This window comes from Sphaeramia orbicularis, chromosome 9 (genome assembly GCF_902148855.1).
Source record: "Sphaeramia orbicularis chromosome 9, fSphaOr1.1, whole genome shotgun sequence".
Taxonomy (NCBI): Eukaryota; Metazoa; Chordata; class Actinopteri; order Kurtiformes; family Apogonidae; genus Sphaeramia; species Sphaeramia orbicularis.
Genome location: NC_043965.1, coordinates 37639775 through 37711863, shown reverse-complemented (window position 1 = coordinate 37711863; position 72089 = coordinate 37639775). Strand labels below are relative to the sequence as shown.

General features: G+C 40.2%; 1 pseudogene; it reads right to left on the bottom strand.

Moving 5' to 3' along the window:
• Positions 1 to 12272: 12272 nt before the first annotated feature.
• Positions 12273 to 70451, bottom strand: LOC115426443 (methylcytosine dioxygenase TET3-like; annotated as a pseudogene).
• Between the last annotated feature and the right edge of the window lie 1638 nt (positions 70452 to 72089).

Below are 72089 nucleotides of genomic sequence, written 5' to 3'. Positions count from 1 at the left end.
ACCAGCCGTTTCTCCTGACACCATATACAGACCCCCCGGAAGCACAGCAAACCTACAATCACGCCCATGCCAGGACTAGGACCAGGATCCAAATGACCTTTGACCTCCTGAAGGCAGGCTTTCACTGTCTTCACCACTTAAGGGTCATCCCTTTGAGGTCATGTGACATCACTGTGGCCTGTGCTGTCCTCCACAGTGTGGCTGAGGAAGCAGTGGGACCCCCCCCCCCCAGAGTGCATCAGACATGGACTGGGACAATCCTGCCATCTTCCCTGATGACCACACTGGTCAGCTGGTCAGGGACCATATGTGTTCAATATTTTATGCATGTTACGTGATTTAGCTTTCAGTTAAATATGTTTTCTGCAGTGGCAGAGGACTTTGTGTTTTTTTTATTCCATTTAAATTGATTTGGGCCTCTCTATGATGTAGTATAAAGTGTTTATAATTTCAGAGGAAGTCATGGTGTTCAAAAAACCTCTGTTAGAACAAATATGAAGTCACTTTGTCTGTGTGTTGTTGGTGTAAATGTTAGGAACAAGTTAAATCCCTGCGTTAAAAGACTGTACAATGTTATTAATGTTTAAAAGTATGTTTAAAAGAAATGTCATGAAAATATATATGAAGAATGTAAATTTTTCCGAAACTCAACTGTTGAATAGCTTAGTTTTTTGTGTTGCTATTGTTACTAAGCTAAGGCATTGGATCTATTTTATTTTTCATTCTGTTTGGTGATATAAATAGCGAGGTTCGACAGAATAAGCTTGGGCTTCAACCTATTCCTTTACAGACTCTTTAATTTTTCAATATTGTATCTTGCACAAATTTATAATATTTGAAATGTCTGAATAAATACAGTTCAACTGTAATGAACTGATGTAATGATTGCACAATCATCTAAAATCATATATTGTCTGAAATTATTGAAATTATTGATCACAAATTTTCAGTACTGACGGTGGGTCTAGTTAATGGGATTCCATTGTGTAGTGGGCACTGGAATAACTGTTAGTTTCCATTTACAAAAGATGCAAATTTAAACAAGTCAGACCCTTTGCTGCTAAGATGTTTTTACACTCTATGATTTTCTCTCACATTGAATACTGTATAACTTCCTGGTCACTTGCTGCTGGTACAACACTCAAACCCATAGTATGATTTTTTTAAAAAGCCATAACAAAATTTTGATTTAAAAAACATTTAATTTCCCACCCACTGCATTGTTTTAGATTAATATAAATATTCAATTTTAATAATTTTGTGAATTTTAAAAATGGTGCCTGATATTTTAAAGTCTTGCATGGACTTGCCCCTCCTCCCTGGACAGATTTTATCAAATCCGCTGTCAGTGGGAGGGGCCACCAGGGCCACAGCTGCAGGAGACTGTGAGGGGCCACGCAGGTGCACTACTGTTGGAACAAACTACACTTTCAGTCACTGGAACTGAATATTGGAACAGTTTACCACCTCAATATAAGAGACTCACAATCATAGGCCTCCTTCAGATCATAACTAAAGGTGGGGTATGAGATCTTAGAAAAAACGGTTTCGAGCAACATTCAAGCTACATTTTGAAATTCTCAATTCAAAAGTCCAAACCCCTTTCTCCAGACATCCCCTGAAGCCACGCCTCCAGAGTACTGGCACGCACAATGCTTGTTCCCAAGGGTTCCTGAGCGCTGCACTCCAGCAGCCCATGCATACCTCATCCAGTCTCCTCCAACACCCCCACTCTTACAGAACAGCCCCAGTTCATACTATCTGACTAACGTTACATTTATGTTAGTGACAAAACAGTTTGCCTGTGAACTTTCCATCCTAATATAACTATATAGCCAAGCTATGGCTCTGGCTTCGTTTCCTGTACAAGTGCTCCAAACCTCTGAGAACGCACGATTCATGCACGAAGAGGGGTACGCACAGAGGGGGTAGGGACAAATGACAGTTGAGTTTGATAGACGTATCACTGTTTAATCATTTCGATTGGGTGCTCAGAAGGATTGGATGGTGTTTTTTCAGTCCCTGTCCGTTCCAAGGTGACTACATTTTTTTTAATTTTGTGTTAGAACATTTGATTAATAGTTGTAATCGGAGTGTGAAGGAGATTTTAATTAATATTGTAAAAAATGCTCCAGCTAAACATCTCACACCCAACCTTTAAATATTGGATGAAGGAAAACCAAGCCTGTGACCATCAGTAGATCATCCTCACTGTGTTGTTTTGTGTGTTTTTATGATGTTTTGCCTTTTGTCAGTTGTCTTTCTTGTCACCTGCCTAGGGACTACAGATGGAAATTAGCACTGCTGCTACAATCTGGCATATTTACAGCTGCAGTTGTTGTAGATGTTCATTAATATGCACTGTCCCTAATTAATAAAATAAAATAAAATAAAATAAAATAAAATAAATTGTTGTGGCTGCTGACTGAGATGAGGGATGAGATTTAATAAATCCTGGAATTTAGCCTGGTCTGGAACAGGCTAGCTCCACAGAATAAATCACCATGGTAACTTATGTCATAACATATCCTGCTTTCCCCTATCCTGCTTTTGTGCAACCGGATCATGGATAAATTGATCCAGGATAACAACATGTCCCAGCTTAATCCCTTATCCTAGTTTTGTGCAACAGGCCTCAGGTATTGGACAGAAAGTCAGACTGAGGATAATCCCATTAACTGACTTTAAACTGAATAAGACTAAATCTGGCACATAAAATCAAAGTGCTCCCCATCTTCATTACATCTGGTCACCAGTCCTTTGTTAAATGTTTCTGTTGTTGCTCCAGTGGTGGAGATTTTATCAGTAACAGTCTTAATCTTAGAAAGAAAAAAAAAAAAAAACCCTTGGAAATCAATTCCCTTGGAGACAAGTGTACTACACATCTGAGCCTTCAGTGGTATTCTGCACGACTTAATCCACCTTTTTATATGAGTGCCATACCATACTATACAAAAAGCCCCACTATAACAGGCCATTGCATCACAGATAGGTATCCCATAATGCCATTGCTGCAGCAAGAAACCAATCGATTCAACTCGGCAGATCTGCTTTTACTACAGCCACAGCTGCACCACATACACCACCTCCAACAGAATCATCAATATTTACTGAATAAAATTACAAAAGCATAAAAATGTTTATAAAATATTAACTATAAAAACAAAAATAATAATTAATTGGTCATAGTATAGAATGGTATAAAAAATTGTCATAGCACAGTATTGTTAGTATTGTTATTTTTAAAGATAACTAAATTTAGTTTTACTAAATTTAGTGAATAGTGTCTAAAAACTGCCTAAAGTATAGTATGATATAAAAAAATCGGACATAGTACAGTTTGATATAAAAAAAAAAAAATCGTAGAGTGATATAGTGTGATAAAAAAAAAGGTCATAGGATAGTATGATATGAAAAATAGTAATAGTATTGTATGATATAAAACCAGCCATTGCATAGTATGGTATGAAAATTGGTCATACTATATTAGAATATAAAAATAGTTGTAGTATAGTATGATGTAAAAAATAGTCATAGATATCATTTATATGTATGACATAAAACTGGCTATAGTATGTACTACATTAAAGAAATATTATATTATAATATAAAAATTGGACATTGTATAGTATGATATAAAAATTGGTCATAGTGTAGTATGATATAAGAATATAGTATGATATAAAAATAGCAGTAGAGTATATAACAACTGGTCAACGTATAGTATGATATAAACATAATGTGCTGTGCACTTTTAATACTCCTTAACTAAATATAGTGTATGATTGTGTTGAAAGTTACTGCCCTATAATTTAGATTAGATTGTCTTTGTGTGAAAAATTAATACATATATATTTATATTTGAAAGTGCTCAGATATTATGACTGCACAAAACCATTTGACCTGGAAAAAGTAGGTCAAGGTCACATATTTTCTCTAGGCTTCTGCTCCATGCCACGATTGCAGCCCGGTATAAATTTGGTGCAGATATCTCCAGGCATTCTTCAGAGAATGTGATATGTCGTTGAATGGACGGACAGACGGACGGATGGAGAGACCAACACCGATAAAACGATTACAATACTTCTTTGGCCAGATCTTGACCAAGGGGTAAACACTGGTCACAGTTACAATATATAAAATCATATATAGAATCATATATAAGAACATGTATAGTATCATATATAGAATCATTTATAAAAACACATATAGTATCATATATAGAATCATCTATGAAAACATGTATAATATCATATATAGTATCATATATAGAAACATGTATAGTGTCATATATAGAATCATTTATAGAAACATGTATAGTATTATATATAGAATCATTTATAGAAACATACATGCATAGTATCATATATAGAATCATTTATAAAAACATGTGTAATATCATATATCATATATCTATCATATGTAGAATCATTTATAGAAACATGTATAGTATCATATATAGTATCATATAGAATCATATATAGAACATGCATAGTATCATATATAGAATCATTTATAGAAACATGTATCGTATCATATATAGTATCATTTATAGAAACGTATAGTATCATATATAGAATCATATATAGAACATGTATAGCAAGATTGATAGTATCATATATAGAATCATATGTAAAACATGTATAATATCATAGATAGAAACATGTATAGTATCATATATAGAATCATTTATAGAAACATGTATAGTATCATATATAGAATCATTTATAGAAACATACATGCATAGTATCATATATAGAATCATTTATAGAAACATGTATAGTATCATATATAGTATCATATGTAGAATCATTTATAGAAACATGTATAGTATCATTTATCGTATCATATGGTGAATCAAATATAGTATCATATATAGTATCATATAGAATCATATATAGAAACATGTATAGTATCATATATAGTATCATTTATAGAAACGTGTAGTATCATATATAGAATCATATATAGAAACGTGTATAGTATCATATATAGAATCATGTATAGAAACATATATAGTATCATATATAGAATCATTTATAGAAACATGTATAGTATCATATATAGTATCATTTATAGAAACGTGTAGTATCATATATAGAATCATATATAGTATCATATATAGAATCATATATAGAAATGTGTATAGTATCATATATAGAATCATGTATAGAAACATGTATAGTATCATATATTGAAACATGTATAGTATCATATATAGAATCATATATAGTTTCATATATAGAATCATATATAGAATCACCTGAGGTTGTCTATAAGACCATAGAGATGGTGACTGACTTCAGTAAGAGCAGGTCTTCACAGCCACTGTGCAGAATGTGGAGGAGGTGGAGGCTGTGGAGGAGGTGGAGGATTACAAATACCTGGGTGTAGTGATCGCCGAGTACGCACAGACTGTTTTCTGAGGAATGTGACATATGTTAACACCTGCTCCAGTCTGCAGTGGTCTGTTCTTTGCTGCTGTGTGCTGGGACACCAGTCTAAACCAGTTACACTGACAGACTGGACAGAGTTATGGCCAAAGCTGGATCTGTCATCTGTCTGAGGCTGGACCATGTGAGGACTGTGGTGGAGAGGAGGACACTGAAGAACCTGATCATCATCATCATCATTCATCACAGCTTCTCCAGCACACACTGCACCACACATACAGGAGCTGGTTCTGCCTCAGACCATGCACTGGACAATAACTCAGCCCACTCGGAATGTTTCCACTGTGGTCAAACACTAAAGGTCACTATGCACTGAAATGTCAGGTTGTACCTTCATCATACTGAACGTTACAGTTTACTTGCACCTTACAAATCATTTCGAAACTGAAGTTTAAACATCGAGTTTGTTTGATTTTTTTTTTTTTTTTTTTTAACCTGGTCTGTTTTTATAATTGTAATTCATTAGGTACTGTAAACTGTGACTGGTCTTTTGTTATATTTTCAACTCTTGTTAAAAGTGCACAGAATTATACAGGCTACAAACCTGCAGCAATCAAGAGGAGGAGGAGGAGGAAGAGGAGGATATAAATGCTACTCTGGTTGAAAATGATGATATTAATGTTGATGAATAGAAACAGTTTGGACAAATATGTTAATCGAGGTAGTTATTATTTTTTGTTATGTGAGACATTTCCTGTTCAAATAAAGTGACATTATTTGATGTTTCACTCAACAGTTAGTTTCACTGAAGGCTCATTTCTGTGAACAAACTACCGCTTGTAATATAGTTATCATTTTCAAATGTCATATTGACAAATAAAATTGTTAAGCCTTCCTTCAAACATTCTTGCACCTCAACTTCCACTGAACTGTAGCCTATAGAGGGTATGCATGTACGTCACTTCCCCCCCAGGCCACGCCCCTCTAAGTCAGACTGAGTGTCAAAAACCAACCTGCTCAACATGACGGAGTATAGCAGTAAACACAGTGAGACCGGGAAAATGTGAAATATGAAATTAAATTAAGGACAATTGGACTCGACGTGGATCTGTACGAGCTACCAAGAACAAGTGGTCCACGAACATTGACATGTGGCTCAAAATCGCGTATCCTGATGTCCAGGGTGGAGGGGATCATCACTAGTTTTACCTGAAACTAATATAAATGGTTTCATCGTTACTGACAACCAGGAGCTAAAACTAGGGCCCAGAACCAGCTGATCCAAAGTGCATTTACAGTAGACCGTGGACTGACCCCAGTGAATATATGCATCATGATGCATGATGATGCTGAGGAGATTTATGTCTAGTTTATATCAAGTACTTTATACAACACAGATACTACTGCTGTGGACCAGCAGGGTACGACTTTATTCTTGTAATATTATGGCTTTATTGTCAGAATATGATGACTTTAATCTCATAAATGAATGATATTTTTGTTAAATTATGAGTTTTTGGGGGTTTTTTTATAACTACAACTTTATTCTTATAACATTGTGATTCTTTTTGTATTAGACTTTATCATAAAATTACAGGTTTTATATCAATATTTTATGACTTTATTCTTGTAGTGACAAACATTTTTTATTTTCTTATATGGCCCTAATACGCCGTCATAGCTTTATTCTCCAGTTTCCCCGTATTTTGAAAACTAGGTCAGCTTCAGTTTAAGTTAGTTTACAAATCATGTAGGAGCACAAGGTTCAGAATCACAAAATGAAGACAAAAACCATGAAAGATCTGATCATGAAACCAAGAGCTTTACTAAGAAGTAACGTTAGCCAAAACTGTACGTAATTTAAGGTCTGATTTTACCCAAAAATACAGCATAAATTAATGTTACCTGACATGAAACAGGATCCACAAATCTAGGTTTGGTTTCCTGGATTTGTGGATCCATCTACTTCTCTTTTCTTTGTCTTTCAGTGTCTGTAAACAATAGCTCCGACTGCTTTTCAAACCTGTTCATACAATTAATCGCACAAACAGCTCTTCGTCCCATTTTTATTGATTAATGTTCTTAAGTTTTAAACAGTATTGAAGCCAACGCTGTCACTCATCTCCCTCTTTCTGCCACTCAGTGGGCGGGACCGCGGTGACGTCCGCTAGCGGTGACGTCATGTGCACCGTGGTGTAGCTACGTGATAGGCAGGTATACGCCGTATACCTTCTACAAAAGGTCCCACATTTTCTGTATAACCGCTGAAAATGTGCAAACATACGTATCGGCATGGTTTAGTGAAATAACTTCCACTTTACCGTTCATAAATTCCACTTCTCTGTGTTACAAAGCGGACCCTTTTGGATCATATGGGGCTTCCGTCAGGAGTGACGTTCCCTGACATTTACTACTAAGGAAACAGTCAAACTGTACGGCGGGAACGACTGGTCTAACACTGGACAGTGAAGGATAGTGTTGAAAAAATGAAAGAAAACCAAAGCCAAATGACACTGTGTCAGTAAGTCCACCATTACTACTTTGGGGGACAGTCCAGCTGTGCTGTGGCTAATGCTAATGCTAGTATTACAGTCAGAGAGCCTGCAGAGGCCACAGCAGCTGTACCTGAGGAAACAGAAGGACAGTCTGATGACCACACCGTCCTACTGGTAACTGTTACTCATGTATGTTCTTATATAAAAGAGTAACCGCTATTGTAACAGCAAGTGATTGGCACATTGAATTCTAACCGAAAACTAGCTAACTGGTGGTTTGGTTGAAAATTAATGAGGTGCGGGCTGCTTGCTCTCTCTCTCTCTCTCTCTCTCTCTCTCTCCTCCTCATCTCTCTCTCCTCCTCCTCTATCTCTCTCTCTCTCTCTCTCTGTGTGTGTGTGTGCGTGTGTGTGTGTGTGTGTGTGTGGTAGATGAGAACTGGACCTGTCCATCCTTGTGGAGTGAGAGTCAGGTAAGGGAATTCAAGGCAAGTCAGGTAAATAGTAGACAACATATAAAGCTGGTAGAAACCATGTAAATGTACAAAGTTAATGCTATATTCAAACGTTAATATAGTTAATTCATAAAATTGTTAATAAAAATGAAATTAATTCATTGGACTAGATCCAGCGGGGCCACAGGGACACTTTTCCTGTTCAATAGTCTGTGTTTAAACTATATAACTGATCTCCATGTTTAATACATGTATGAATAGGTCTGAGTACATACTTTCACATGGCATGTTGCAATTTACAGAAAGAAAATTGTGGGTAAAAATACTTAAAATTACTGATTGTGACACAGGGACTCAAAATTAATGTTTTTTTTTTTCACCTTTCACAAACACATGCAGAAAACATGCTGGTCTCATAAGAAATGGATCGTAAATGAATCAAAGGGTTTTAGCTATGATGTTGAAGTACAATTGTAATCAATATTGGATAAAAATATTGCAATGATAAGTTTTTATGAACGCTAGTATGTTGTGACACAGGGACAGCAATTTGTACCTTTGTTCAGTAGTCAGAGTAAAAGACTTTGCTTTAACTAAAGCACTACAAATATGCTAATAAACTTTTATTTACATACATATTCCAACTGTAGTGATATATACAGATAATAGAACAACATATTTGACTAATAATTGGATTGGACTGAACCTTTCTATATTATTGTACTGTTGACTTGTTAGTTCCTTCAGATTCACAGACTTAAAATATCACTGACACAAGCAAGAACAAATATTATTAAAGGTAATAGTGCATTTACATATTTTAATCCTTTTTAGGTTAATTTTATATTGATTATATCTTTCTTTTTTTCTACAAGTGATACTGAAATTTTGTAAACAGTTCAATAAAATAGAGTTCTTAAGTTAAAATGACCCTATTTGAGAAATGATAGGTGAAACTTCAATTTATGACACTGATGTTCACTTGCACTTGATCTGGTCCCATTAGCATCTTAACGGTCCATTAATTAAGACACAATGTACACCATTAAATGACTGATATGTTAGATAATAACATAATAACATAATTCGAGCCCTTGAAAGAGTGGAATTTTTGCCTCCTTTTTATTTTTCATGCATTTTCTTAGCCATGGCTGAAGATTGTAAACAGTTCACTAATAGGTTTTGACCCTGTTCAGCAGGTCTGAATGCTAACATAGATACAAAAAGACAACTTGTGTTATACTTAATGTTAATTACTGATGTTTTTGTTTACCTCCAGGTTTTTGTTTACCTCCAGGTTATATTATTTAATCATTCGCTCTTCTTGATTTGAAACGTCTATGTCTTGTCTTGTCATGGGCTGTTGAACAGTTAATTAATCTCCAGCTACTAATGACAGTTACACATCTTGTCTTGCTTACAATACATTTACATTTTGATAACACATAATCAGTCTTTCATGATCTCACTTATGAGTGGATGTATACTTTATGCATTAATGAGCGTGGTGGTTCTTGTTTGGGGCCGTTTTGGAGCAGCTGCTGCTCTGGGAGGGGTGCTGTGGTACAGATGTTGCTCCAGGACGGGGGTGTATGAGGCTGGGAGGGGAAAAATCAGAGTATACCCACTAGAATAAACTAGACTACACCACTGCATGTGCATATCCTCTATAGCTGAACCAAGTATGCAGCAAAGACATGGAGGCCTCTACGCAGGCAATGCAGATTCAACCACTTAACCTAGATATTTTCTGAAAGCCCATATTCTCTAGATGTGATATAACATGAGTTGGGACTTGATCCACCTGCCCTCAATCTTTTACCTGTACATAGCCCTACATTATATCGATGAAAAAGTGTACAGCTGATACATTTTGGCCTGTATTATTAATGGAAATCTAAATCACCCACCTATGAAAACTGTATATTTTCTAAAAGCCTAGGTTATGTAGATGTGATATAACATGGATTAAGACATGTTCCACCTTCCTACATACTCTCAGGCACCAATATATGTACATAAGTGCATACTGGTTGATCTACTGGGTGTGAGTATAAAGGCCAGAAAAAGTACACTTAAGCTACCACTTAGAATGAATGAATGAATGAATGAGTGAAATCTTTATTTCAAACATGTAGACAGTGAAAAAAAAAAACAAAACCAAAAATCAACCAGCAAAATATAGGTACTGGTACATAAAAGACTGATAAGCAAACAAACCACAAAAAATAAATAAATAAATTAATTAATTAATTAATTAAATAAATAAATAATAATAATAATAATAATAATAATAATAATAATAATAACATAAATAAAACAAATGAAATGGAATTATACATGCTCGAAAAGGAGAAAATGAAAATGTTATCATAGCAAAACATGTCCCTCAGCCATGGAGTATTACAAAAATCATGGATCATGGAAAGCGTGGATCCCTACAGGTCAACGCACTACTGTAAAATAATAGTGTAATCTAAAGTCTGGCCTTTGTATAGTATGATTAAAAAATTGGTTAAATCATATTATGTTATAAGAATTGATCATAGTCAAAAACATTACAAGTAATTACTAAAAACACATTAGAAACATGAAAAACCTGCCAAAGCAGGCAGTTTGAGAAACACATGCAGAGAGAATTACATTTTCTACAGTAAAAATATTAACGACGATTTAAAATGACAGACTCATAACCTACACATTGAGCTCATTTTATTGATTCTAATGTAGAAACTTGAGCTGTCCAGCACTACCCAAACCATCCATCATTCATCGACTCGCTTTACCCTGCGATTGCGCTCTTAAAAGCTATCTTGCATTTATCATTCTGCAAAATAGGTTTTTCATCGACCTTGAAATAAATGCACTGTGTCCAGTTCTGCTCAGGGCCACTAAAGCGCTCATGGGTTTGTAGCGAGGACGCACTCATTCTGCACTCCTTCTACGTCTATCGAACCGTGTACTCTAATATCCATGTGATTGGACCACCTAGAGGTTACAAATCAGTACAGAAAGGGATAATATTTTACCACCTTATGTTGGAACGTCCACTGAGCATCAGAAAACAAACACACACAGCAAACGCATATCACTTCAATGTTTTTATTTATCGCGCAACATAAAACAATATTGTGGGCTTTTTACCACATACACTATGTATTCACATAATACACCATACAGCTACAAAGAGAGAGAGACTGAACAAAAACACTTTTTTTTTTTTACATACTGCATCCTTGACATAAAAATAAAGAACCAAGAACAATCCTAGAACTCAAAAAGAAATGTAGCTGCCAGTTGTGTAGGTTCATTTTCATTTGTTTGTATGGGCCAGGGTCCAAGCCTTTATTCCAAGTCTGGAGCGTGATTGTTAAAATAGGTGTTGGGTAGACTTCTAAAAGTGGGCCATACACTGTGAGATGCAAATAATTCGCTGTGTTTGTGTGTGTGAGAGAGAAAAGGCAAAATATACAAGGTGTGAAGAGAAAAAAGGGGAAGTGCATAACTAGGTAGAGGAAGAGGGAGGCAGTACACAATTGCTAGTCTTGTGTTGTTGGAGTATCTTATCATTCAGTTAACATAAACATGTATAACATACTGAAAGGATCATTTATTTCAATAGCCGTTGGTACTTGCACCGTACCGAACATGAAACCCAGATAACAGTCTTCCCATATGCGTCTGTCTCATCCTAGTTTAAATGAGTTCAAGTACAATGTGGAATGAATCTAAATAGAGAATGTATTCAACTGTTTTGAGTACCCCCCTGCCCTCAAAAGAGATGGAAATTTGTAGCGTCGTAACAAAAAGACTTTTCACAAAGTCAGCACCAAGGCAGCTTCCTATCCGTTGAAACTGCTTTAATCAAAAGTATAATTCTCTTGACATTCTCAGAGCTCAGAAAAATATTTGTGGTATCTTTAATTCCTATTTTTTTTTTTGTTTGTTTTTTTGTCTTTTTTGTCCTTTTTTTTTTTGTTTTACACAGTGAATTTAAAGTGTAGCATCATAGCACCAGCCGACCGACCGACCGACCTCCCCATCTCGGTACGTGCTTGGGAGGTGGCGCCTCTCGTGAGAACCGTCCACCGAATATGTGAAAATTGGAAATTTACAAAGTTTCATAAGATATCATGTACATTGTATCTTCAGCACCCATTCTTATTAAGTGTGTGTTGTGTATGTGTGTAATGTGGGCCATGCATTTATGGTTCAAAAGTAAAAAGAGGTTCAAGACGGCCCTGTTATAGCGAACTGCACCGGTTCCATCAGACCCTCTGGTGGTTGTAATGTGTAAAATAAAGAATGAGGATTGCAAACTAAATACCTGGTGTAATCCAGGAGCGCCAGAACTTTTCTGCCAAGTGCATACTTACTATGAGAACTAGAGTATAATTATAGGTACATTTAAACAAGCAGGGAGACAGTCTCTTACCTGATAGTCTACCACATTGCTGCGCTATCCCTCGCTAAACATCACCTGCTGATTCACTTCCGACTGCTTCTGCATCTACCAGCATGTATCTAAACACCCCACCCCTTCATGTTCAATGCAAATCATCTGTTTTATCTCAACGGGGGAAAGTTTTTAGATTTATAAATCACCACAAATCACAATTTTGGTGTCTTGAATTAAAAATATCTAGTGTAATCTGAGACGGGATACTAAAATCTGCTGTGATGTGAAGCAAATTCGTTGTGAAATTCATAGATTTGGTCGCATAAATGCAGCGCGGGAGGGGGATTCTCCAGTTACGACCGTCACAAGTGAGCGTGGTTTTAATCTTACAAGGACGGGCTTGGTCGGTTCGTGTTGAGACAGCGACGGGTTTCTGTCAGTTACATGCTGACAGGGGGTACAGTACTTACGAAAGCAAAAACAGCAGTGTTACTAAGCACACATTTACACACAACACACTGGTACCAAGTGTTGTTTACTATTGTTAAGGGCTGCCAGAGACTTCAAAATACCCCCTAGTCATTCATGGTTTAGTTACTATCCTCACCAGTTAAATAATCTTACCTAAATATTTTAATATTTACATTTTTTTATCTCTCTCTTGAGAAAATTAAAAAACAAAAAAAAAGAACAAAACAAAAATTAAGCTTCAAGTTGTGAAATATCGGCTCTTTCTTTTTGTCATTAAAATCAAGATTAAAAGTGCTTTTATAAATCTTTTCTTCTCTATGTACAATTTGTATTAGCTGTATAAAAAAAGATGAAAAAAAAAACATCAAGACAATCATCATCATCACCATGTAGTAATAAATAAGGGTTTAAAAAACAAAACAAAAAAAAAACAGGTTAAAATGAGTGTGGAGATTTAGAGGACACAAAGGGACAAATGTATGATTCTCTGCCCTCAGTAGCAAGTTGTGATTGTGACCAGTGTCTCTACAGCGTGAGGTAGAGAGCTGGAGACCCAGGGTCTTTCACAGATGACCAGGGCCTTGACCCAAACAACCACTAAGCAGCCAGGAGTCGGCCCTTAAAGCCCCATTCCATTAGTCCCTCATTTTCACTTTCAGCGCAAGCAAAACCATCAGACCAAGCAATCATATGGTTGATGGTGAAAATGAAAACAAGTGATTCATGGGACTCTGTTCAGATTCTCAAATAGTCTCTCTCTTTGGCTCTTGACTTTCATACTCGCACACATCATGCACACATGCGTGCACACAAACACACAAAGTGAGAGATTTATCGATTCACTGTGTTGGCTTTTAGGTGCCAGCTCCTAGAAGCTACAGTAATTTTATTCTCCCTCAATCTCCAAAGTCTGTTCACTATGACAAACACTGCTGGCAGGTCACCAACAATGCATTGAATTACTGTGCTTTCTCTGCCCTGTACAGTGTACTTTGTTTGAGACAAAAACCATGCCAGAATAACTGCAAAAAAACACCTCAAAGGGAACCAGACAGAGCTGCAACCAGAGGGCGGCCGCTGTGATTGGCTGGCTCTGTGGTGACAAGGTGCCTGTAGAAGGACGCGCCTCACTCTGCTCTGAGATGACAGCACCATGCAGAGGAAGTGGGCCCTTCACAGTAAAATCAAGTGTAGTAGGAGAGCACCAGAGTGTGTGTCGGAGCACCAAAAGCACTGCTGTCCCAACACTGTTTCCTCTGTTCTCACCCAGCTCGGGCTTTCTCATACTTCACACACAGCGGGACAGATCGCCTTTACCTTGATCTGCTTTTTCAACTCATTCAGCCAGAATCAGGGTAAGAGATCCCCCTCTGCTGGATGTGAATGGTTAAAGCAGTGAGGCAAGGCTCTACAGTCATCTGAATGGATTACAAGTGCTTGTAGGTTTGTTAATACACGCCACTTTGAAATGGCAGTCACTGCTGCCCTCTAGAGTTTACATTGGGAAGTGCTCACCCCTACTCAAGCATTATAGGAAGATAGAGTGTTCACCTGTTCCATCTCTGTGTGGTAAAAGCACATCTGGGTCAAACAGCATTTCCAAATAATATTTATCATTAGTGCGGAATATCCAATTTGTCAGTTGGATATAACAATATCGGTACGATAATTTATAATACTTTACTTTGCATGACAAATTCCTAGGTGTAATAAATCCAATCTTTATAGTACTCTGTATGAAAAATATTTACTTGCAAATACTGCTTGAGCCAGATTTGTGTTAGAGCACCGAAGTACAGCATCAAGTGCCATGAAGAGTAAGCGGAATGAAAATTTTATCAGAGCTGAAAGTTGAGCACCAGTCGAAAGCTGGAGGGGTGTAGAAAAGGAGGAGAAGCGCACCATCTAATGGCAAGAAAAGTGGTGACTTTTACTTGCAATTTTACAGTTTAACTGCCAGTTGCAATTATTTCAACCTGGCCATTATCTAGTTATTTTTGTTATTAAAAATGAAAATAGCAAACGTTTTCAATTGCCATGAAATAAGCTAAAATCACTCTGGCCACTGTATAACTTTTAAGCAATGACAACTGGTGCATTTTGACAAAACATTGTCATTTAAAATCCAGGTTAGTGATAACTGAAACAAAATTTTGTAGGCCTAAAGTGTCTTTTTCACATCAAAGATAAATATCTGGATATTGTTATATGTTATAATTTAGGAAAAATATCCAAACAGCAGACAAGACTGTGATTTCTAATGACACTGTCTTGCCTGGTAGATGAACGCTCCTCCTCTAAGTACAGCTGGAAAACTGACAAAAAAGAAAGGAAAAAAAAATCTAACATAAAGAGCGTACACATTTTCCAAACATGGAAAAAGCAATTGTCTGAGTTTGATTGATCAGACTGATTGATTAAAAAAATATATAACTCAAAACAATCACATCATTAATAATAACATTAATGAAAACAGCAATAATAAAAAAACAAACAAGTCTTCATTATAATAATACCTGTAATAACAACATTGACAGTAACAATAGCAATCATAATAATATTGATAATAATAGCAATAATTAGAATCATTAAAATTCTATAAACAAGAAAAGCAATGGAGTTCCTCTCCAGGGAAAAGAGAGGAAGAGCACCACAGGCAGTGTGTCTGAAGCCCAAACCACTGCCTGACATGAGGTAAAAACAATAAAAATGTCCCCTCCTCCAAGTGGACTGTGAAGGGGTCAGGATGGAGAGATGCCAGACTGCGGGACGGCTGAGAAACATTCATCCTGCTCATCGCTCTCTCCCTCCACTGCACCACTCTGTAGCGCTCAGTCTGTTCATGTCTCTTTGACCTCAGACAAAGTGGCTGTAGGGCCCGGTGAGGTGGGTGAAGGCATAGGGAGACACATTGACAACAGAGGTGGTGTGGAATGTGGGGGCTAACCGTGTCACTGGCCCCTCTTTCTTGTCTTTAGATTGTCCCGGCCCTGGACTGGCCCCTGCTACCGTAGCCCCCCACTTGCGTTTCTTCCCGAGGGCCTTGATGTCCTCCTGGGAGAGTCCGAGGAGAGCCGCTTCCTGCTGCCTCTGAAGCGCTCGCTCTGCCAGTAGCTTCATTTTAGCCTCCCACCAGAGCAGGCCATGCATGGGCTGGTTCAGGTTCTTGTGCTGGTAGAAGACCAAGGAGATGCGTGTGGGGTGGGAGCGATCCGCCTTTTTGAGTGGAGTGGTGGGGCGGTAGTTCCCGACGGTAACATTCAATTATGATGAGAGCCTGAGCTGGTGCGACGGCTACTCCACCGATGTGGGATCCAAGAAGTTGTGCTCGTCTGTCAGACCACACCTCATCCTCGTCCTCCTCGCGCTCCCTTGGCGCTCTCAGCATCACTTTCAGCTTGGCTCGGGTCCCCAGCAGGCCTTACCCGACTGCTGTGAGGGCATCAGGGGAAAAGGCGACCCTCAGGGGCCGGGGACGGGGTGGGGGGTTCTGCCACGCAACTGAACCTCCACAAGACTTCCAGGCCTTTTCTGGAGCCCAGTGGTGTGGAGCAGCGACTCTCCCCGTGTCTCGGGCACCACATCTGTCGGGGTAGGCTCCAGTAGGGTTGCTGGTGCTTCAGAGCAGGCTGTATGAGGCCGGCCCCATGGCCCAAGCCATTTGGCTGCGGGCTGGGAGCGGGTCTAGCCCAGTGCCTGGGGGGACCTGGGCTTGGAGCGCCTGGCTGTAACGTGACAGAGCCTGAGTGAGGAGGATCCAGGCTGTGGTGTACCTGGGTGAGGGGTGCTTGGCCGAGGGGTGGAAGGCCGTGGCGTGGGCGACTTGGGGGATGTTAACCCGGGTGCACTGTGCCAAGGTGAGGTGAGGGAGGGAGATGGAGAGTGAGGGACCTGGATGATGGTGATGGGGCAGGGAGAGGCCATATTGGTGGGTTTTGCCCACGGGGTAGGAAGTCCACTGCTGGGGGGTAAGGAGAAGGCTGGCCGCGCTGCTGAGGATGCTTGGGTGAAACTGCTTCTTATCTTGGATTAATGATGAGGCCTCAGGACTCGGTTTAGGGTTTAGGTGGCCATCCCAGTTTGTGGGAACAATACTTCCGTTTAAGTTTGTGCCCCGGCCAAGCAGCAGGCTGTGGGGTGCTGCGGGGTGTGATGGCACCTGCCTGACTGAGTACAGCACCTTCATACACTGGCACATCCATGGGCTCCTGTTTGATGACTGGAGTGCCTCTGGTTGGAGGACTCGGAGAGACAGAGGAGGGGCGGGACTGGTAGTCCGTAGGCTGGGGGTAAGCGCTGTGGTTTTGTAGGTGGTTTGTTTCAGGGTGGCTGGGGGTAGGAGACTGAGCCAGTCTGGCCCTGAAGATTCTGAATATCAGCTTCTGGTCCATCTGGACAACCTTACTGCCTGCTTTGGGTAAAGCGCCATTTCGACCCGCGTGAGTCCTCAGCTTAGGGCGGAAAAGTGCATTGGTGGATAGTTTGTAGTATCCAAGAGTGCATTTCAGGCAGAATTGGGGTGATAACCATTACGGGGTCTGGTGCAGAGGGCTTGCCAGTTGGGGGAAGGCCTCCCCTTGCATAGTAGGCAGAGTGTGGATAGAATGTTGTTGAACGGGTCTGGCTGTCTGCACAGGATATCCATCTATTGATCCATTAAAGGGGCTCCCTCTTGATGTTGGGCTTCACTCTTGCTTTATAATTGCTGAATAATGGAAACAATAAAAAAAGTTAATAAGAAACTCTGCTGGTCAGAATTTAAAAGCATTATTAATATTTGTATTATATAGTATATATAGTAATTCTCCCATGTATCTTTTCTTTTTTATGCTCATTGAACACAAACCACTTTAAGGCCTTGTCAGTACATACACATCCAGTTTTCTTCCACTCCTCTTCATGAAATAGTTTCAAAATATCTTTCCACATGAAATGGGTTTAATCACAAAACTGAATTGCTGTTAATAACATAACAAACAATGTCAACAAACAGTGAGGTGTGAAGTTATTTCTTAAAACCGTCACTGAAATGACACTGAATTATACTAAATAGGAAAAAAAAAACTCAGGAAAATGTGGCCTTGAGTCTGGCCAATGGGTGACATCTTATTGAAAATTTGACTTGCAGTGCAATAACCAACAGCAGACTACACTTGTCCACAGAGTTTCCGTTTGCAAAAAGGATTTACCTAAGACAGTTATCTTCACCATACTCCAGGTGATTGGAGATAAAAGCACATAGACTGATGTATGAACCAAACTCAATTTTCCCCTGATTACAATAACACATACAAACCAAGGACCTAATTTTCACAGTGAAGGGAAAATCTTCCAAAACAGTTCAGTAAACCTCTAATTGGGTCGAGTTCCGGTTCATGTTTGTCCAGTCATCATCCATACACAGAAAATACAAACAATGAGGCTGATTTTAAGTCAACCGTCTAGGATTATGTTGAGACTGAATAGGCTCAGGCAGAAGCTAAATATTTAAATACGCCTTATCTACATTCAAATCAAAATCAGTTTTAGGCCACCAATCAAAGCATCAATCACCAATGTTTTGAAAACCATTAATGAATCGCACATCTTTACGTTTATATTTATGTCATTCCATAATTTAACCCCAGTACCAGAAACACATGTTCTTTTTATACATTTAACGGCTTTTAGTACAGTAACATACAAACACCTCCAAAGCACACCTTTCTTTCCTGTATCAAAAATAACTTTGAACAGAGTCTGGGAGGGACTTTTGTTTGGCTCTGACAATTATTTGCATAGTTTTGTAATAAAACAAGTCATTGAATTTCGTAACACAGGAACTGAGAAACAGTGGAGTTGTGTGTGCATAACGATCAGCTTTATGGCGATCGGTATGGTTTGTTTCTGCAGTACAACTATTGGATGAGTTATGTTTTGAAGGTGGATCCGCATAGCTCCACACAGACAGTTATGGTTGAATAATTGAACAAGACATGGTACACACGCCTTTATAATGCAAAACTCCTGTAGTTTTATAAAGGATTCCTATTGATTTAGAAGTTTACCTCTGATGGTAACCAATCCGTTGTCTCCATGTTAGCTTATGGTCAATCACGACCACCAAGGAGTTTTGTCATAATACTCTTTCAAGCTCATGATTACAGATTTTTTGGTTAACATCATCAGGTGATTTCTTGATGACTTTAAAAAATCAAAATTTGCTTTTCTTGACATTCAGAGATAATTTATTGATATCAAACCAAACATTTGAGTGTTTCCTACTCCCTTTCAACTCTGTTCAAAAGTTCATCTAATACTGTATTTACCTGAGCAATTAAATTTGTCAACTGCTTTTGTAAAAGCACTAAATGCATGAAAAGGGCTACGTACAAGAAAACATCTATACAACTTGCTGACTCACCTTTATTGCCTTGGGGTTGAGGGGAACTGCTGATGCAGACCTCTGCCTTGACACTGTCTTATCTGGCGTCTCCCCTGTTGCTGCAGCAGTTTACTTTTCTTCTTCTCGGACGCAGCTTCTTGCCTCCAGGCGGCGCTGCTGTCGGCAAGACTTGGCAGGTTCAGGCAATTTTCGCACTTCACGGCGGGAAAGCCTGGAGCACCTGGATGGCTTCCTGTCTTCATCTTGAGACGCTGAGCCTCCTCGTTGCCAAACTCATCAGGTCAGGGAGATCTTGTAAAGCGGCAAGACATGGAGCTGTTCATCCTCGGGATCTCCCCCACCGTACGGTTGTCCTCCTTAGTTAAAGTACACACCTAGCACAGAGAGAAAAGACAGAGGAAATGTTAGCTGTGAAACTTTTTTTAGCATTATTATTGTTATTATTATCGTTATTTTTAGGGGTGTAATGGAACAGAAAAATTTTGATTCAGTATGTGTTTGGTACAGGGGTCTTCGGTTCAATACATTTTAATACGTTTTCAGTACAGTGAAGGAGTCAAGGGGGTTATAGCAGGGGTGCGCTCTGTAACTACCTGTGGGACACAGGATATTTCTACAAAATATTGTTCAGTCATTTATGCATTAACAGGCACCCCACATGTTATGTATTTTTGTATTTATGAATCTTCAATGTTCATTTAAGGCAAACTCTGTAATTTACTGAGTGTTTTTGAACATCTCACAGTATTCCCTGAGGTGCTGTGAACATGACCTCACAGTAACACTTCAGCAGAGGCACAGGGAAGGAGAAGAGGAGCAGGTTCACTTCTTTTTGCCAACTTCAGTTAAAAAATAAAACCCTTTTTGCTATAAAGAAACCCATGGGCTCTTTTGTGCCACAAAGCTGCAACATACCAAAAACCAAAAGTGAAACTCAACATGCTTCAAACATCTGACCCGGCTTCTATGCCTCTGTTACACCCTGTGTTGTCATGTTTTGGGTTATTTTTTGCAGCGGCGCTGAGGAATTCGCCACTACTAAATGTATATAGAGGAAACCCTGCACATGGGTTTCTGCTTGTGTCCACCCTGCTTCCAGAGTGTTTGCATTCTTTACATAGGCTACATGTATTCCTTCGTACACCTCCATATTGTATGAAAAGGCCCCGAAACGGTTCGGTACAAAGAAGTGCACCATTACACCCCTAATTCTTATTATATGTTATATGCTTTCAAACTGGACAATGTAATATGTATGGTAGACAGATTTACATTTTGCGTACAACCATTTATTGCTGTTTAAAAGAAAATGACTCATCATAACACCACTATCACTGGTAAGTGATAGTGAACACTAGTAAATAAGTAACATGAAAGATCAATATATGCTTACTTTGCCTTAAAAGTATGTCATGACACAAATGTGAAGTCATGGTGAGTGATCGTCTTACCACTGTGCAACCATTGTAGAGGTTGTGCTGGTCCTTATGAGCGTGAGCGCAGAAGTCCATACAAGCAGTGACTCCAGAGAATGGCCGACCTTCCTTCAATCCCAACCTGCAGTCTGGGGCTTTTGACTCCGTCTGGCACTGAGGTAAAAGACAGAGGACACTTTAATACATCTGCAGATACAAATGATATTTGACCTCAACTGTCTATTTTCTCCTGCAGATGAACCCGTCCCTTAATGTGTTTCTTTTCATGTTTCTTTAACGTATCACTGTGTGACAGTCAAGACTGTGCTCTCACATAAACTATTGTTTGAGGAAGACAATTAACAACAACAATGGGCCTGTTTACATGACTCTAAAAGTCCGATAACTGGGTAATTGTAATAATCGGATCTAATGCATTTACATGCACTTAAGAAATGCGATAATCAAAAACTCTGGTTTAGACGTTCCAGTCCATTATTGGATTTCTTTCAGAGTACATAGTGATGATAGACTTAAACTTCCTGTTATTATCTTTTGCTTCTGTTTGACTTTGTAACTTCCGTTCTCTATGATTTTAATTGTGTTTACACATTAATCTGATAACTCCAGAAATAGGATAATGATCGGAGTATTGGTGTGCATGTAAACAGGCTCAATAGAACCATATCTTTGAAGTTTTCACTGCTTAACAGTTTTGTGAGTTTACATACCATCAAATACAAGTATAAAAGTATATGTCACCTGGTTGCTGTATGCCTGTGGGGCCAAGCGCTTGTATAAAGGAGCCACCTCAGTTGCCAGATGCTGGAAGTTATCCCTGAGTTTGTCCTCCTAACAAACAAAACATTCAACATCACAGGTCAACACAAACAATGACAAAATCATTCTGTTTAAATGTTAACGCTACGGCATTATGCAATGCAAAGACTACCTCTTGAGGGTGATCTCCTTGTAGCCTGAACTTTCGTGGGGTTTTGCTCCTCGCGTACTTACAGCCATTAAAGTACATACTCCAGGAACAGCCGAAGGAGAAGGAAGCACCACAAGTGTCTGCGTCCTTGCCTTGACATGCACAGGTACGACTGCAGGGGGGAGAAAGAGAGCACATAATTAAGTTAGTGTACATCATTCGAATGAGCTAGAGATGATCATTCACACATTTGTCTCTTCACACTCAGACTATTGCAACAGCTTATTCACGCGCTTAAAAAAGACGAAGCCTGCTCACTTGCAATTTGTCCAAACTCCACTGCGAGGCTTCTGACCTGCACTAACAGGAAAGCTGATATTACATCTATTCTAAAATCTCTCCCATGGCTCCATGTTCCATTTCGCTTTCATTTTAAAATTCTGGTGCTCACTTTCTGAGCTTTACATGACCAGGCCCCTGTCTATATTGCTGCCCTGATCCAGCCCTGCAGCTCGGCTCGCAGCCTGAGGTCCTCAGGGCAGCACCTGCAGATAGTCCCCCACACTTGTTTTAAAACACAAGGTGACAGATCTTTAAAAGCTGCTGTGCCGCATCTCTGGAATGATCTTCCTCCTACGCTCCATGGACTTTGTTGAGTCTTTTAAAAAACAAATAAAGACATTCCTGTTCAAGCAGGCATTTTAGATCCAAACTGCCTCAGAGCTGCTACAGCTGATTGCATTTAATGTATTTATTGTATTGTATTGTACTTTTAACCATTGTTTTTTTTCTTACAAATAATGCAAATAATGACAATGAACAATACAGAACTGTGCATTATAGAAAAGAGAGAGAGAAAAAAAAAGGAAGGAAAAAAACCAAAAGTAAAAAAATAATCAAAGTAATCCCTTCAAAGTAATCCCATTATCCCCATGCAGTTCACATTCACAGGCCCAACACAGTCCCTCACCTCTCAGCATGCAGTTGTGCAAGTTGATAAAAGGTGCATGAGTCAGAATACACTGGAATGTGCCAAAAAAAAAGGGCCCCATATATTGTAAAACGTAGCAGTAGTACGCTGAAGCCAGTTTCTCATTTTTTCTAGTTTTAAGGAGGACATAAGGTCATGGAGCCACTGCATGAGTAAGAGGGGCAGAGTCTCTCCATTTGAGTAGGACAGCACGCCTCACCAGCAGGGAACAGAATGACAGGGCCTGTCTCTTAGATGATGGTAAAGTCACCTGATCATCTAAGATCCCAAACAGAGCCACCAGAGGGTTGGGATCCAAACAAATATTTAGAATCTTGGTATTGTATTTTAATTGTATTTTGTACTGTGCGGCACTTTGTGACTCCCTGTCTGTGAAAAGCCCTCTATAAATAAAATGTACTTTCTTTGAGGAGCTATAGAAGCAATATAGGGGAAACTTATCAAGCATTCATGTCTGAAACATCATGAATTCATGTGGTCAGTAAATGTCAAGAAAGTGTGACAGAGAGGATGTGATACCTGGTGACTACGACCACATAATTTCTTTCTTTAAAACTCATCTCTGCAAAAAAAATGTTTGCAATTTTTACTTGTTTCCATGTTACTAACTCCCACATGAACACAGATTACATTTGTGGATTTTGTTGGTAAAATAAAAACATATATTCATTCTTTCCTGGTATGTTTTGTGGTTGTTTGGAAGATGATTTGTGACAATTTCTTAACTAATAGCAGGATGTACAGATGCAGCAAAGGTGTTAAAATGCATCACACTCCTGACCCTAAAATAAACCTGCCTGCTGTTTGTGAATAAGAGTTGCATGTGGGTTGAATGTCAAGGGATAACTGTCATGGACTCACTCATCATTGAGGCCACAGCGTCTGCTGGTCGGGTTGCCATATTTGGTGAGGGTGTCACTGAGCTCTCGGTACAGCTTGTTGGCCAGGACCTTCGGGACACCTTCCCAGGCCATAATGAGGATGATGATGACAGCGTTGTCACAGTGGTGGCCTGCACGCTGACGCACCAAACACAGCAGTTTCTCTGTCTCGCTGGCACGACGGATCACCTGACATGAAATGGGGTTCATGATTATTTTAGTTGAATCCTGAAGCTGCCATCCTGCCAAATATGACTTTCATGGTAGAATTACCTATAACCAAATAATGTGATACTTTGATCCTAAAGTTGTTTATGGCGATATAGATCAAACAGATTCTGCTGTAAATTACCATTTGCACACACAAAATGAATCTTTTATTAGAATTAGAATTAGAAATTTCACACTAGATGAAAAAGAATATGAATATTCCAGGTATAATTGCAACATTAATATTAATTTCCTTAATAAGTTGGCTCTCTATGAGAAAAGGTGAAGGAAGTCCTTAGATGCCAGTGTTTTCTACAAGACATATTACACACACCTTCCTGAGTAGGATAGCTGCTTTCTATTTCTAAGCTGAATATGTCAAGGGTAACAGTGGAGGAGAAGGAGACCTACTGATTTACTCTCTGTGGGTGACAAATTTGGCAAGGTGTCTCCTCAAAACCCCTCATTATACACATCTCCACCCATACACAGACACTGCATAAGTCTGTTTTTGATTGTCAATGCTGTCAGGTGTGAAAAGTCCACACACAAAAAAAACTCCCTCTTTTTTGTCTCACCTAAACAGCAAATAATTGAAAGTGATGCACCACCCTAAGATAGATAAGATAAAATAAGATTTTATTTATCCCACTCTGGGTAAATTTCAGTTGACAGCAGCAACATACAACAACTGCAGAAAAAAGGCAGGTAGAAAACCCCCACAAACAAGTGAAAAATTAAATACAAAGACAAAAATAAGGAATGTGGTATTGGATATAAATATTGATATAATATAGCATAAGAATTAAAAATAAGAAATAAATATTATTTACATATTTATATGCTATTGTAATAAGAATGTATAAAAGGGGGATATTAACCATGTAATATCAGACCACTTACCCATTTAGCAATAGGACACCCTCGAGAGCTCTTCCCTTCCCTTCCTGTGTACACCACTTTTTCAATGCGGATGGCATCTCCTTTCTCACCAATCTAAAAAAGGACACAAACACCTCATGTTTTTTTTTTCACATTCATACACTTCTTCTAACTTCAGAACATTGTGTTTGGAGTCACAATGGATTCAAACCTTGATGGCTGACATTCTAGTGACCTACATAAACCTTGTTTAATGCACTCAAACTCACCATTCCAAACAATATATTTCAATATATTTATTCCCTCCTCATATGCAATAAAACATCCGTGGGCTGAAAATAAACAGACGGTTCGTGTAAAGCAGCCCACAAATCTGACTCAGTGTGAGTTCTCAGGTGGAATGGGCCAGAATTCCTGCAGTGTTGTGGGAGCTTATCCTGAGCTTGTGAAAGGCTACTCAAAGAGTTTAATCCAAGTTGCATAATTTACAGATGCTCCCAACAATATTTATTATTTCACATCATCAAAATCAAGTAGCTGGCTAAGTGAAGTAACAGAGGGAATACTTTTTGAAATATATGTTCAGAATTGTGAAAAAGGCCAAGTCAATGTGCACATGAACTTAAACAGTCTGAACTGTATATAATTTTCCCTGTGTGTCATAGTGCTGTGGGTCACACAAGAGGCATGAAAAAATATTGCATTTTCTTTTAAACGCAACAACTGAAAACCAACAGAAACTGTCTGTCTGTGATAAACAGTACAATAAACATTCAGTGGCTGTTGTTAATAAATGAAAAACTACTTGAGACAAACATTTAACTAAAAGTTTTAGTTCTCTTAAAACTGTTTGGTTATAAACTCAACTAAAAACAGACCTGAATGTTTACAGTTCAACTGGTGCTACACTGCAAAAACTATGAGCGACACTTGACAAGAGATCCTAAGTTCAGCCTTTCTCAGCAGCTGCTATTTAAGAAGCACCTTAAATGTGAATTTGGATTTTTTAGTATTTTTACTATTCATGTCACCTGTATGTAGCAGTATCAGCCAACTCTGACATAAACCATGGTCAACAGTGAAGGCTGGTGGAGAGTGTTCACAGAGCTCTGCTGAGATTCACACGAGTACGAGACAGTTAACCAGAACCCACCAGCCTCTACACAATGCCAGCCACAGGTCTGTCTCTAGGAACGTTTCTGTGTGGGATTTATGTGCACGGTTTGTACTTAAGTGTGACTTTATTCCGTACAAATACTTACACACACATATAAGTGTACACCTACAGATGAGTGGACCATTAAGGATGACCTCGTGCTCTACGCTTGATACGGAGTCATTGAACAGCTTAATGAGTAGGAAAATGATATGAATCATGCAGCTGTGGAAAAAATTACAAGACTACTCAAAGTTTCCAGACCTGGACCCTATTGAAAACATCTGGAATGTGATCAAGATGAAGATGGATGTTCATAAACCATCACACAAACTGTGCTGCACAATGTGAAAGACTGAAGAAACACATAAATGCTAAGACTGAAAAGGTTATTCCACACTGATCCTATGTAAAAACATTAATATTGTGCTGCTTGTGTTTTCTTTGATTATTTGAGATCAAAAATGCCGTTTTTTGCCATTTTGACCAAATGTCCTTTCGTGCTTACGTCTATTTAAACTGAAATATTTTTATTTGGAATTTGGGAGAAATATCAGTAAGTTCAGTACCAGTGGCCTCCTACTTTTTTCTAGAGCAGACACCAGATCTCAGTTCAGTGAAATTAACCTCCAGCCTCCATCTTCAGCAGAGGAAGCAATGAAGCTGTTCTGTAAACATGTAATGGACCAACGTGATACTAATGAGACACTTTATGTTGCTTTGTCCGTTAATTTTTCACCGGTTTGTACTTTAGCAGTTACTTGGAAATGGTTTATATAAGAATAGCCCTGCATTCGCATGTATGTGCTTCCACAGGACTGTTTATTTGAGAGGGGAGATGTATTTGAGAATAGCATGGTCAGAGGTTGGGCTGGGTTGGAGCAGGTCACCAGAACTTGTCAGATGTTGGCTCACGGTTTAGATCAGGTCTCCCGTCAACTTGATAAGGCCCTTTGTGAAAACATCAGCCTTGAACAGATTTGGCGTGACAGTGAACACAAGGAGCTCTCTCTGAATAGGAATCACCCTGAGGTAGCTCAGAAAGTGGGAGGAAAGTAGGCTCTAGCACCACAGGGTGACCTGCTGGGGTTAGGGTTGGGTCAAAGGTCAGCGAGGGACTATGGGTCTTAATCTTACGTCATTCTCAAACAACAAAAAATGGGCTTTGTCCAGCATCCCCCCTCACTCAGTCTGTGTTCTCTGGGGACTAATGACTCATTGGTCCAAATGAAACACACCCACTCAGTGAATAACAGCCCATGGTTTGCTTCAGCACAATGTTCAGCCCTGTTTATATGAAGCATAACACAATCAGACTTCCAGTTATAGATATTACCAAACCCTGAACAGAGAGTTTTGCATCTAGAAGTTTCATGATTGTACAAATAAAAAAAAAAAAAATCATTATCAAAGCTATGATACATCCAGTCACTCTCATTAATACTGATTAGTATTTTGTTTTAGATAGACCAAAATCATTCCATTATAGAGGCTCCAGGTGCACCTCAGTTAATAAAATTCCCAGTAAGGGGAGCCTTTTGGTGTTCACTCCTTTACTGAAAATATACTGAGGCACATGAAGATAAAACTGCTGCTAGATCTATTTTTATCATAAGTTTTATCAATAAATCTGACAATGTATTTCAGACCATGAGACAACAACTTACTGGATTTGTTGAGTGAGGCTGTCCTCTTCCTACCATGTATGAGACATACAGTAGATTATATTTAGAACTGGGATGGCTAACAAAGGATGATGTCATGCTACCATATACATAGCTAGCACAACTTACTTTTGTTTAAGTGTATAATTATTTTTGGAAACACATTTTAAGGCACAAATATTCATCATTATATCAATAGTATTTGGTCTGTATTATATTAAGTACGGGTGCATGGACTAGAAATTATAGGCCCAAACCAATATTTAAAATGGCATTTGGGCCAATGCCAATCCGTGTATGGTTTGTTCATTTGTTATTCCGTTTCAAAATAAAATCAGGAAAACCAAATTTTTGTTTTTATTTTTGTTTTTTTCCTTTTCTAAACTTGTGTAGAAAAAATGTATTACCTAATTTTTTTACATACCTGTGTGTAATTTACGTTTTACGTTCAAAACAAAAATATTAAGTTATCATTTTGGTTTTACTATTATTGCGACACCAGAAGCGTGAAGTGGTAGTTTGCGGTGATGAGTTTTATCAAAGTCATTTAAAGTATCTCTGGTTTTATCTACGATAGCTGCACTCGAGCATCTTGCAGATTTCATTACGGACCTGTTTACAAATGGGGCGACCCGTGCAGAAATCTGCCATGCTTTATATCACCAGGGAGCAACACGATGGTGTTTAATGACAGGAAGGAGGTTCTGCTCACACCATAACCTTAGACGCTGAAACTATGTTTCCCACACTGAACTGGAAACGGCAGTGATCTCTTCACTATCACTATCAGGGATGTGCAGTAATATGAAGCTACATCTGTAAAGCTTTTACTGCACAAATGATGTTTTTGAATCTAGCACTAAAACAAATCTATGCCTGTTACAGACTGGTCCGGCCTGTGGATAGAAGTTTAGGACGGGATACTTGGCATTCATTGGAATACATGCTGGAGAAACAACACCAACCAGAACATTAAAAGCTGTTTTTTCAGTGTTTCTTTCTACTGTATAACTACAAAACGGTCTGATGTTTCATTTCAATTTTAAGGTTTTTCCGAATTTTGTTTAAAAAAGACAAAAATAAAAAAAAAAAACAGCCAGAAATTTAGTTTTTCTGATTTTAGTTTGAAATGAAATAACCAATGAACAAACTATACATGGATTAATACCAATGCAATTTTGTATTTATTTTGTTTTTGTTATTATTTATCAATTTATCAGGGGAAACCCTTTGATATAACACAACAGATAAATGTCAGCCACCAACATTAGTGAAATTAAATCTTGTTAGCTGATATCAATATTATAAATATTCTACTATTCTATGCACTTATATTCTACAACTAACGGTATTCCTTCAATAGCCTCTTAATTACTGCTTATTGATAATACATAGGGAAGTTATGCATGAATTATGATCTAAACAGGTTTTCTCAAATGTTTAAACACTATAAGCAAAAAACATGAGACATATTTTCCCAAAATTATACATTTACTTTTCACTCAGTTTATCAGTTTATCTTCACATAGTACCACGTTGCACGATGGGAAATGAAGTTAAAAACAGGAACGACGCATTTACTAACTTCAGTCCCTAGATATCAGTATTTATTAAAGCTATACCGTATGATGTGGCATTTTTACACTTTTCTTTTGTCATGTTAAAATGCTCCTAGTAAGTGTGTGTCAAACTAAAATGTAAAAAAAATCCACCAGGTATTGAAACTCAAAAATGTTTAATCCTCATATATCGCTCATATTTCTGATAAAATTCTGACCGATCATTTTATTCGGTCCAAATGAAATAATTGGCCGAACCTGGCTGAGCCTCCTGTCAATCATCCATTACGGACGTCCAGCATCCGATCCATTATCGCCGTCTCCACACTATGTGTACCTATGAATCTGACACTTCACTTGTGCTGCTCCTCCTGTCACTGACAACAGTCTACTGCCTAAGGATGTGAATGGATAGAACTCAAATGCACATGTGGAAGGGAAAAAACGGATTTATTAACAGAAACAACAACTAAGGGGAACAAACATAAGTCCGGTGAATGAAGGATGGAGATAAAAGTCTGGAAGTCTGGTGTACTGGACTAAACAGACTAGTCTGCACAAAGGTCAGCTTTTATGACCGTGGGACTCATACAGGTACATGTACTTGGTGTCACACAATGTAGGATGATGTAGGATGATAAATGTATGGACTATGAAACCTCAAATGTCCACAGAAAATTTGTGGAGTCTGCATGTTCACAGTGTGTGCGCCCATCGCCTGGGCACCTCATCTCCCAGCTGATGAGGTGAAGTGAAGACATTGACCCAGCACTGCACAGACCAGACCCTTAAATACAGGGTCTACTGATGAAACAGGAACTGTGGCAGGTGGATGATGTATCTGATTACAGAGGTAGGGGTCCACGGGCACGCTGAAGCAGACCAGACCTCCGCCTCCACCTCCGCTTCCACCGTGCGCTTCAGGTAAGAGGAGGAGAGCATCAGAGCTCAGGCAGGGGAAGCGGGCGGTGCTTTGGAGGGAGGCGGGTTGTTCATGTTCAAACTTTTACTAAGTGCTGTGAGAAATGCCACATCGGTAGATATAGCTTTAAGAGAAAATAACTATTCTCATGGTTCACCAACAAAAAATGCTCAAAATGCAGTATTTAGGCGGTTAGTGTGGGAAAACTGGACTCACTTTGAAAGAATGTGGTTACACAGGATAAGATATGAGACAAATATATTGTCACTGTCAAGCAGAAGCCTCTTATGTCCAAAAGGGTTATTTTTCCAGAATACAGGAAAAAACATATATATTCTAAATAAATGACTGGAGTCAAGAGATCAATTGGTCAAATAATTCTAAACCGACAAGCCAACATGAAAATTGACCAACAGAATCGTTTTCTGACAAAAAAAAAGACCAAAAATGGACTTACAAGGTTTCCATCTGACAGCGACAATATGTACCCTAATATTAAGTATTAAGTGATTTTTTCACTTTTCAACTGAGATAATTTATCACTTTATGCACAGCCATAATAACTACGCCTTATTGTCATGTAGGAGAGAACTGTTACATAATCGAAACAACTCAAGGTTCACCATTTGCATCGCACTAGCAGCTTCTGAAATTTGACTTTTTATCACTTTCATCCCATTCCATCTTTGTCTCTCAGAGGACTGTCATTTTTCTCTTTTTTCTCCCTCATTCTTCTCATTCTCTCCTATCATCTGCTGCTACTCCTGCTCCTCCAGCTCTGCCTGTGATATGCTGAGGATGCTGATATTTCCTGTTCCTCCTACTGGATTCTGGGTCACGGATTCCCTGAGGACAAAATGTGAGGAGGAGGGGAGGCGGAGAAAGAAAAGAAGAAGAGGAGGAGGAGGAGGTGGAAGGAAGGAAAGGCATAGAAAGCAACAACATGTAGGAAGAAGAGAAGAGAAGAGAAGAGAAGAGAAGAGAAGAGAAGAGAAGAGAAGAGAAGAGAAGAGAAGAGAAGAGAAGAGAAGAGAAGAGAAGAGAAGAGAAGAGAAGAAGAGAAGTTGAAGTCTTACCTCATCTCCATCAGGCTTCGTATAGAGGCGACAGTGGGTCCAGATCCTAGGTGATTGTAGTAGGGCCCTTCATCTTTCTCCAGAATTTGCTCTAGGAAGAGAGACAAGATGTGAGAAAACAGCACAATCACAACCATAAAACTACAAAAGCAACATCTGGGTATCATGTACAGCAACTGAAGTCCACGTCCATGTCAATACAAATTTATAACATTAATTCCACACACAGGCTGCTTTACTAGTACTACTGGTTCACTTTCAACTTATCAAGAGTAAATGACTTAGTTCACTTATTCAGGTTTTGTTTTACTTGACAAAAAAACACTTGGCTCATTAATGTGACCGCAGATTTAACCATCTGACACCAAAGCTAGTGGTGAAGCCTAATTCTTGTGCAATATATTGTAAATTTGTCTCCTCGAATGTATTAACAAAGCATAACTTTACTTAAATTTCTATGTCTGCATGTTTTATTCTTTGAGTCAGCTTTTCTTTAACATTACCAGCAGCGCCACTGAAGTCTATTGAGTTGAAATCTACATAGCTTTGCAAATACCCATCAAAAATAAACATAATTTATCTGCATTTATCTGCCTGGAATCCTTTGTTGCTACTGCTTTGGTGTAGTCACTCAAGCTAAACACAAAAAGTCCATTTAGACATGCTGCAGTTGAACTGTTTTCAATATCTCAGCTTCTGTACAGACATGTTAAAGGTCATCAGAGTAGCTGATCTTTCAGAAGAGATTATCATTAAGAAGTGTGAGAATGTTCATCTGATTGCAACATCCACTTCACACAACATGAACATGCATAAGTTTCCCACATGCAGACAGTGGGCTTTAAGTGTAGGGTGTGGTGTGAGAATGGAGACACTTTATGAGGCAGAAGCTTTTTTGAGGTAGTGATGATGACTCAGGGTAAAGCAAAGTCTAAAGTAAAGTGGGTCTAAGGGAGTGTTTTGTGCATACTGTATACATGTGTGTTTATGTTGTGAATGAGTGAGCGTGTGTTCCAAACCATGTCTTGTGCTAAGTGTTCTTGATCCAGGCTCATGTACACAATGCTTAATAACCTAATAATAAAATATCTAGTGTTGCTAATGCTGTGCTTCACTATCAGCTGTTATTCTAAACTGTGGACCTCAATCAGTGTTATGTGTCCCTTTGGTTTGGTGGAAATGTGAGGACACATTCCCTTGTTGGTAAGGGAGTGGTTCAGCGCAGGAAGCGGAGGAGTCAAAACAAATTCTTGCATGAGAATTATGTTTGTGTGTGCTCATCATGGCTGCGCACTGTCTGTAAGAGATGGATTCTCATTCCTGTGTTGGGTATGAAGGTATTTGCTAACAGCACACAGCTAGCAAGTGTTTTACTGCAGCTGTTCTCCCCTACTACAGACCAACTGCAATGTTTAAGGACAGTAATAGTCTATGTACCAGGCTTTAACCCATTCAGAGGCCTCATAACTTCCTTAAGAACAAACCAAGACATTATTCATTTATTCAACCAAGCAAATTTGTCATTACCCATGATAGCAACAGCTGTGGTTTATGGAGTTATCAATTAATGAATTCATGGTGTGGACAGTTTTATTGTTTTTCCAAGTTCAAGAGCAAGAGCTAGCTACTAACTGTTGTCTTTTATATTGGTGTTGCAATATATTAAGTTCGCTGTTGCCTGTCTTATAAGATGAAAGATGAAAACTCAATGATAGTGAATTTTGTTTGTGACAGGGACAGACTTATTAAAGGTTAGATGAGGTTTGAATTGTTTATGAATCAATAAAAGAAAAGCAAAAATAACATGGCTGCACAACTGTCTTTACCAGCGTATTAAGTCAGACAAAGACATTGATGTCTTACTAAATGGGGACATATATGAATAGCATGACCTGTTAATTTGGACCACCTACACCTTTTGTAAACCTGAACAGTGCACCCAAGCTACTGGACTGAACTCCTTTTCTGTCTAACAAAAGGATCTGTTCTCCTAGCCTCCCAGTCCCAAACCCACACAAAAGCTCCTTCTGCCACCACAGCTATTGTTTCTGCCCTGCTGCCTTACTGTGCCTCACACTGTCGCAGTCTGGATGGCCGCACCACACACCCTGGCAACACACATTTAGATACACTAAACAAGCATCCAGACAGAGGAGGGGAAGGAGTGGGGGCGAAAAAAGCCTTGTAGTGAACTTGTACAGTAAAAGAATAATGTAGCGTGAAGTAATACCATATATTTTGAATAATAAACATCTGTAATGAATATTTATGCGTTCCCATAAAAAATACTTATTTTGTGGCTCCTAGTCTGTATTTAGTGAAAGCAAATATAATGCTAGGCTGCACAACTTTGAATTATCATAGAACTAATTGATACTACAAAGAGCAATTTGTTATTTCCTCAAGTCACAAATTATGTTTATATGAATACATGGTACAAATGTTGAAGAGTTTTTTGAATCATCAGCAAATTCTGAGTAATTGGTGAAGCAATGCACACATTTATGATGCATAAAACCATCATATATGCCATCCTTCTTGATATTTTCAGACTGTTTTTATCCTGTCTATTATGTTTCATCCTCATGTTTTGCCCTAGGCCTATTTGTGCACTTCTCTTATACTATTTATTGTATATTATGTTTGCACTTTTGTGAGCATTGTCCTCATGCACTGCACTGCCTTTGAAAACTGTTTTCATACTATTCATTCATGGAGACTAACACAGGCATAAGGATGTGCATTGTATTCTCTTAATACTCATGATCCACATGACAATAAACTTGAAGCTTCAAGCTTGAAATTTAGCTTCAATAACTGAGCTTCAATGTTCACAAGTATTTGAGGTAGAACTTCAAAATTTTGCAGTGATCCCATGAACTTAAAAGAAGTTTCCACATGAACTTGGAGGACTGGGTGAGTTGGTATGAAATGGCACATACAGATTTAGTTACATGCATGTAGCTAAAAGTAGAGATGAAAATGTACTTTTTTGATCTGAATGCTCCTTTGATGGATCCGATCTACTTCCCAAGGTATAAACAGAAGCATACACATAAGCACGCTGACTTACCCACGCAGTTGCAGGTTGGGAATTCTGCCTGTAAATCCTTGGAGGGAGTACCCAGCAAGCTCTTGGTAGGGGTATCCAGGTAGCGCAGAGGAGACTCTAGGAAGCCTCTGAGAGATGGAGAAGCTGGCAGACTGTCCTTAGTAGGTGTATCCTCTTCAGAGTAGCACGTGGTAGAGAGTACAGCTATATCACCGGAGGTTTCAATCTTCATGCGTTTAGGTAGTGGGGAACATGGCATGCTAAACCTATCACCTAATACACTGGGGGGCTGCTGCTGCTTGTCTGGGATGGCCTCCTGATGCAAAGTCGTACAGAGGGGGCCTTCATGCTGCTCCCCCATAGGGCTTTCTGTGGAAGCCTGGTCCAAGGTTGCTTTACTTTGGTTCCCTGACTCCTTCTCATTTCCTTCCATCTCATGATCGCCTGTATGAGTTGAGGAGCTGGCTGGAGTGGAAGGAATTATGGGAGCAGACTGAGAACTGGATGATGACATTTGACTGGGGGCCTGAGGACTGGTCTGGGACTGACTCCCTGGTGGAGAGGCTGTAGCAGTCTCCTCCATGGGCTGACTGGCAGGTATGTCTGAGTCCCCAAATTCAGCCTCAAACTGGCGGATAAGTTCTTCATACTTCGGGTCTATATTGATGAGACTTGGTAACTGTGAGGTGCTGGATTGAGTGGAGGTCAGAGGTGTGATGGTGCTGGTGTTACTGGGCGTCAAGCTGCCTGCTCCCTCTGACATAGTGGGGGCAACAGGTGGGGGAAGAGGGCTTATGAGGGCTGGAGTGTTTTCTGGCAAAGCAGAAACAGTTGAAGAGGGAGTCACTGAGGAGTTGGAAATGGATACCTGAGATTGGGCTGGGGCAGGGAGGCCTGCAGCAGCAGCCTGAGTGGGAATACCATGGAGGGGCAGGGAGGGAAGAGAACCTGGTTGCAAGGTGGGCAGAGCCAGGGCTCTGTCCATCATGAGAACGGGTGGTTTCTGCATGATGATCTGAGTCTGAGGCAGGAAAGTTGGCATGGAGGCTTTCTGCTTGGTCTTCTTGATGATTATCTGTTTGGGTTTGGGAGGGGGTGTGAGCATCCCACTCATAGGCTTTATTATAGGAGAGCCTTGGCTGCTTTTCTTCTTCTTGGGTTCCTTGGGCTCCTGTTTGATACCCAGATGTGACAAAGCTTCTGGTTCCATCTGTGGCCACCACTTCTTCAAGTTTTGGCAAGCAAGAGGTGCACGTGGGCCTGGTGTGCCGAAGCCAGGGGAGTGGTTAGAGAAGAGGTTCCTCTTGTAGTGAAGGTGCTGTTGCAAAGCTGCCTGAGTGGAGTGGCTGATGGCTGCTTGGTTCGGAGACAGGGGAGTGCCAGGGTAGTGCTGACCCTGCTGCTGACCATTAACCATGCCATAACGTTCCATGGAGGAAGCATGATGGTAGTGCTCACTGGCTTCTGGCTCTTTCTTTATTCTGTCCAACACAAGATTATCCTGGGCCTGGATACTTCCATTTTGATTGAGTTGCTGTGAGACTGGAAGCTTGAAAGGAGCACTGTTGAACTTGCCACTGGTGTCACCAAGCAGCTGTTTGAGCTCTGACATTGGGTCTGAGCTGCTGTGAGGTGCAGCGGCATAATGAGACTGGGGTTCAGACTTCACACACATCCATGGGTTCCTCTGTTCAGGGCCTCTACCTGAACCCTGCTGCCACTGCTGGGGGTGAGGGTTGAGGCCTGGATGTTTTCCCTGACCTGGGAAAGAAGAGGTAGAGGATAGGAGAGGGGTAGCATGGGGTGGCTGGCCCTGGGACTGGGGTCGATGCTCACAGGACACCGGAGATTGTTGGACTGTTTGTAGTCCTGGGGGGACGGATTGAGAGCGTGAGAAAGATGAGTGGGTGTTGGGAGAGGGCAAAATCAAACTAGTGCCATTTGGGGGCTGAGTTGAGAGGCTCTGGGGATGTTGGTGGTGATGGAGGTTATTGTTGTAGTGGGTTTGACCTGGAGAGCCAGTAGCCTGTGGACCAGTGCCAGATAACTGGGTAAGAGCTTCTATGGCGATGGCTGTCTGAAGACTGATGTTCTTTTCCTTGGCTATGGAGAGCACCTGGGGAGAGCACGGAATTGGGGGTTTAGAACAGGGTACTTTGTCTGGGTAAGGGCGTTGAGTTCCCTGTTGCTGTTGGGGGTAAGTAGTAGACCCGCTGTTGCCACCATTCACCTTATGATAAGGCTCAGTGTGATGCTGTTGATGTGGCTGAGGCTGTGCATTAGCCATCTTGCATGCAACTTGATCCTCGCTGGTTGCCAACTTAATCTTTTTCTCCAGCCACTCAAGGTAATCTGGACAGTCAGGACCATCGCAGTTGCAGTTTGGGGGCTTGTGCCCATGTTTGGCTTGGCTCAGTGCTGTTTGGAGGGTGTTCAGGTCTTCTGGAGGTTGGCAGCTTCCCTCTGAAGCCCCTGCAGATAGTCTCACTTGGGCTCCCTCAGCACCCATCTCCTGGGTGAACTTCTCATACAGCTTGGTTGTATTAGGCTGCACCAGGGTGGAGGAAGAGGAGGAAGAAGGAGGCAATGACCCAGCAGTAGCAGAAAAAGCCACCAGATTGTGGGCATCCTCTATGTTAGCATGGTGGACGGGTTCCCCCACAGTTATGCTCCTGCTGCTATTCCAACATGATGGCTGTTGTTGGGTGTCAGTGACCTTGCCATGTGCCGGTACCCAGCACTGCCTTGGAGGCATGCCTCCTGCTCTCTGCTGCTCCAATTCCATAGATGCCTCATCATCATTAGGGTAGCGATTTACGCCATTGGCCAATTCCAGGCTCAACGCGCCTTCCTTGAGGCGGTCATGTGACCCAATTTCCATCTGGCCTCCACTTCTGGGGCCATCCACTGAAGTGACTTTGCAAACAGTCTGAAAAGCAAACAAGGAGAAAGGTTAGTGAGGTAATAAGGTAAACAGTATGTACTGTTCATCAGACAAGATCTTAAATAATTGTCTTTGCGGATTTAATAAGCACTGTAAAATGAATATAATTGTAACTCTTTACGTGGATAGTCCCCCTACAGTGAATTAATTTGTAACACTTCAGTGTTATGCTCAATATTTAATTTAAAACAGAATTTTGTAAAAAAAAAATTAAAATGGGTTTCAATTTCAGCAATTTCAACACTGAATAATATCAACAATCTTTACTTAAAAATATGAATAATTTTTCTCATTATTCATGCTCAAAAGAGTAAAAGAGTCAATAATGTTGAACAGTTTATCTATAGAGTGAGGGTGATTACTCATGTAAAGACAAAGGAAAACATCTAAACTGCTGAATCTCATTTAATAAACATTTGAGATGTTCCAAATACTCTGGCCTGACTGTAGGTAGACTATCCAAATAAAGTGTTAGCAATATAAATAATAATCTGTATTTATAGTCTGAAAATATTTAACAGAATGATAAGACTCTTAAAGACAGAGCAGACTCCATTCCCTCCATTCTAGCACATTTTATCCAGGGTTTCCCTCCCACCTACACAGAACATACAGTGCTGCAGGGTCGGGTCAGTAGGGCTAAGGAAAACTGAATTAACCAATGCTTCAGCAGAGTGATTTCACAACACCAAAGTGTTTTGTCAGGGAAGTCACAGGTCATGTGACATAGTTTCACTGTTGTTTATAAATGGACACCCTGCTCCAGATCAGTTGGGCTATGCAAAACAGGCAGTTGGGAGTAAAACAGGTCTCCTGTGGTGTTGAAAGAATGTATAAGTCTCCAATGAAAATAGTTAGATATTTAAGTCTTGTTCATTACAACAGGACAGTGTTATTTGACTGTCCTCAAGTAATACTGATACTCACAGTTATGGGTATGTGGGGTAATTGTTTTAGTTACAACACTTAATATATGCAATTACTGGGCAAATAATATTTATCTACAATAACACCCTAAAAATATCATGTTAACTGAAATTATGGGGGTTATCTGTAACAGAAAAGCAGCCATCTACAACACTGCATCAAGTGTCACAAAGTCAAAAGATGCAGCAGGGAAAAGAAGCTGACAATAATAGTGTTAACGATAATTTTTGAAAGTTTGTTATGTTGTAGTTAATTTGGTGTTAAATACTACGAGTGATCATATCAATAGTTTATCCACAGCAAGAAGACATATTTTCATATGGCTTTGCTCACATGATGGTCTGACCATGTGAAAAAAATGCTACAGTTCAAGAAAACACTGGGCACATGTGTACAGAAACACTGACTTTCATTATACTGATTTTCAGCTCACACTGACTTGTTTTTAAAAATGACTACACTGATGTAGTTTAAGAACATAGCAGTCTTCTTGTGGGCTTCAGTCTAATGCTTTTAACTGATTAAACATAACTGAAAACATATGTTTGTTGAGAAATAAACATTTCTTTATTCTTGTCAAATGATGAAGGAAAGGAGTTTTTGTCAATGTCTCAGGTCTAAGGATTTTGCACTGCTGTTTTTGTTTATGATTAACAATTCATGCTCTATGCTTGCATGTTCCTAATGCTGATATTCAAAGTAGAATATAAGCAACAACTGACTGTTCCCAATAGGACTCAGTATGGTCTTAATTCTCCCATCTCCAGCCATCTGCTGTACAAATAAATTTTCCTTTGGCTAAAATTATGACAAGATGTTATTGTGCATCTGAAGTTTGGATGGACTGAGGACTAACATAAGTGTTCGCTGCTCATTATTCTGCAATCCAGACATACTTTAAGGAATAGCGCAGTGTAATTGGTTTAATAAAAAGTCATATTGAATAGCAATATAAAACACTAAATGTTTTGACACAGCAGTTGGTTACTGCACATTTATGTTGTATTTTAAATACTACACATTGCAGTACACTGCTCTTCATTTTCCATTTGGTAACACCAGAAGTTGTATGTATCTCATTTCTTCTCTAAGCCAAAACTGGCCCAGTTAACACATTGTAGAGCACTGAAAACTGCAGACACATCACCTGATTGTTTGTCAAATTTCATTTTCCAGCAATTCTGTTCATCTAGGTCAGTTTCAGGCACAAAATGGACAAATTGTGCTACATGTGTCATGTGTGTGACTTATGTCTTACTGTGTTAAAGGGTTAAACAACCTGCCACTCCACTTCTACTGAAATATATGATGTTACCTGCAAACACTATTCAGCCCAGGTTAGTTACTCATAAATTATAATTTAATGAGTCCAGAGAGGAACAGCAAACAAAGATAATCCAAGGGCATGCTCAGAAATTATTGACAGAGTTCATGTTGTGTCTGAACTGAGTATTCCACTATGCCTTCTGTGAAAAAAACAATGGCACACTGTATTAAAAACTTTGACATGGTACTCAAATAAGGTCCAGATACTTAAATGTGCCAGTAAAACATTTCCAAAGTAGAGGAGACTCCAAAAACTGAGCTAAAATAGAAATACAGACCCAATTAATTCTCTGGACATACACACAAACCAGCTGACAGGCTAACAGCCCAACATAAAAGTGTGCTAGTTCCTCATTCAAAGGGATGTAAACCCAGTATTCTATTATCTCCAGCCAGAGAAAATAAAGAGGCTGGCCTGTGTTTGTACATGAGATAGATCATGTATATGACAGTAGAAGTGAGTTTGACGTCCAGCTTCCCCATCATTTGAATATTATTGAAATGAGCCTTTGAACTGACTAATTACTGGACTGGCCGTATGCTCGGATCTTTTGAATCCACCTTCTGTGCAGTGTGTCTAGTGGGGGTCCCAGTGGGTAGTGGTGGTACTGGTAAGAATCGGTGTGGGGATATAAGGGGAGGGCGTCGGGGTGGTAGTCAACAGCCGGCATGCAATACGTGAGAGGCCCCATGTCTGCACTATCAGTGGCATCAGAGGAAGGGGGGGTTGTGCACGGCAGTTATGAGAACTGCAGTGTTGAAACAGAGAGAGACTGCAACACTGCACAACCACACATCCCACAATCAGTCACTATCTGTCACACTGACACTCTCTTTTCCCCTTTTTCTCAGTTACATATACAAAATACTGTCACAGACAAAAGTCACATGGGTTTAAAGTGCCTCAAGCGAAACACCTGACCACACAACACAGTGGAATTTACTCCTATTTGCAGGTGTATTACACTGTATCATAAAACACCACCGCATGTACAAAATGACTGTACATCCTCAGCTAATCTGAGCTTTGATTATCAATGGGTGACTTTTTTGTAAAGGCATTTGTCAGTCAAGGATGGAAATGATGCACTCATACACTATGCTTTATACATATCCGGGTTTCTTAGACAGTACAGACCACGTGCCTTGACAAATATTTACACCACAACAGAACCCACTCTTATACTGACAAATATGCTTCTGACAGCGTCCATTTTTTTTACACACATATTTGTACAGTCTTGACACACAGTGCATCTAAAAACATAAGCACACCTGACCGGCTCAAACCTTGCACAACCTGATAGACCAGACCGGGAGCCCTTTAAACTAGATGTCCTCACAGATATGCACCAAAGCAGACAAGTGTTGTTCACCACTGACATTCCAGGTAAAAAAGAAAAAACTAGACAGAGGACATAGAATGTGTAAAGGTGGTGGTGAGGGGGTTAAATTCAGTGTGTGTAGACAGCTGAACCTAAATCCCAGATACACAACACCCCCAATCCTTCTTCTTGTCCTCCTCTCTCATCCCCCACCCCTTCCTTTGCGGCTGTGCCGAGCAGGAACATGAAGGAAAGGCTGTGACAATATGAAGCCGGTTGAGTGCTCGAGGACCAGAAACGCATACTTACGTGGTCCTAAACGTCCAGACAGAGCGGAAAGCAGAAGAGACGATGAAAAGGAGCATGTGAATTGCTTGCCGGCAGAACAGCACACAAGCAAATATGGCCTGGTTGGGTTATATTCCTCTTTATTGCTTCCAGTCTGTGCAGCGCACAGACAGACCGAGCACTGAGATACACATGCATGCATTCACACACGCACACACAATCAGCCGCACACAAACACACCTCCCCCCTTGTGCGGCACACGCGTTTCTCATTCTCTTTGCCTCTTCTTATGGCCGATGCTTTCTGTTCTCTCCTTTTTCCTTTCTCATTATCTCTGTCTGCTCCTCCCTTCCCTTTTTCAATATCCTCTTTCTTTCTCTCAGCTACACATGCAGTCGGCGTTTTTCTGAGCCCCCACCTTCTCTCTCTCTTGCTCTCCCTCCCTCCCTTCATTCCCCTCCCTCTCGTGCAGCCTCTCCCTCCATCTCCTCTCCTCTCTCTCTTCAGTGTGTGCAGAGCGAGAGGCCATTATCTGAGCCACAGCGGGCACGTACGATGGAATGGAGGAGTGTGCAGTGAGCAGAAACACAGAGAGCTGTGGGGAATCGTCACTAGTAGTGGCAGCCTAGGAAACAGCAGTGTAGCAGAGCTCTTACCAATGAGAAAACCTCTATCTGTTTCAATCAACACCCTTCAACACTCCTTGCTTTACCGCATTTGTTGCATATAAGGCAATGTAATGCGATTTGTTTAGCCACAAATGCCAGGTATTTGCAATTTCTGCTATGACAGAGGTTTCCTCCTTTCCAGTGTTGAAGCGACCAGAGGCTGCCAAGCGAATAGACCATCTCAACTCACAACGGCATCAACAGGAAAAGGAAAAAGGAGTGAGGAAAAGCAACATTAAGTTGCTTGTTTATGTCTTCAGCATCCGGCGGCAGGTTTTCCTCGCGGAGATTCTGATCCATCTTTGAGTGTCTGGTTTCGACTCAGCCCTGGGCCAAAGGAGAAGCGAACGATGATGGCTCTCCATTTGCTCGTCCTTTTCCACATTCATGTTTATGTTGCCCATTTTTTCCCATGAGATTTACACCTGTGGCTAATAATAGGTTCTCTAGCAGAAGGAAGACAGAGGAAACCGGCTTGATGATTATTTTCATTTGCTCTTGTCATCCCTTCTTTCAAGATCCAAAAGGACACTAAAGAGGTTTCTAACTGAAGGAAGTCAGAACATGCTCAGTAGATCGTCATCCTCCTAAAGTCTGTAATACGTATTAATATACTTGAGGGAGCGAAGAGGATGGAAAAATGATATCAATGATATTATGAAAATTGTGTTATACAACAATACTGTTCTGCAGGGCAATGAAGAAGGAAGACAGGATGACAATTCGACATCGAGAAGCAAGTCAACTGTGATGAAGAAAAATGAATAAAGGATATAAAAAGGAAATTGACAAGAGGCATGACTAACACAAGGGTATCTGCGAAGAAAATAGCAGCAAAACAGAGTCCCTCAGTTATTTATCTGACTGATTCTGGAGGAAAGATGATGAAAACGACAAGGATCATACAGCAAAATGATCGGCAAGTTGCTGCTGATGAAAACAGCAGCTACCACTAATCAAACCATCACTGTTCGCTGAGGACACAAGACTCTCCTGTCCTTTCCCGTCCACCAGCCTTCAGTACGATACTGTCCTTTTTATTGTTGTCTCCTCACCATTCTTCTGCCTTGGTGTCACTGTCATCATCATCATAGTCGTCATGATCGCTGAACGTTCCTCTCGCCTACTTGCAGGCTGACCGGCCTTGTGGTGACTCTTCTCTTCAATATTAGTGGAGTTTTGGAGTAGATTTGACCAAGAGGAGGAGGGGGAACATGGCCGTCTCCTCCATGCAGATCGCTCTCAGCTCTCTTATATTACTGAGCATGTGCCGGTTACACTGTGCTATGGCTGGATTAACTTCAGTAGCCTTTCCCAGCTTCTCTCCCTCAAGCTTTCTCTGTTTCTCTTAGTCTCTCATTTTCTCAATCTGCCCTTGCGTCCCCCTCTCGATGTGTCTCTGTTTTGTTTCCTTAGCCTTTCTTACTTCTACAATAGCTTATTGCATTACCGTTCCAACACTTTCTGACGCACCCGCTCTCTGGCGTTGTAAATTGTACACTGTCTGCCTCTCTTTTGCTACACATATTCGTATATACACACACAGATGAGAGTCAATCCCAAAGAGAAACACAGCGCAGCCTAAGCTGTCTACGGGAAGGAGAGAAGAAATAGAGCATTAGGTCACATGATCGTGGACTGCCAATGAGTGAAAGGGAGAGCAATGAGCAAGAGAGGTAGGAAACATGTGGTGATGACGTAGCTGTTTCGTCATCTGCATCATCATCAGTGTCTCCCACCAGGCCGCCTGCCTCCACCGCTGGGTGGGCACATGTGTCATCTGACACATGCCCACTCTCTATCACCAACATCACACACCAACGGACACTCAAAACATGCTCTTTCATTCCATCGAACAACTTCTCGCTCACACCCCCAGCTGCAATGACACAGCGTTCTAGCTCAAGGCTCGACTTAACCCCTGAATCACATGCTCTCTATGCACAGTTCCTCATTTCACACCAGAAAACGTGTTCTCTGTAATAACTCTGAGTTACGATCGATGAAGAGTTAGACTTTTACGTAGAGAAAATGAAGTGCCTTATCAACACGTGCCAAAATAAAGACAACATTGATATGCTAAAAGACCTTGACCAATCAGCCATCATCTTAAGTGGAAATAATATTACAGGTGCTACAAAAGAAATATCTCACAGTCATAACATCTTCACTGTTGCACATAACTGTTAAGGCAAACAGAACAGAAATTGAATGTGTGAATGTGAATGAACGAACTCATTCACACCGTGAAAACAAAAACCTCTGATGAAGGTTTGTCTGTGACATGTGCACTGATGAGGAAAAATCTGAACTACAATTTCATCTCAACATCATCAAAGAATAAGTAATAACCCATTATAGCAAACTCAGCTTTTGCCAGTAAATGTATAGTGTTTTCAACTTACAGTATGTGGGTTCAACAAAAAATGACATGATCACAAGCCTCTGAGTAGTGACTGATGAGTCAAAACCAGCCAACATCATTGTGTCGTGTCATTTCGTGTAAATAATCTTTCCATTTCTAATCATGCTTTATCATCGTGACTGTCAAGAACTTGCCTGGGACATGTTCATGTGAAAAGGCAACAAAGCCTTCAAGATGTTTCTTTGTGAATAAAGCCATAAACACATGTAATTCAATGATGCTGCCATTCAGGTTTGCCCCAGAAAAGTGTTCTAAAATCACAATGGTTTACTTCTCCATAGACAACGTGAGAGCCTTAAGGCATACAGTCTGTAGCTTTGTCCTCATTATAGTCTACTTTCATTTACTGGAAATTCTAAGAACAATTCCATTACCTAACTTTTTGAAATGTGCGAAAATGAAACGGTACACACAAGTATGTTGCCACACTTACGGTAAACCTGCTGTAACCCGGCATGGACGGAGGAAAAGGTACGTCTCTGGTTCTCACATCGATCATCTCACAACCAAGTCAAATTTCATCCAAATGAGCTGTTTCACGCCCTCTGCTACCTCTCGCTGGTTTCTCTCTCTACCTCCATCTCTCTCTGTCTCTCTTGCTCACTGTTTCTCAGCAGCACAGCAAAAGGTCCTGGTTGTAGGAGGGATGACTGACAACAAAAGTCCATCCTCAGCAGTGTGTGTTGGGATGGCTTGCATATGACTAAGCCTGAGTCATTTCTTCTCAGTCGTTTTTTAAACAAGGTCATGACATAAATACCCTTGCGAACAAAAAAGCTTCTAAAATTTTCGACAGTTCTAAAAGGTCTCAGAGTTACTTTAGTTTTGAAATTTTTATTCAGACCTATCGTGTTTCTTACTTCAGTTCAGTATTTTTTACAAGAAGATTTATATTTTTAGTTTCACTTTATTTTGAGGAAGTGACTAGTTTTAGATTGATTGTTAAGTTCTTCTTCTGCCAGTTTTCACATTTCCAGATATTATGAAGTCCTGATTTGTAGTAGCTCATGGCATCAAATGTTATTTAAAAAGCACATTATCACACGCCACATATTGTTCAAATATTGGAAGCTGTGAACCATTAACTGGGGGGGGGGGCATATTAAGCTGAATTTACAGGCAGTTCCTTCTAGTATCAGTTCATTTTTATGGTTTACTCATTGTAGTTCTTAGAGTAATTGTTCTGTTAAAAGTACACCAATGACTGTATTTGTACCTGTAAGAATATTATGTATACTATATAATGTCTTCATGTAAAAGATGTTTTCCTTTTTGCTTATAAAGCATGGCTGCATCTGGCAACCATTAAAGAATTCACATGACAGTGAGCATCACAGTCAGTCATGACATTTGGACCCTCACCCCTCCTCCCATCTTTTCCTGTCAGCTGACTCCACCTCCCTTCAACCGCTACTGCCATTTACCACCACACACCCCCACGCCGACCCACATTGCCCTGCAGTCTAATGGCATCAAGGTCATCTGATCTGACACACACAGTGACTCTCTCTCCTTCCCCCTCTCTTCCCTTCTGCCCTCTGTCTCTCTACCTTTCACTTTCTTTGTTTCTACTTCAAACAGAAAGACATGTTTCATATCATATGTATCCAAAAAGACAGAAGTATAGAAAAACATGCTGTGGACTGCTCCAGATGCAGGAGTGGCAAACATATGAGGCACACTTCAGTGATCCCCTGTCCCTCTGCATACACATGCTAGTATGCATACAGTATTGGATTGTTGAGTGAGGGTCACTGGGTTTATTGGTGGGTGGGACAAGAAGCGCTGCACAGAACATATTACAGGAAAATTCGCAGAATAAAAACAACTAAAAGAAAAGTGTTTGACCCTAGTTATGCAAATAGGGCACATAATTAACTGAAAGATCTCATCATACTCAGTGTTTTAGTAAATAAATGATGATAAAATGATAGCCAGTGTCTTTCAGTTTAAAATATATTATGATGAATTCTGTCTGTAAAGATGTGTAACCATATGTAGTTTGTATATGTATGTAGAGTGTCTTCCCATCTGTCTATAATGAGTAACAGACTGTTAACATACTGTTCATATTTAGGACATCACCTTGTTGTGTTATCCTGACATCTGTCTGCCTGGCTCACTCTGCGACCTGTTCCCAGGCAGGATGGTGTTAGGTTCAGGGTGTGTTTGGGTGTGGATTGTAGTATTGAATGTAGGATATCCAGTCTGAGTCATACCTCCTGACATTCGGCACGTGCAAGTCAACACGAACCGCACAGCTGGGGAAGGCCTACCCCTCCTTAACACTCCTCACAAAGAAAAGGAGGAGTGGTTGGAAAGGGAGGAGAGTAAAAATGGAAAGGTGGTGCTGGGTGGGGGCTGTCGGGCAGGGTGGAGCTGCCAAAAAATAATGACAAGAGAGGAGGAGGAGGAGCGAGAGCAGGGGAGGAGGGCTCTGTTTTTAAAAGGCAGCTCTTTGTGCTTGGGGTTTGGGGCAGAAGATGAAAAGAGAAAAGTAACCTCATGTACAGTGTACAGAGTAAAAGTAACAGAAAAGAGGTGAATGGGTTGTACATGAGTGAGCAAATAAAAAGAACATTATGTACTACTACCTGCTGTGTGATGTGTGCCAAATCATGAAAATGTAAAACAGTGTTGACAATTTCTGTCAGGTGAATGTTTAGGTGAAACATTTTTAGGACACTATTTTAGGATTAGATGAAAATCTGCTATGATTTAAGAGAGAAAAACAAACCTTCTACAGCCTGCACAGTGGCTGGTTGCCAGCCTTGTTTCTCTCAGGACTTGGGCTAAGATTAGCTTCCCATATGTTCAAGTCAGGCGTAGCCTGGCTTAAAGGGCCAGTACTCTGCTGCGATAATGCATTAGACTGTACACTATCCAAATATGTACTAAATTATCCTGCTTAATTATCACAAAGTTCCCAATAACTTTGTTACAGTTCAAAAGGAAGGCAGCTCCATTCTTTGACAGTTCAGAACATAAAGGGTAGATGATGTTTTGTTTCAATGTGATTTTTTTTTTTTTTTTTTTTTTTTTTTTTTTTTTTAGTTTTGATTGCAGCAAACTCATGCCATGCATTTTTGTGTTACCCCCGCTTCATTCTCTACTGAAGCCTAGCCATATTATATTATCAGTACAATCCTCCTCATCCTTTGGAGACACCAGTCACTGAATTCACAAACATTGTTGCCATTTATTGCCTCAGAAATGACTGTTTTCATGCATGTGCTTCAGTAGTGTGTGTGATAAAAACTCAAACAGCTGTGGTGATGTGTTACATAAAACCTGGCAGTGTCTGGCAGTAGAGGGATTCAGGATTGTATAAACTGTGTGCCCATTGGGAGCAGCAGAGCAGCTGCCAGAGAGGTGAGAATTAAAGAGCTCAAGCAACAGCTGAGGACTCCTCCCCATTCTCTTTCCATTCATTTTTTATTAACTGCGGCACTGGGCGACCGACAACCTCCCTCCAACATCAAACACACATACTACCATCGATTCCATTAAACCTCCATCCAAAACTTATTGTGCATGCAAAGAATCAATCCACCTCAGGACACTGATCAGCTTTGTTCTATGCTAAAGGAAAGGCCAAGAGATGAGACAGACAATCCAGAGACCTGTGTGTAATAACTGCCATTATTAATTAAGAAAGAAGCATCGCAAAACTGTAGAGCTTAGCAAGTCTGGATTGATGAATGACTGCATGTAAATGACTACTTTACCACTGTACGTGATGTTTTATGTATGATGGTGACTAGTCCTTGTGGTGTCATTGATTAAATGCTTCTTTAAAGTCTACAGTTTTGTCTTAGAGCAGATAAGGAGACAACGATGAGCATGTCTCACTGTAGTTCAAAGACTTGCATGTGCATTAGGTTTGCAACAACTAATAGATTAGTCATTTGAAAAAATAATTAGCAACCTTCAGTTTGGTTCAATGGTAACAAGACAGTATGTTTTCACTTTTGGACTGTTTTTGGTGAAAAAGATAGGACTTTGGACTATTTTCTTACTTTTTCTACTATTTTCACTTCTTTTGTATCCTTTTATTAAGTGAAAAAGCAATATTAATTAATACATTTTGCATGCAGGATTGAAATTCACCAGTAAATTATCAGTCAATTGATTTTGAAATACCTGAGAATAATGTAAAGTAAAATGAATAAATAAAAATGTTTTATTTAATATAAATAATATCAGATTGTAATGATGGTCAAAATCACCAAGAAAACAACACTTAGTAAGGTGAAATGTGACTAAACTGACTCATCTTTCCTGTCAAGAGGCAAACTGCTGACTGTATGTCACAATCTTCCCATATTTAATAAAGCATTATATGACTAGTTGTATGTCAAGGCAGATGTGTTAGACAAACAGTTCTTTTCTGACTGAAAGGAAACCTCAGAGCAGAGACTACATCGAAAGCCAACGCTTATTGGAAGAGATGATGTCAAAGCCTCCACTTCCTGAGTCTCTACTACAGTATATACCAAACCACCTACTACACATCAAACACACATGCATGTGGTGCTGGCTAGTAGGTCATGTGACCAACCTCAGATGCCGGACTTGAGCTAAAATTAAAGTAATGATGTCATCAGAGATTCAATGTTGCCACGGAAACTAGGTCAGTGTTAACCCTTTGCAAGCAGGGCTGGGATTCCACGCTAGGCTAAACATATGATTAACAAATATTCCATCTGCTGTCATGCTCTCAGAGGTTTGAGAGTTTCTACTCTGCTTTTTAAAAACCTTCTCACCGGTTTACTGTGTGTGTTAATCTTGCGTATTGAAAGGAAATCCTGTCTTTGGGAAAAAAAATCACGCAAGTGCAGTCTCTTAACCTGCTGTGGTAACCTCAGTTTCATTTCACTTCTACATCCAGAGCAGCCAAGAAAATTAAGAACTAAGCACTTCTTGTAACACTGATGCCTGACCAAGTTTTATCCATGTTTGTTCCAAACAGAGCTCTTGTCTTCCCACATTCGGTATAATGTTTGGGCCCTGAAATTCTTACTTATTTAAATGTCACCCTAAAAACAACATCCAGCTTGTTAGCTATAGGCACAAATTGCATTTGTGTAACCAAGGAACTGTTTGACAAGGACAGCAGACCTTCATGTCAAACACTTGACCAAAAGGAAGTATAGCAACAGCCCTTGGGAAGCAGGTGCATAGAAAAAGCACAAAAGCAGAAAACAGCACCTTGTTAAATGCAAACTAATCACAGTGATTCTTTGGCTGCAAACCAGATGGTAACCCATACCTTGGAGATAAAGAGACAATCCACATATGGACAGGGATTAGGGGTTCAACTGAGCATTATCCATCCAAGGTGATCAGCTAGCCTATATTTCTAATCACTGTATTGACAGCAGATAAGGTACCTTCCAGTACCTCCCAGTGTAAATGACCTCAAATGACATCTCTCACTTCTACATGTCTCGGTCACAGCACTCAGATGCAGCTCTGCAGCTTAAGGTGGAAAATTCATCACGTCTTGCTACAGCATTTTTTTTTTTTTTGGATGATCATATGATTCCTATAATCCAACCGTCTTCTGCACAAGACAGCAGCCTGTATGGTGCCCAATAAATCCTTACTCTTGGAAACCTCGTAGCTCAAACTTCTACATAAGCACAGAAGCGTGCCCCGACTCGGTAAGCTGTAGAACAGCAGCGCTAAGCGGCACACGCCACACGCCACAGGTTACTACGCCGACAATCAAACACGTACGCATGCGTGACCCACTAACTTTTACTCCCTTTACCTCATTTGACTCCAGAACCTAGGAGAAGAAGGACGGCCCCCCTGGCTCCTGAGCCAGAGCGTAGGGTTCCTCCTCCTCCTCCCTCCTCCTCTCGCTGGTCTCTTGTATCTACACATGCCTGGCTCTGGCACCAATCAGCGGGCAGCGTGGGACGCTTTAAACTGAGGATGCCGCCACTTCATCACTGAAGCTCTGAGTTCGCCGTAGCTTGGAGATAAACCCGAAATAGATGTTTTAATATCGCCTGAATGGGGCCACTTTCCACGAAAGACAGACGCTTAAAGGTGCCTAACGCACCTTTATTCCAACCCATGATGATATCAAGGCTAACATAATGAGCTTGTGAGCCCGCCGGTGAGAGCAGCATATGGAAATGACATCCTTGAGACACAGCGGTGATGATGAAAGCTTTTTCTGGGATGTAGGTACATCGGCCAGGCCGCTTTTTAATAGAGGCACACATTCTGTACAAATATGAAAAAAAAACACCAACACATTCGGAAAAAGGTACACGCTCAAACAGACACATAGACAGCAGACATTTATTGGAACAGGCTTTTCCCTGGTTGACACCTCACAAGTGTCTCATTATACCAATGAATAAACATTTGAGAGTCAAAGTGACACATACAGGTAGAGATTACATAGCACAGAAAGAAACCCAGTGTCCTCTCTTACCTCTGCTGCCAGTTTAGGGTTTCCCAAGCAGCCTGGACTGTTGTCTTCAAAATATTCCACCTTTACAGCCATTCAACAGAGCATGGGAGGGGGTGAGAAGAAGACAGAGAGAGAGAAGGGAGGGGGAGAGAATAACAATCAATGAAATAATGCGACAAGGGCCTGTTCAGAAAGCCTTATCAATAATGACAGTAGGACTAGCAGTCACAACAGGAATGCAATTCTACACACAATTTCATTATCATTTCTGTCATCTTCAGAAACCATCAAAAAGCTAATTTTGTCTCTTTGGTTTGTGCTCAAACATTAAGCCGGTACTTCCCTCTACTGCTGGGATAGAGAATCAAAGACGGCAAAGCGAGGATTCAATTTCAATCATAGAATTATGTAATGTCTGTATCCTGACCTGGCGCAGGCTTAGTAATGTATGTGTGCATCAGACAACCCAGTTTTCAACAGGAAAATTGACAATACACACACAAGTGTCAGTGGGTAAGTGAAATACATAGAAGTGTTCCATCAAAGCAGGGCTGGTTAGTGTAAAACAATAGCATGTTCTTAGTTGGCACAGCATGTCCCCCTTGTCTACATGGCCCTGGCTGTCTCAATGTTAAATGATGTGTTTTGTCTCGAGCTGCTCCCCCAGTCCCGCCAACCTCCTCCATCTCCCCCCTCCTTCCAACCCTCTAATCCTCCACCTACCCACCTATCAATCCTAAAATAGTCTGGACTCTTTGGTAATGAATATTTACCCTCCAAGCCTCTGAGCTGCCTTGGTTTGTATTCCTCCGTCCGGTGGCCAAATCCCCATCAGAAGACTCCGGCTCCCTCTCGTCTTCGCCTCTATCCCTTTCCTCTTTCTCTCTCTCTCTCTCTCTCCACTCTTCTTTCTCAGTCTCTTTCTCTCTCGTCAGTGTTCCAGCAGCCCATTCAGGAAGCCATCTTGTGTTTTTAATCTGCTTTTACATGAGCCCTCGTACGCACGTTCTCTCTCTCTCTCTCTCTCTCTCTCCCCCTCTCTCTACTTCGCTCTGTGTCGCTCTAGCCTGCTCGTCCCCTTGCTCTACCCCCCCTCCCTCACTCTTGCTAGTATGCCAATGGGTCTACCGCACACACGCTCACACACACACACGCGCAAGAGGGATTTTTTTTTTTACTTTCTGATCGCTATCATCGCCGTGCTACATAGATCCTTCCTCTTGCTCTCTCCGTTTATTTTCACTCCCCTTCTGCATACATGATGTGAATGCCCTCTTCCCCCCTGTCCATCACCTCCCCTCCCCCCTCTGGCTCCCTCTTTAAACATACACACTCACGAGTAAATGTACACACGCATGCAAACACACAGAGCTCGCCGGAGAGAGACGTCACGCTAGAGATAGCACACAAAGGCACTATGTCCACCAATCAGAGGCGGCGCTGGGCTCTGCTGCTAGGGTGAAATTGAAGGAGAGCGAGGGAGGGCGGCGAAAGAGGGAAATAAGGGAGAGCGAGAGGAATGGGAGCTAGTAAAAAAAAGGGGGGAAACAGGAGGTTTAAAAAGAGAAAGGGTCTTTGCGTTTGTGTTCGTGTGTGTGTGTGCAGCACCATAAAAGAGTGGCTGACAAAAAGAGACACAGTGAAGGTGGATAGGAGGTGTGTTCGTGCGTGGGGGGGGGAGGGTCCTCTCTATGCCTGTCAATTATCTCCTCGAACTCGCCTTCCCTAAACAATGCCTCTGGTATGTGGTATCACTGAGCACCATCTGTGTCAGGGCTGCCTGCAATAACTGGACTGGACTGCACAGTTCATACACACACATAGACACACACTAACACACACACACACTCATTCCCTCATTCAAGCAGCTACACAATCCTGTGACAGGCAAAATGCACAGTTACACAGCAAAGAGCAATGTGCTGACTCAATGCAAGCAGGAGACAAAAAACTGAGCTTCAAATTATATACAAATCAGAGATCTACAGTGCTCATGACAGGACGTGCCATTTAAACCGTCAATGGAAAAGGCTGGTGTTTCCACTTTACAAAGTCTTTGTGATAAACTGAAACATCATTTATGGTTTACATCTTTTTAAACTAGATGTCAGTGCATAATCTGCATGTTCTTACAAAAACCAATGGGAAACTGATGTTGTCCAACGCGGCAAGTGAGCACCGCTACCTAGATGTATTTTCCTTATCGAGTGAAATCATCTTAAATCATCTGAAGAAAAACAGAGTGCTGCAAAACAGACTGTTCAGATATTAACCGCAAGGACGTGCCAGAGTGAACAGGGGGCTGCTGAATTTGGAGCCACCGAAAGACAAGACGAAGTCAGCTAAAGTTCATGCGGGCTGGCGAAGACACAACAGATCGAGACGAAACAGGACGGACAGCAAGAGGCAGACAGACGCACAGAAACAGAAAGGCAATCGAAAAGCGAGGGAGCTGAAGTGTGGCGTGGTGAGGCGAGGCAGCCACACAATGACACAGCATTTGTAGTGTCTGTCTGAAGCTCTCATACGACATAGGAAATCCCCTCTGCTGACGTCAGACAGGCCACGTGTGTGTATGAATGTGTGTGTGTTTATGTGTGAGCAGAGGCGTGTTTGTAGTAAGCTCGGACAGCGTGAGTGAGTGTGTAGCTTCAGCATGCTTCGTTACAGGTGGCCGGGTAATTGTACGGCTTAAAACGGCAGTCGTACTACAAGTGTTGTCGCAGAACAAACTGAAGCGGTTGAAGGAGTAGAAACAAATTAATAACTGATGGTATAACGGTAATATTGATCATTAATACTCCATTTGTCAAACTTTGACTATGTTCAACAAATGCCTACTTCTAAACGCAGTAAGGCTACATTCAGGGCTGCAGGAAAAAGTGACACAAATAATCTTTTGCTCATATTGTGACTCAAGTCTGTTTTTTTCATGACAGCATGAAAAGCATGGAATGTGACCTTTTCAGTGGTGAATTGGGGTACTTCCATATATGATGTAAATCAGAGCTTTTCAATGTGACCTCAGTCTGAGCCGTCACGCAACTTAAATCGACATTAATCTAAATTCTATGCTGGTGGGAGTTACTCTGTGAAAACAAACATGGAAAAAAGTAGCAATGGGGAATAGTGAGATGCTAGAACTAAGTATTTGGGGGGAACACTGCTGTTGAAACTTGAGGGGACGTATGGTAAGCCATCTGTGTTTGAAAGCAAGAGAGAAATGGATGAACCGAGCCTTTAGTGACCCTCTATGCAGGTTGATCTGATATCGGCCCAATTTGAAAAATAATATTAACAAATAATAGGATCTGAATTTTGCAGTGTGAACGTTGGCTTAAAGGAGTGATATTATGCATTTTAAAACATTTCCCTGTGGTCTATATAAACTGTAAATGCTATGCTTGGGTCTGAATTCTTCATTAATTCAACTCCACAGGTCCATCTTCAACCCTATTTCTGAGTAATGACACCAGAAAGCCACTTCATGCCCCACCCCCTCCAAGTTGTTTGCTTTGCTGCTCTGTCCCATTCAATCAACACCTGAACATTTTAGGTAATCGGCTCAAAGTCTGGCCATATTTTCAGTATGGACTATAACCGCTGCTGCTGACAAAAAATTATGTAGTACTCAGAGAAATGTTTATCAGAAGTCTTGACCTTATATGTGCAAATGTTGTGACGCAACTAGTTATAGACATAACACATTAAGCAGGAACTGAAATGGGTTGTAGAAATCCATTTGATTTTAGCCAAAATGAATATAAAGATAGCTTTGCAGCACCTGGAGGGTTCAAATTCAAAGTTATTGAACTATTAGGGTCCAAATACACAAATAAATGTACCAAAGATGAATAAAAGTGGGTTTAGCAAAATATGACCCCTTTAAGGTAACCAATGAGTAAGACACTCCAAATACACTACTGTCATTATCTTGTTTTACATTAGCTAAAAGGTCTTAAGGTTGATGTAGATGCTCATAAATAAAATGTTCCTTTGTCACATATAATGTTTTCACTATGTCCAAGACGTTGATATAACTGGTATGAATTGGCTGATATCTCTGTTACTAAAACCATTTAACTGTCTCATGCATACTTCCTCTACCCAGACTCTTTAAAAATCACTGAACTTTCTCTCTTCTTGCAGGAATAAACCAAACAAAAGACAATCCTGACTCTTTGTCAGGACCTCACAAAGGCAAATTCATTCATTAATTCATTCATTTTCCAAACTGCTTAGTCCTTGAGAGGGTCGTTAGGAATGTTGAAGCTTGTCCCAGCTGCCAATGGGTGAAATGAGGTTCACCCTGGATGGGAGGCCAGTTCATCACAATAGGGGGGGGGCTCAATATCAAATACCACATTAGCCCTGATTTTCTAATGCAACAAGATGTTCTTAGCACTCCTGTGTAATTTTTTTTGAAATTTTCGTCCAAACCCCCCACCCCGGAAATTACTTTTTTACCTCTGAAAATTGCAACTTTCACAGCTTCTCCACTCTTTGTCCAGTGCAATGTATAAATATGTTCATGATGGGCCATTTAATGATCTTGTAAGTGCCATATTGTATCGTAAGAGTACTTTGTACAATGAAAAGTCTAATGTCAAGGTCATGTTGTAAGTTAAAGGTCACCAAAATGCCTAGGTTTTTAAAAAATTTATACCATTCTGACATTTATCAAATCTGTCCTAAGTTCTCTTCCCTCTGGTTTCCTGGTGGGATCCCCCAAAGGCCTTTGGCCCTTTCAAAGCCACATTAGAGACAAAATATTGCAACGTGTACATTCCATTTGAATTTGCCACCATTAGTGTGGTGGGAAACACTAGCACACATTTTGGCGGGAATCACTAACACTTCATTCATTCATTCATTTTCTGAACCCGCTTTATCCTCACTAGGGTCATGAGGGTCGCTTGGAGCCTATCCCAGCTACTTACAGGCGAAGGCGGGGTACACCCTGGACATGTCTCCAGTTCATCACAGGGCTGAACATATAGAGACAAACAATCACTCTCACATTCACATCTATGGGTGATTTAGATTAACCCATTAACCTATCAGTGCATGTCTTTGGATGGTGGGAAGAGCTAGAGTACCTGGAGAGAACCCACGCAGACACGGGGAGACCATGCAAACTCCACACAGAAAGGTCCCACCCCCATCGACTGGTGTTGGAATCGAACCCAGGACCTTCTGTCTGTGAGGCACCAGTGCTATCCACTGCACTACTGTGTCACCCACAACGGGACATATCCATGTAAATGTCAAAGTCATGTGAAACTATCGTTTGTTCTTTTTGACATGTCTATATGGATAATACATTGAGTAAATAGTTGTGTTTACTGTGTCTTATTGAATGGAAGTTGTTTGTGGTCAATAGATGTGTTATGAGGAGAGAACCTGAGTCCAACATTTGGAAGAACCCACATTAACAGCTTAATTCCATCAAATATGCATTTTTGACCATTTGGGTGACCTTTGACCTATGATTTGACCTTGACACTACACCTTTTGTAGTGCAAAGCACTCTTAAGACATGACATGTCTCACAAAAAAAAACATTTAAGGGCCCAGCATGAGCATATTGTTACACTGTACTTTATCAAAAGTGAAGAAGGTTTGAAAGTTGCCAAAAAACCCACGTTTTCAGGGTTGAAAAAGTAATTTTTGGGGTGGTGGGGGGGTGGGGGTTTGGATGAAAATTTAAAAAAAATAATTACATAGGAGTGCTTAGAACATCTTGTTGAATCAGAAAATCAGGGCTAAAGTTGAATCTGAACATTTTCCTGAAATAAGCCCCCCCCTCTGCTAATCACAAGGCCCCAAGCCAAATTTCAATGACAAACTTCGTGTCAGAGGTGGAATCCATTGGGTGACTGGATCTGGGGCCAGCGACTGATGGTGACTGATAATCATGGGAGAGAGAAAACTTCCATCCTCTCCAGAACTCGGAGATGAGAGGACTGACCATTACTGGCCCTGGACCATCACCGCTAAGACACTAACTAATTGGGCCTTTGTTCCAAATTATGAGAAATCTGAGATAAGTTGGTTGTTAAATTTGATAGGGAAGATGTAATTAAATGGTACTTTTGGTTGCTTTCCCATTGCCACATTTGGTCACAGAATTAGTCAATACAGGGGCAAGTAAAAATGGTGAAAAGGGAAACATGCTTGGTTTAAGACGTGGGCCTCCCATGTAGTTTTTATCACTGTCTGACTGCTTTTACGGATCTTGTAGGGGAAACCACCTGGATTCACAGTGACAATTGTGTCTTTATGAGATAGTGCACACCGGAACCCAGTAGAAATTTATGACCATGGGACACAAAACATGTAATGCAAGTGAAACCCTAGATTTTAAACAGGGTTCCTACAGGTTTCTACAAGTAAAATTCACGTCTTTTTAAGACCTTCTTAAGACTACTTAGAACAAAATGTAATGCTCATTTCAGAGCCTATTTCACAGCCATACTGGCAAAAATATATAACTCCTAGACTTTAGGAAAACTCATATCAACCAGGATGAGAATGATCTTTTCTGCAACCAGGCATTATTAATGTGCACTTTGTCATGCTTACTTTCTGCTTGTAAGCCATCTCTTAAAGTTCCCAAAGTCAGCTTTTTTGGGCGACATGCGTATGAATAACAGCTGCACGTGTGTTGGGCTGTAAAGTTAGCGATAACTGGTTCCTAATTTCAATACAAATTGTCAGGTAGGAATGGGTGGAACTGAGTAGGACTAACATTACTTTCTGTGCAGCTTGGACATTTAACAGACACATTTAAACACAATACAGCCAACAAATTTATGGCAACATAACTTAAAACCTACCATACCAAATATAATACATTTTAGACTTTTTTTAAGGTATTAAAAGTAGATTTGTAAATTCATGACTTTTAAGACTTTTTAAGACCCTGCGGGAACCCTGTTTAAAGCTCTAAATGTTCTTATGGAAAGGAAATATGGTGAAGAAGCTGCAGGAACATTAGATGATTGGGTAAAAGATTTTGGCTTACCTCATGGAGGTAGATTTAGCGTGAGACAGTAGATATAGCTACAAGAGGAAGGAAACAGTAAGTTGAAGGAATCGCAAGTGAAGAGTAAAGTGCCAAAGGATGTACAGAATATGGAATAAGGATAGGCAAAAAAATAATAATAAATTAAGCAGAAGGTAAAGAAGGATTAAAATGATCTAGCATTAATTTCTAAGCAGTTAAAAAAAAAGACAATGGCTTGGTGTAGCATAAAACTAAAAAACCTTGTTGACAATGATTGTGATGACCTCCCTTAGAGCCAAATAATACAGGACATGATAAAAACTTTAATGCTGATTCATGAAAACAACTGAATGTATGGATCACAGAGTCTCCACTTCCTGAGAGAAGTAATTTCAGAGTATTCTCGAAGGCATTCAATTTGTGGAGGCCTGTATTATTGATTAGGGAAAGGAAAACAAAAGCAGGGATTGAAAAAATCTAATGCTTCTCAGTGTGTGATACTCCAGAAGGATGATCCCAAAACTAACTAGATCCAGCACCACAAACAGATCCATCCAGACCACCGCCAACACACAACCCATCTGCTCCCTGGCAACATAAACCAAGTAACAACAGATGATGATGACGATGGGTTTGATCTAGACGGGTTTCACTGGACCCTCTTGTCTAGGTCTCGCCAGAAACAGCCTGACAAGATGAACCAAGAGCCAAGTCCATCTTTATGCTGTTAAAGGACATCCAAATGCCCATGTACAAAGTGGCATCAGGACATGATAGTCTTGTCTTCAGGACATAGACTGAAAACAACGTTATGGCTGATGCTGCACATTTGCCTTCCCCAGTTGTTCAGACCAACAACTTATTAACTGAGATGTCTGTGTATGAGGGAAATTAGGCATCCACTGGCCCAAAGTAGCAGATAATTATCCACAAAATGACAGACATTGACTACAATGACAAGAAACATACAAAGGGACTGTGATCAAGAGACTGTCCACAAAAGAAAAATATCGATACACCAGTTAAGAAACACAGAGGTCCAGGAGGAGGACAAAGAAACTTAAGCATGGACACATGATGAGGAATAGCCTCATCAGACTGGTGAACGCACCTCACAAAACACACACTCAGCCTCACAAGACACACATAATCTCTTAGCCCAGGCTATGAAGTAAGAAAACATACCACCTGGAGACATGTATATGAAATTTTCCACATCAGCCTATTTGCAGCTACCCATTCATTCAGTCATTCATTCATTCATTTTCCAAATTGCGTAGTCCTTGAGAGAGTTGTGGGGGTGCTGGAGCCTATCCCTGGTGCCACTGGGTGAAGGCGGGGTGCAGCTACCCACTCATACATTATTTGTGAATGGTCAACAAGTGGTATTTTTGGTAGAATCAGGAGCTAAAAATTCAATAGAGGGAAATTAGAGGGAACAGAGGGGAAAAAATATTTAACAAGCCAAAAGAATTGTTATAGAACTGTAGGACTCATTAGATGCATCAGGAATATTCGGAAATACACCACACCCTTATCATGTGAAGATTATGAAACAGGAGTTGTTACGCATAGATTTATCTCATCAGATCACTGCCCTATTAACATTTTGGCTAAACATATAATGTCTTTTCAAGGAATTAGTCTTATATCGACACCTGACGGTTTAGCCATGGTGAGATTCTGTTTCACCATGTCATAGTCCTTCATGAGCACTGTTACATGTTTATAAGGGGACTTTAGCATTGTGTCATGTTAATAATGAATTAACAAATAAAGCCTGCTATGCTGCATCAGCTCTTAACAACTGCATGACACCAGCTGATTTGCAATGTACACCTTATTTATGTTTAAGTCTATGAAAATGTTGAGAAAAATGGTTCAAGCAACTTTTGAAAAAAGTTTACATCAAGTTGGTTTGTTTTGGGGTGGTCACAGATTTGCTCATTTCTCTGGCAATCAAATGCAGCATATGATGATCATGGGCTTCACTCAGTTACATGTGTCCTTTGCAAAAACTAAAACACAAAAATGAAATGACAGGATTCAGATCCATGCGGTGTTAATTTTGTTGACGAACAGTTTTTGTCATAGTCTTTGTCAACACCAATCAGAACTCAACTTTATGAGGTGCTTAGATTTGTTTTTGATCTAACCGCCAACAGAGTGTGTCAACAGTAAAGCTGCACATGGGAACCGAAAAATGTTGTCGCTTGGGAGAAAGGGAAGAGCAGATATATGGGAACATTTTACTCTTGATATTAAGGCCAACCAGATGCACTGTAAACTCTGCTGTGTCGTTATTATCAGTATTATTCAGTGCTATTTACTGCTGTTGTTGTTAAGGTTTAGAAATGTGTTTTTAATTCTACGCCACTTTTCTTGATACCAAGTTTAAATCCCTGGTGGATTTGTGACATCCTTTGAAATGTTTTGGGCAGTTTTAGCCATTAAAATAGTTTCAGGTGAGCACTACTTATAGTTAACAATCTTCAGTTTCATGGAGAATGCCATGTGCAGTTTGTTATGATTAATGCACATCTTAGCCAGGGAAAGTAGGACTCTACTTCTCATTGTTTTTCTATTGTAATTGAGATGCCGTTTAATGAGACCTGTGGCAAATAAAGATACATTTGTGTTTGAAATCAGTCATAGGTCAAAATTATGACCTCAGATACCCTTTATATCACTACATGAGAAGTTAGTTGACTAAATCTGTTGTAGATTTAGTCGAATAAATTTTAATGATATTTAGCTGACTGAAACCAGACTAAATCAAAAATATTTTTGACGGCTAAATTATGACTAAAAATAAATAATATTTTCATCTAAAGACTATGAATAAAACTAAATTAAAAATGGTTGTCAAAATTAACACTGGATCCATGAGAAAAAAAAGTGATCTTGCTTCTCAGTGTCTCTAAACACCACAGCTGGTCCTAGAACAGTTCAGTTAATTAAAATCCACTTGAGGAAACAAAAAAAAAATCTGCTAAACAAAATTGATGTTGCAACTCATCCGATCCCTTAAGAAGTTCCTGAAGAGCTCTGGGCTAAAAAAAAAAAATATAAGGTGGGTTTAATTAAGGAGACTGAACTGGTTCAGATACAACAAAACCACATTATAGACCACACAGAGAACAATGCCCTCCCAAACAAGAGGTGCATAATTGGTTAGACTGGTTTTTAACTCCTTGTTAAGATGAAGAAACACCAAATTGACTGCCGACCGCTGCCAGAAAAGGTAGCCAGACTGATCAGTTGACTCCCGTCTCCCCGACACGGTCAAAAAAGTGCGAAGAACACACCAAATCGACTACTGACTTGAGCATATGTTCTGCTCTTGCGCGAGACATAATGTTTCCATTAACAGCAGGTGGCACTAATCTGTATTATGGCCCAAAAAAACAAAAAACGAAAATGACAGAACATCTTTCTAGACCAAAACACAGAGCTCGCTGTTGTCATTCATTGTTGTCAGCAGAGAGTGTTGAGTAGTGAAGAAGGATTGTTGTTGTACTCGTTGAATGGATAGCTAGTCATAAGAAGATACTGGCATTGTCAGCTCTCTGGCTTCTTCTTGTGGAAAAAGGAAGGAAGGAAGTCTTCTCGTTCACTGATTCACTAGTCAAGGGCTATCCCTCCACTAATCAGATTGGTCGGACTGAACGACTGGGTATTGGCCGATTACACATGTTGAACTGGCTGAAAAGAATGGCGATGGCATTAACGCACAGAACACAACAAACAAACTCATGTCGATCTCGCCAGACTGCCCAACAACGCCCGACCACCAAAAATTGGGTCGGTGTGTCGTCACCCTTAAAGGCTGGTGTAATCGTTCCATTGACTTTCTCTTGCTAAATTTTAAATCTTCCAGCCAGAAAACTACAACAGAACAACAAAATTTGACATTCAAAGATTTGTTCAAGACCTGCAGGCAGTGAATGATGCTGAATGGCTCAGAAGGGGCATGAGTAGCTGTCACAGAAAATGGAGAATGTGCTGTTGTTACCAGGCAATAAGGGACTCAGCTGCTGCACCAGCACTGAGGTCAGACACCAGAGATGGAGGGACTGGGAGGGAAGGATATTGATTGGAGAACACTTGGTGAACCGCTGCTTATGGCGTAAACCTACATATACTACATGTCTCCTGACTCTCCTACTCTGTCATCTTTTATGCAACAGTAAGCTAATTTTAATGTTTTAAAATGAGGCTGTTGATCAACTTGACAATATTTGTTATCTGATACAAATCAGGAATGACAGAGACAAAAATGACCATTAATGCAGATGCCATAAAAAGTCTAATATTAGCTGCCTTCATGTTTTTGCCATCACTGTCAATTACTGCGTCTGGTCTCAGTAATAAAATGTCTATTTTTGTCATAACTGGCTCAAATTTGATATATTTCTGTAAATTAATATTTATTTTTATTATTCATTAATAGAGTGCTGAACATAAATATCCAGTATTTGCTGCACTGCATTCAGAATGGTTATTAATTACTGGTATGATATAACTGCAGGGCTACGCAGATGTACTGAAACTAATTTTAGCTACATTCCCTTCAGGTTGAAGGAACATTTACACTTTATTAATTTATTAACACAGTGGAAACTGTGATTACTGCAGAAGCAGAACATTTTGACCCTGAATCTGTGAAACACTGTGTAATAAGAACACACAATTATACTTTTCTAAAATAGTGGTGATTATCTAGAAACTGTATAATGAATTACATTTTGAGCAATGCCCTACGATGTCATGGAGTGACAGTGTCATGGAAATCCCTGCTCTAGACAGATGCTGGTGAAAAACTAAACATGGAAAAGATTTAGCTGAAAACAGAGGAGTGCCGGTGGAGGTCAGGGGTTGTAAAATATGGAGGCTGTAAACTTCTATTACCCCTCAATAACAAAAGATTTATGTTACAATACATGTGCGAGACACTAGTAATGGCCACTGAATCACATGTGTTGCTTATTTACACTTTGAAAACACCCAAGGCCTGAAGAGTACTGCTCAAAATTAGGCCTGTCACAATTATTACATAATCATCATATAGCAATTATTTTACATCATCGAGATTATTTTACATAATCGTGAAAATCATTTGCATTTACATGTATACACAACAGAAGCTGAAACTAACTGATATGACATATTTTTTCATTATTTTGGCATTGTTTACCATCATTTGACTCCTTCATGTCACTGCGCCCCATTCTGTCATAAGATTAACAGAGAAAAAGGATCATTATTTTGATTATGTACCTTGGTCCTATGTTTCAGTTATGCACTTTGTATATTGAAGTCATGCCAGATCTGCTGAATGTAGATGTACTGTATGATTCAACTACAGTGGTGGCATAAAATTAACAGAAGTGACAGTAATATTGTAAATTATAGGATGGATGGATGGATGGATGGATGGATGGATGGATGGACGGATCGACTAAACAAGCTTTTCCTCTAGACTTTACATGTTCTTTGAAACTTTTGATACGTTTGTACTGATCTAGAATTCTAACACTGCTTAGAGTTGGAAACATTTAATATACGGACATTTCTGTACTAACAACATCTATTGCATTGTTCCTTTCTGGTTCTCCCTGATGTTTCATCCATTTTGACCTGGTAAAAGTTTTAGTGGGGGAATTTTTTGTCCTTGAATTGAGAGTGTTTTATACCGCAGTACAGCCCTTTGGTTTTGTTAGTGTGGGACTGTTCATAGAAACAGTGGTGACATGCTTTTGCTATGTTTGTTGATTTGGGTTTGACTCCGTAGATCACAGGTTCCTAATACTGAGACTAAGGCCCTGTCCAGACGAAGACGGTTTCAGTCGTAGTTTGGTATCGGATAGGCCTTTCATCCACACAAAACCGGTGTTTTCAGTCACTGAAACCACAACTTTTTGAAACCGGGTCCCAGAGTGGATAGCTCTGAAAGTGCCGGTTTCATGTCTTCGTCTGTACGACCAAACCGCAACTTTCCTAACACAATGATGCCATAGCCCCACCTCTCTACCCTTTCACCCCAGAGGCAAGACACCACTTCACAACAACAACAACAACAATGGTGGACTACAGAGTAATGCTCGTGTTACAACAGCTATTGAACTTATTGGAAATATTGAATCAAAATCTCCAGCTACTTTTTCATTACAATTAGCAACAAACAACTGCAACAAACAATATTCATTACATGCTTTTTGATCTATCGCAGAAAGGGGCAACCAGAAGGGCAACCAAGAGGAAATATTGGATCAGACCCAGTAGAACCAAGTAAGCTTTATGCGCATGCTCCTTGTCTTCTTCTCCATTTTTAGCTTACCAGCCGACAGGCCGTAAGCTATTGTCGTCATGCGGCATCCGTTGTCATCGTCTGTCGTCAGTCGTCCGTTACAAAAATTTCAATCGTCTTCTTCTCCGAAACTACAATTCCAATTGACTTCAAACTTGGTATACAGCTTCTTTATGATGATGTCAACAAAAGTTAGTGAAATTATTTGGATCTGGATCTGATTCTGGATTTGGTGTGACTTTGAAAAATTTCCCCATTATAAGCGATAGAAAGTGGATCGATGCAATAACTCAGTAACTATAAATTATATCAAGTTGAAATTTCTACAATACAGCCCTGATGGGGAGATGATCAAAACATAATGGCCACATGCTGATCAGGATCTTCTTCTGGATCCGGGAACTTACGGAAAATTTAACATGGGCTCTTATGGGGAAAACATTTCAATCGTCTTTTTCTCCCAAACTACAGTTCTGATTGACTTCAGACTTGGTATACAGCTTCCTTATGATGACGTCAGCGCAAGGTATTGCAATTATTTTGATCCAGATCTGATTCGGGATTTGGTGCGACTTTGAAAAATTTCCCCATTGTAACAGATAGGAAGTGGATTGATACAATAAATCAGTAAGTATCAATGATATCAAGTTGGAATGTGAATTTTTTACAGATCTGATTGGAATATGACCAAAACATGGGCTATTTCTGTAACAGAATAAATACACACAACTGGGTGATAGTAAATGGCATCTGGATACATTTCCCAAAGCTTTTAATTTGGCCAGTAAGCTACAGGGCCATTGGTCCTATTTTTAGCTTACTGATAGGTTGTAAGCTATTGTTGTCATGCGGCCTCCGGTGTTAGCGTCTGTCATCGTCGTCTGTCATCGTCTGTCGTCGTCGTCGTCATCGTCTGTCGTCATCGTCTGTCGTCATCGTCTATCGTCATCGTCTGTCGTCGTCTGTCGCCGTCGTCTGTCGCCGTCGTCTGTCGCCGTCGTCTGTCGCCGTCGTCTGTTGTCCGTTACAAAACTTTCAATCATCTTCTTCTCCGAAACTACAATTCCGATTGACTTCAAACTTGGTATACAGCTTGTTTATGATGATGTCAACAAAAGTTAGTGATATTATTTGGATCCGGCTCTGATTCTGGATTTGGTACGACTTTGAAAAATTTCCCCATTATAAGACATAGGAAGTGGATTGATACAATAAATCAGAAAGTATCAATGATATCAAGTTGGAATTTCAATTTGTCACAGATCTGATTGGAATATGACCAAAACATGGGCTATTTCTGTAATATAATAAATACACATAACTGGGTGATAATAAATGGCATCTGGATACATTTCCCAAAGCTTTTAATTTGGCCAGTAAGCTACAGGGCCATTGGTCCTATTTTTTCAGAGAGCATTGCAATGCCACATACACGACTGGCATCAGCACAACATTGTTTTCAGTGGTTTCGTGTGGATTTCCTGAAACAACTCTGTGTTTACAGAGCACTTTTTTGAAAGCAACAAAGAAAAGATCGGATAGGAAAAGATGCAATTTCATGTGGACATGGCCTTAGTTGTACAGGCTCTAGATGAAACAGCTCTAGACTGGGTTAAAGATGATCAATCTGAAAGGACTCAGCTTCACTTATATTAAACAAAGGTGTCCTGCAGGGATCTATTTTAGGGTTTATTTTATCCTCCATTTTCGCAAATGATTTAGGTAATGAAATAGATGTTGCTAAATTATATTTGTATGTGGAAGACACAGTTTTCATGAAGTTTAAAATCAGAGATGGTTTAAAAGCAAAAAAGACAAAATACATAACCTTGACTTGTTGCTGCACATCTCCACATTAGATAGTACATACATGCATAGAGAGTCTCCTCTTACAAATACATAGGTGTTTGGCTTGATGAAAAGTTGGCAACACACTGATTCATACAAACTGACAATCTGCTGGAAAAAGTCTTTCTCTTGAGGCCAGAAAGACAGTTGTTCAGTGTTAATTTATATCCGAACTACATTAGGATAATGTGATTTACATCCATGCAGCTTCATCCTTCCTCAAAAATCTGGACTGAATCATCGTGCATTATGTGTTGCATAACACACCATCTGGATGGATGGAACTGCACGCATCTGAAACACTTCCATCTTTAAACACCTCTATAGGTAGTCGAAATAGGTTCATGCTGTCTACCAGAGCTTACACAGATTTCCTTTTCTTATTTGTCAAACAGATGGAAAAAGAGTGGATTCTTTTACCTTGACATATTTTGGCTACGACCTGTAGCCTTCCTCAGATGGGTCACTTGTTGTTCCTGTGATGTGTCATTGTCAGCATCAAAATATACAGGAAACCCTCACACACCGATCAATATTTGTTATGGACTTCAGAACACCCAACCACGCACAAACTATCAGTAATCAGAACATTATACGACCGGGCCACCATAGTAAGAGACACACAGGACAGAGAAGAAGAGGAGCAACACATAAAAACAGCACTAACGAACTGCCACTATCCACGATGGACCATAGAAAAAAAAAATAAGAAAACAGGTCAATCTCAAAGGAACGCAGGTGGGAACAGGCAAAATAAAAAAGCACATACAGAAAACTAAAAACACCAGCATGGTCATACTTCCATACATCAGAGGCACCACAGAACGGATCCAGAGATCAATGAGAAAATATCACATCAACACCCCAGTTAAACCACATATCACACTAAGAAAACTACTGGTCCACTCAAAAGACAAAATACCCACAAAAAATAAACACAACGTCATCTACGAAATACCCTGCCTGTCATGTAATAAGACCTACATTGGAGAAACAGGAAGAACATTGGGCACAAGGAAAAATGAGCACAGGGAAGAATGTAAAAAAGAGACAACAGCGAGACATACCTGCAAACCCAAAGAAAAGGCAGAACAACAGAACATGAAATCAGCTATAGTGGATCACTGCAAAAGACAAAACCATACAATGGACTGGGAAGAAGCCACAGTCATCCGCTCTGAAACCAACAAATACCACCGGTGGATCAGGGAGGCCATAGAGATCAGAAAACGGGCCCCGAGGCCAATGAACAGGGATGAGGGATTCTACACCTTATCCCACACCTGGGACGCGGTCCTCTGTGGGATGCCAGGCAGTAGGGGGCATAATCGCCCCCTGTTTGGCAATTCAGGATAAAACAGCTGACAATGACACATCACAGGAACAAATGACCCTTCTGAGGAAGGCTAGAGGTTGTAGCCAAAACATGTCAAGGTAAAAGAATCAACTCTACCTCTACGTATTTTATAAGCTGCTGTGAAGGAATCCTGTTGATGCTTTACATGATCACTGTAGATTCATTTAACTATATTTTGTACATTTCTGTTCTTAGTGTGTTTTATATGTAAATATTTTTTTTCAATAAGAAACTATTAGTTGATGCCATTTTGACCAGGAGTTCCTCAATGGGACCATCTGGATAAATAAAGAATAAATAACAAAATTATTCCATCTCTTTGCTTAACCAGAGAGTACATTTGTTTTGCTGTTCTTTGAGCTATTTTCTATATATTCTCCTGAGACACAGCAATGCATGTTTGTCCTCTGTAGGGGACAAGAGTTTCACAGCTTTAGTTAAACACAAACAAACACAAAAACATTCACTGAAAAGGACATTCCATAAAAAAAAAAAAAGTGTTTGAAAATCTGGTGCATTATGCTGTTTCCAATCAAGGCAATCATTTAATGTAAAAAAGCTAAAACATTTACTTTCCTCTGTCTCTGGAAGATACTGAAATAATAGCTCCAAATGATGCAAAACGCAACATTTTCAGCCAAATAACAACAACAAAGAGTCATCATTGCACCAAAAGACCGTTATAACCTCAGACCAAACCCTGAGAAAGTTGTGGGATTGTTCATAGATTTTTGCTTTTTAGGAGTCAGCCATTTCTTGGTCAAGCTTCAGTAGTCTATTGTGGTTTTTCCTGTTTCTGGTACTGCTGACGACCTACTGCATCTCTGCATCCTCCTCCCTGACTTTAAAACCCTTCCCCCGTTTAAGACACTGATGGACGTGCAAACACACACACACATGCACACATCCACTTCCATTTTACACACAAGTGGGTGCTCTGAAAACATGCACTCTTTCTTTTTCTTTGCACACCCACACTCGTAACCTCACACACACACAAAATAGCCTAAGGTTAACCCCCACCCTCATTCAAAGACTCAGAGGTCAAAGGACAAAGCACAGGCAACTACAGGAATTCTTTACTGCTGCTGCTTAGTAGTCCTAACAGTTTTGGAGTCATGCAAACACACACTGTCCACACATACTGAGAAAGTGCCCATTAAAATAGACAGACTAAGACATACATCTAATAAAGATCAATATTTAAACAGGCCATGAGATTTTTGTGAAATATCTAACCATTAAAACATCCTCAACTATCGTTTTTAAGTGTATTGGCTTCATTTTTCTATTTCTTCACACTAAAAGAATAAGTCATTGAGTTCTAGCAAGCTTTGCATTCACATATTCCAAAAGATTATTTGCTTTAATAGTTAATATCAAACTAATAATAATAGTTAAATCATGTCTGTAAAGCACACTGAGTTCCATCCAGTTTGCTCTCAAATATATTTGAGTTGGCAGAATCGCTATTCTCAGTTAATGATCAAAAACACAAAATTAAGTTGGAGTAGTTAACACACAAAGTGCACTTCTATACTTTAAAGTTCAGGTTTAGATTTCAGATATTCTGAGCTGCTTCCATTTTAGTGTGTGTAATCTGGCACTGAGGATAAGGGTTTTAATAAAGAGACTTTTAAAATATATGGCACGTATAACCCTGCCTAAGGACAAGCAGGTCTAGACTTGACAGACAAGTAAAGCCAAGAGTAGAACTACTACCTGCAAAGCAGTTTGTCTGGGCATCACAAGCAACATGTTTGGGAGGTAATGGACTACATAACAAAACTGGAAAATATTGCAACTGAAGAATGGGTGGAAAAAAGGGATGGTTACACTCAGAATTCTGCTTTAGTGAAACACTTAAGTGCCTACAACACAACTTGTTCTGGCCAAGAGAATGTCATAGAATCCAGCTTATGTGCAAAATTTATAACATAGCATTTGCTGATTAAAGTAAAGTTGAGGTAACATTTCACTTGGATGTCACCAATCATAGTACTTTTGGTATACCTGCAACAGTAGCAGCCCAGTTTCAGACATTTAGCATTTCCCTTACACTAGCCACTTTGACACAGAAATCCTGGAAAAAAGGTGAGACTGTGATCTCACCTTTTTTCACCATTGTCCGATTTCCACGCCAAAGGAGTAACAGAGATGAGACAGGCTGGACTTTTACACAGTGGACCTGCGTTCTGGAATAAATCTGGGGCAGTGATGCAGCGCAGTGTATAGTGCGCTTATGGAGACACTGGCATGGATTCTGCTGCGTGCCATGGTCCGACAGCTTCGTGCCATGGGTGAAGATGGCATATATCCGCAACACGAGTGGCACGCAGCTGTGGCACCCCTGGCACATAGCCGGATCAGAATCCATGCCAGCGCCTCCATAAGCGTTCGCTGTCTCTCAGGTGCGGCGGTTGCCGTCATCAACACGGCACACCTTGGTTGCAGAACAAGAGGTCTTTACATAACATTCCGGAATCATGATTCCACCTTTATCACGGCTCTGTTACTACCGCTAGAGGCGTTACAAAGCCTCAATAAAGGCGGGACCAAATGATTCCACCATGTTGTTTACACAGACGCTGTTCCGGAATAAAGGCAAAATATTCCCATAACAGAAGTGCTGTGTAAAAGGGGCTATTGATAGCTCACTAGCTAAACCTTTTACCTCTTACACTACAGCTCTTCATGTCACACTTCAGTTTAAAAATTACCCAGTTTTCAGCTTTAGGGACAAGTATCACAAGATTCTGAATATATGCCCTGAAACCCCGAATCTTAATATGTTTGCTGTATTACAATGACGCACTTTACCTGTTAAAAGCAAACATCATTTTGATTATTTGACAATAATGTATGTAAAAAATATCCACATACCTCACTCCCGTCCCAGTCACTCCGCTTCCTCTTCAGCTGTTCACATTTGCGAAGTTTGCAGATCTGCTTGCCTATCTTGCGGTTCACGCAGTTTGCACAGGTACCACAGTTCTCTTTGCGCAGACAGGGACCACAAAGACCACATTTCTTCCTCCTTTTCTTCTGGAGGTCGGAGGCATTTAGGGACGTGTTGAAGGGAGGCAGGGTGAAGAGCCCTGCTTGCTGGTGTTCAACCTCAATATACTTGCTCAGAGGAGAAGTCTTTTCTAAGGAGTGTTCATGCATAAGTATGGACGATGCCTCCTCTGCATCCATTGAGAATTCATAAATGTCCTGAGGTGGCGGACCAGGTCCTTCCTTTGGCTTGGGCATTGTAACCGTCCTGCCTTATGTCTATGCTATCTCTAAAGATAAAAATGTTAAAAATAGTGACTGTAAGATTCACAGGGTAAAATCAGTACCAGATGATCATCACCTTCCAAATGCCAGTGGACACTTTGCTTCAAGTCTTCACACAGGTGCTAAACTGCACTGTTGTTACACACAACTAGAGAATCCCTGAGTCTACTAAACTCTGTGTACTCATTGTCTTCTAGCCTAAATTGTCCAGGGGCATGGGCAGCTTTTAAGTTTAGATGCAAGATAATTTAAGATCTAAGAAGGTCTCCTGAGACAAACAACTTGATCATTATAGCATTGCATCCTTAGTCACCCGGGTGGCCCAGGAGTATTGGGATAATAACTTTCACCCTGGAGTCCATGTTCCACAGATAACCCGGCTGATGGTTGGATGTCCACCAAAGTCTGGGCTGAAAGGAGAGGGCAGTGTTCATCCAGTGTGGGCCCAGTCTGGAAATGTGGAGACAAAAAAACACTTAATTAAGAGGCAAATTTGATGAGTGAAATTACATGCACTTGAATCTATATGTAGACGTCATCTCCAAATTTCAGTAACTAAGATAAACCCTTTTCCGGATTTCGAGAAACACAGAATACTGTTGCACAGAAAACAAACAATGGCGGCGACACAGTATCTATCCTCTGGAATGGAGATGAAACAAGAGTTTTATCTTTCAGTAAAGAAGGAATTAAATCAACTACTGAGTTTGGATAAAAAAAAGAATCAAAATGTTGACCTAATGTTGGCACTAAGTTGAATAAGTCAAATCTGCAGTGCATAAAACTAGGTCTGCTAGAAGTGGTTTCTTTTTCACTCACCAAGATCCAATTAATTTATGGTTAGGTTAACATTTAAATTTAAATGTAAATTTTAAATAAATTTAAATTTGTGTTGCAGACATCACAGGTACCTGCACAAACTGCAAACAGTAATCAGTAACTGGGACACTAGTGTTTTTTTATGTAGGCTGTATAACAGATTTCACTGGTTCCATGTAAACGGTGAATCCCAAATATGATCAAAACCAGGATAAACCACACAATCACTGAATGGGAAGGGAAAATATTATTTGATATTCACAATAGAAAAAGCCTGAACTCTCTGTCAATGGTTGACATAATGTGAACCGTTAATTCTGTCAAACCATCTGAAAACACACTTTGTCACTATACTACCTCAGTTACTGATGGTACTACCAAACCAGTCTTTAAACCAGATAAATTCTGGACCCCTATCATTTCATTTCAGCATTGGTGTAATTGGCTGTACAATATTTAATCATATTACATTCTTCCTGTGCATTAGGGTTCAGTCAGACACCCCTGATTGCTGTCTGGAAACTGTCTGGTTTCCAAACACAGCTGTCAGTGCAGAGCATCCAGTTGGCTCACAGCCCTACCAGTCTACGTGAGCGGCTTGAGAAGATACTGTGTTTTAATGGCAGACCCCACATGGACGGGGGCTTATGTCTCCCTGAATGAATGAAGGGGGGTGATAAGTTGATGCCAGCGACAGCTCCTCTTTGTCTTGTGGTCACACGCTCCAGTCAACCATCAATAAAGTGAATTGTGCTAAGAAAACCCAATGTTTCTTTGCTACTGCCTGGTCTC